Source organism: Apodemus sylvaticus, chromosome 22, assembly GCF_947179515.1.
Source record: "Apodemus sylvaticus chromosome 22, mApoSyl1.1, whole genome shotgun sequence".
Taxonomy (NCBI): domain Eukaryota; kingdom Metazoa; phylum Chordata; class Mammalia; order Rodentia; family Muridae; genus Apodemus; species Apodemus sylvaticus.
In genome coordinates, this window is record NC_067493.1 from 59,188,964 (window position 1) to 59,261,052 (window position 72,089).

The following is a 72,089-nucleotide window of genomic DNA, read 5'->3' on the forward strand; positions in this document are numbered from 1 at the left end:
GCTCCTGACCATTTTGGCTACTGGATCTTTTCATCTATTCTCTTTGAGGCATCTCTTTCCCCTCTCTCTTCCTCTCCCTTCTCCTCACATGGCTCAGGGTCATGTCTACTCTGAACTCTCTCAGATATCCTTGACCCTGGCTATACTCTCCCACATGTCTATAATAAATTTTCTTCTTCACCATACCTAGAAGCAGTTATGACCTTTCTTTTTCTTTCTATTTTTCATATCAGAACATTGTTGCCATGTTTATTAGACATAAATGGACAATTTCCAAGGATGCTATGAGCAAATAATAGTTTTACATTTTGAATATAAGTATTTATTATCATCTTACCAACATACTAGACTTAACATTCACTGACCACATGTGTAAATTCTTTTTTGGGGGGGGGTTGTTTGTTTGTTTGTTTGTTTTGTTTTTTGAGACAGGGTTTCTCTGTGTAGCCTTGGCTTTCCTGGAACTCACTCTGTAGACCAGGCTGGCCTTAGAAATCTGCCTGTCTCTGCTTCCCAAGTGCTGGGATTAAAGGCATGCACCACCACTGCCCAGTATGTGAATTCTTAAGAATAAAGAAAAAATAGAAAAATAAAATAAAGGATTGGAAAATGAAAAGCAAATTTTAAAAGAGAAAGAACTTCATGATGGGTTGGTAAGTATAACTAAATAATACACAAATAAGTAAAAGACAATCTTGCAAAAACAACCACTGAAGATGTATTGAACCCAAATGAATGCCCAGTGAGTTGAATTGTAACTGTAAGTTTTTTGATTATCTAACCCTCATAGTTCCTACTTTGCCTATAGGACCACATACTTTTGAAGAGCTTACCACTTTCTCTATTAGCTATTTCATAGTTGGGATCAAATAACTGGTAAGAAGAAACTTTTGGAATCAAGAATTTATGTTGGCTTAAAGTTTGAGAAGGTACTTCCATCACTGGGGAAGACATGGTAGCATGAGCATGAGGTCATGTTGCATCAACAGGGAAGAAGCAGAGAGCACAGAAGAAGTGGAACCCAGGTTAGAAAACCTCAATGCCTAGTCCAAATGTGCAACATAACCCAAAGAAACACAATCTCCCTAAAATTCCAACAACTTTCTGAACAATGCCACCTATAAGGCCCCAAGCATTCTGACACATGAACCTGTGAGAGATATGTCACATGAAAAACCCATTAATTGTTAAAATGGAGACTTGAAATGAATCACCTATACAATGATTTTAGAAAAGACACGGTGTTTGGAGGAAGCTTAGAGCTCATGTAATGCTAACATAGTTTAATGCTAAGAATTGTTGTAATTGAGAATTCACATATATAAACATCTACTAAATATTTACCTATTTATATGAAGCTTATACAAATGTGCATGAGATTATCAATGACAAATTAAATTGAAATAAAAAATAAAGGGAAAAAGGTTCTTTTCACATATAAATCTATAAACAAACTTTAGAAATCAGATTTAAAAACCTATTTATTTCCCTTACCTGTAGTACTTGGATTATAACATTCAGTTATATCAAGACAATAATTAAATAGTCTCCACTGGGTGAGTCCCTGAGGAAGAATTCCTCAAAATTCCACACTCTGAACTCACAGTGTTTATCTGAGAGCCAGCTTAGAGGAACAGCATGTCCCTTGGTGCCTGGGCAGCTTCAGGTACCATGAACCTAATGAGAGGTTAAAGCATCTTTTGCTTCACATCACTTTTGTGTGAAAGTGCCTTAGTTTTCTCCTTGTAAGAAAATCCCACAGCTTGATTCTTGAACAAAGATGTTCTGTCTCAGGGATTCAATGATATTTGTTCCTACCAACTAAGATCAGCATCGGTGAGTGAAACTTCTTCAAATTCTGTAAGATGCACCTGAGATTTAAGCAGCATGAGCAAGCATCCATGTCAGGTATCAGGGGTATGACTTCTAATAAAACTTACTAAAATCTCCTTCCTCAAAGAATAGTTTGAATAGCCTGGAAAATACATGCAGAAAGTGAATCTATGAAAATCACATGAATTATAGCCACCTCAGTGTGCGTGATCTGGGCTACCTTGAGTAAACACTGCTTGGCCTGCATATTGTGCTCAGAAGAACTTAAAACCAGGGAAATAACATGACTGTCTTAAAATTATCAAATATTTTTTCAGACAAAGTAGATGTGGTCTTAGAGGAAGAATTTCAAATTCCAACCATCAAAATTAATTTTGAAATTGAAATTTCAAGTATCAAAGCATGATCCAGGAAAAACAAAACAGCATAGACTTGCAATATGACTGATTCTTTGTGAATAATCTAAGAAATCATCATTATTAGACACAGGGAAAGGATTTGATAAGTAATAATGAGTAAAGAGAAGGTCAGTCAGAAGACATCTTGGGGAAGATAATGTTTGGCATGCCAAGAATTTTGGGTATCACTTGTAATAATGAAATTGTCAGAAAATAAAGTATGAAATTAAGAAAGTCACGGCGATTTCCTTCACAGCTCTGCCCAGCACAAAATGGAAGCATGATTGGAACTGCATAAAGTTAAAGAATGAAACTGCCAAAGATGAGTCATTTACAACAACATAACAAGAGGTAATAACTAAAGAAACAGTTGCTTGAATGTGAAGATGAAAGAGATGTGACAGACAGAGGTGGAGTTGACCCAGTGGGAGATAGCTAACCATGAATATGAGGATCTGAAACAGGAGCAAAGAAGCAAAAGAAAATAGACTATTAGAGAATGCTGAGAATGGAACATGGGCTTTTGTCTAAAATGGATGAGATGTGATATATATATATATAATACAGAGATGTACAGAGAGAGAGAAAGAGAGAGGGGAGGGAGGAATAGAAAGAGAGAGAGAGAGAGAGAGAGAGAGAGAGAGAGAGAGAGAGAGAGAGAGAGAGAGAGAGGAAATCACACTGTAACAAAGCAGACACTGAGATTGAATACAAATGGCCAAAGAGCACACACAGGCTTGGAAAAGGCAGAAAGAACTTTATTCCTGTGCAGATAGGAAAATGAAGAACTTAGTACAAAGTTGCCTTCATGTTCTCACTGAAGTGACTAATAGGTTTCTTGTCATTGTTGTTCCTAATCATTTATAGAGTGTACCAGTAACTGAATTTTCTATAGTCATCAGAGGAGACTGCAATATATTAGCTTGATGCTGAGGTACCATGTATAAAGGATGATGTTACTATATGACCTCATTCCCACTGGCTTTATTGAAGTAAAGCAATTTTAGTCATTCAGTTATTCTAATAGTGACAAGTCAGGCTCTAGCCCAGAAAATTCTTATGACTTGTTGATTACACTTAAGGTTTCTAGTTCCAGAAAATTGCTAAATATTTGTTAGAACTGAATGTTAACTAATCCCAGGGAAAACAAGTTCTTCTTGCTATCACTAGTTTTCTTTTAGCTTTTCTTAAATAGAATTAAACTTTGAGTCTCAAGAGTGACCATAATGAATGTGAGCTTCAAGGCTGGATTCCTCCTCATGGGGTTCTCTGATGAGCGTAACCTTCAGATTTTACATGCAGTGCTCTTTTTGATCACATACCTGTTGGCCATTATGGGCAATCTCCTCATTATCACCATCATCACCTTGGACCAACGTCTTCATTCTCCCATGTACTACTTCTTGAAGCACCTCTCTCTTTTGGACCTCTGCTTCATCTCTGTTACTGTTCCTCAGTCCATTGCAAACTCACTCATGGACAATGGTTTCATTTCTTTTGGTCAGTGTGTGCTTCAGGTTTTCTTCTTCATAGCTCTGGCTTCATCAGAAGTAGGTATTCTCACGGTGATGTCTTATGACCGGTATGTTGCCATCTGTCAGCCACTGCAGTATGAGACAATTATGGATCCCCATGCTTGCAAGTGTGCAGTGATAGCTGTATGGATGGCTGGAGGAATATCTGGGCTCATACACACAGGTGTTAATTTCTCAATTCCTCTTTGTGGGAAGAGAATTATTCACCAGTTCTTCTGTGACATTCCCCAAATGCTAAAACTAGCCTGTTCTTATGAATTCATTAATGAGATTGCAGTGGCTGCATTTACAACATCCACAGCCTTTGTCTGTTTGATTGTCATAGTATTCTCCTACATTCAAATCTTCTCAACTGTGATGAGAATTCCATCAGCTGATAGTCGGACTAAGGTGTTCTCCACCTGTCTTCCACATTTGTTTGTAGTCATGTTCTTCCTCTCAGCTGCAGGCTTTGAATTTCTAAGACTTCCTTCAGATTCCCTGTCAGCAATGGACCTCATATTCTCCATATTCTACACTGTGATACCTCCAACACTCAATCCACTCATCTACAGCTTGAGAAATGAGTCCATGAAAGCAGCTCTGAAGAAAGTGTTGTCAAGAGAAGAATTTTCTCGGAGAATGGTATATGCAAAAGCTATATTCAATCTCTAAAGAGACAACAAACTAAGAGATACTGCTACTATGTCCTAGATTAGAGGAGTGATGAATTAGATTTCTTCTAAGACTCTGTCTCAGTGTTTCTCTTAGTTATGTCCTTCTCAAGAGAGTTTTCTTTTGGTTTTTCGAGACAGGGTTTCTCTGTGTAGCCCTGGCTGTCCTGGAACTCACTCTGTAGACCAGGCTGGCCTCAAACTCAGAAATCCGCCTGCCTCTGCCTCCCAGAGTGCTGGGATTACAGGCGTGCGCCACCACTGCCCGGCTCTCAAGAGTGTTTTATCAAATGAAAGATAATTGACCAGTAAGGATATGCATGGGCTCCCTTGTTCCTCTAATTCCAATATTATTTCAGATCATTTCTTAAGGATGTACAGGAATTAAGAGTGAAAAAAGAGTTAGTTTTGACAAGACCCAATACCAATTTAAAGTTAATTTTAATAAATACATTTTAAACTGCCATTAGTTAAACTGATTTTGTCTGTGTGATACTAGATCCCTTATTGCTGTACATAATTCCCTCTAGGCTACCAAGTTACCTGTTATTCTTACATAGCTACAAGGTTTTCTTGCTCATAAAAAGTACAGTAACTATGTCCATAACTTATTCAGTCCCTACCAAAATTCACGTTTCCTATATATTCCTTTCCTAATCCAAGTGAACCAATTTATAGTTTTACTATATTTTCCATTTTTACTAATAATGCAACAAGAATATTTTTTCAAATAAAAATAGGTAAAATTATAACTCATGTTAATGTTCTTATAGTGTACATTTATCTATATGTCTCACAACATAAATGCTTTGTTCCCAAGAATAATTTGTATGTGTGCATATGATTATAAAAATAGGGACACGTGATTATACCTCACTAATGAAGTAGATCCCAAGGATCCTCTTTTCCATTACTGAAAATGCTCAAGTTAAATCTTACCCTATCTGATACAAAAAGAGACTCCAGCAAGATCCTTACAGTCAAAAGCACATCTGTGATGAGTCCTGTGTGCTGAGCACAAGTCTGTGAGTGCATTAGCTGAAGTGTTGATAAGCTAATGATGTTGCTCACTTGGGTTAATAACCTGCTTTTTTCCCAAAGACTCATTATTTACAAAGTTAAAATATAAAGGACCCTTTATCTTGAGTGTTCAAAAGAATCAAAGTACACAATTTAATGATACGGGGATTGAGTAGTGGTGGAACAATAGATTTTTAGATTGTTCTATTGACTATATGCAATATTTAGTTTACTTTTTATTTTGAATATTTAACATTATTTTAAACATGATTTAATGATCATCTGGGCCTACAAATGCATTTATCCATGTATGTAAGTAATTCTTTGGCTTTTATGCCTCATCCTCTCTCCTACATGAATTCAATTCTTGGCTGCATCTTCCTGAGTACTGTTTTACCCACTATATTCCTTGAATACAGGATATCATCTATGAAGTATATTACCATTGATAAATTTTAAAAATTTAAGTGTTTTATTTTCTCACAGAAATAATTTTAAAAGTTCCAACAAGAAAGAAAACAATGACACAAAATAAAGATAAATAACATTGTAGGTTTATCTGTGTGTGCCTCTTTGATTCTTGTCATCTTTGCATATCATTAGATTGTACTGTTGTGGAAGGGTAAGCCCACTGAACTCTAATAAGAAACTATTTGTCATTTCATGGAAGGAAAATATGTAATACTAATTGACTGACTAACTTCCAGAGAATCAGCCATAATCGAACATTAATAATTTCCACATTTCAATCTTTTCTCGGTTTTCAACTCACGTTTTTTTTTTGTATCAGTTTTTTTTTCTCACCACAGTTAATGATTCCTCTGGCCACTTAATTGTTTATGTACTTGAATGCTATCTTCTCCCAACCCCCAACCAACCAGTCAGTAATTAGTTCTGATTGTATCTTCACTGGCATTCTGGCACTTTAGATAAACATTTTCTCAGATTGGTGCACTGGATAAACAATCCCTAGCAACTTTCTATTTTGAATGCAGTATAGATTTCTTTAATTTGCATTTTGTCATCTTAATTGTAATGAGATTTGTATACATTAAAAATAAATGGCAAAAAAACAAAAAAATTAAAAAAAATTTAAAAAAATAAATGGCATTCATGTCAAGTGTACACATACTGAGCATTAAAGTCAACCATTTAAATAAGCAGCTTCAATCAAGACACTCACAGAACCAAACTGGTATTCACATGTATCTAGCAATCTTTTCTGTCCCAGCCTTCTAACCCCAGGGACCACCAAACGTCTTTTATCATTACACAGTTGTTTCCCTTTCTGGATTTATACCATTCACTCTTCAGCAGGAAATGTTGCTGAGTGTGCTGTTCTGAGGCTGAACTACATAGTTCACTTCTTTCTATCTGAATTGTGTTCCATTACATAGACATAGGACACTTACTTTGCAGTAGTATGATTTGTTATGTCTTTTACTAGGGGAATATCTTGTTCTTTATGTTGTTGGCTGGTAAACAACTACATTGACTACAATATGGGATCATTCTAAATAAAGTTTTTATGAATGTTAATACAGCATTCTAAGGTCATGTTTTTGGTTTTTTATTGTTTTGATTAAATGTGTACGATGAAATATTTTACATGTATTTGGTGTATTGTTCCCCCCCCCACACATGCTCTCTCATCTGACTCTTACACTTGCTATTCTTCTTTCTCCTCTCTTCTCTACAGATCCCTTTCCTACATTTCCACATAATGTTACTTTTTCCTTTGTAGCTTTCTGGTTTTGACCAGAATGTGTGGCCAGAGATTTGGAACTACCCATAGAATAGTGGTGAGTTCACCATTTGGTTCACAACTGAAGGCAATGGCCATTCATTCCCTAGAATTCATCAGTGTGAAATAGTTGAACAAGGAGGAACAGGGGACCTGTGAGCCTCTACCCAGTACATGAGTGTATGTTGGCAGGCTCAGTTTTATTTAAGCCCAATTCAGTTTTGTATTTGCAGTAGACTGTAAGAGATGTGGAAGCTCATGAATCATTTCTACCTCCATAGTGACTAGCTTAAGCTTATGTAGGTATTGTGGAGTCAATTATGCCCCTTTGAATTTATTAGTACAATGGTTCTGAAGACACTATTTTTCTGGTTCTCCAAGGCTCTTACAGTTTTTCCATACCGTCTTCAGTGATGGTCCCTGAGTCATAGAGTTCAATGAAATAACAACATGGATGGCTCAGTCTTTGTACTTTGACAAGTTGTGAGTTTATATGTTAACTACTATCTACTGCATATAGAAACATCCCACATAAGGCCTGACTTCATAGTTTAATATCTCAACTTGACACATATGATTTCTGTTGTCACTATAAATCCCAGAAACACAAAGCAACCCGGGGAGGAAATGCTTTATTTCATCTTATAGTCCACAATCCATAATTGAGGGAAATTAGTGAAGGAGCTTAAGGCAGGAACCTGGAAGCAGAAACTGAGTCATGAGGAAGCGATGCTTACTGGCTTGCTTTCCAGGAGTTTTTCATCTGTCTGTCTTTCTTTCTGTCTCTCTCTCTCGCTCTCTCTTCCTTTCTTTCATTGAATATCGTCTTAATTTACATTGCCAATGGTAAAATCTTTCCCAATATCCCCCCTCCCCTTTCAGCTTGCTTTCTTATACAACCCAAAAACACTTGTCCAGGAGTGGCTCCACCCACAGAGGACTGTGCAATTCCACATCAATCATTAATCAAGAACATGCATCCACAGATTTGCTTACAGGCCAACAAAAGTGAAGCATTTTCTCAATTGCGTTTTCCTCTTTACAGATGATCATAGCTTGTCTTAAACTGACAAAATTTAACCAGCACAGCACTCAGGAGAAAGAAATATCTATTACCTTTTTTCAGAGTTCATCTACAGTGATGTCTAAAATTATACAATACACCACAAGTGAATGGTAGATTCTTTCCATTATTGTGTTTACAGAGTCCTCTCTGATCATGGAACAACATGGAATGAAAATGAGAATGCTCAGTAGAATCTTGTTTTATTTAACTTTTATAATTATTCTAGAGTCTCAGAAGTTGCAAATTAATACAGATCTGTACCATGCCTCCTTTATCTATCTTACATTACTCCAATGTAATATCAAATCATAGATTTATAGTCTTTTCTTACACGTATGAAGCAATATAGCTGCTACCTCAGTTGAGACGTAACTATTTTATCACCACACGGATTTCTATGGTCTTACCCTTTACATAGTTACATTCACCTTCCTTCCCTACCACATTCCAGTCCTTAACAATCAAAGGTATTTTCCCTATCTTCAAAACATCGTTATTTCAGGAGTTGTACAAAAATACATAGAATCATACATCATGTGAACTTCTGATGTTGACTTTTTGACACTTATCACTGTTCTCATCCATATACATAAACCTTTCCCTTTCTGTTCTTGAGTGGTATGCTATAATACAGATGCACTAAATATACTTAACATTTCACCCATTAAATAATATTTAGATTGTTTCCAGATTGAGGATGTTAAAAACAAGCAGAACTGAATATTTGTGCACTACTGACTTTCATTTTCACGGCCCAAATATATATGGATGCAATCTTTTAATTAAACAACAGTTGCGTGTTTGTGTTTGGTTTTTAAACAAAAATTACATAAGGTCTCTATGAGTCCTGCCTGGAAATAGATGTTTCACGTCTACCTACATTCGACTAGATGTAAATAAGGTGAATGCCCAACCATGTTGAAAGGTGGATTGGGACATGTACTCTGTTAATACAAAGAAGAGAGATAAGGGTTGATGAGTATACAGCAGTATTTGTTTTTATACTGAAAGTCATTTACTCACTTTCATAAAACTTGTTTTTTACTATAATTAACTATTAACAAGTTTATATTGATAGCCTCTGTAGTATGAAATATTTTATGCACCTACCCCTTTAAATGATCCTATGCTTTACAGTGTCAGTTGGCTATTGGACTTCTGGGACGGGAGGATATAAAAAGACAACAGAGACTGTGAGAAAGAGAGAGAGTAGTAGAACTGAGGAGTAAGCAGGAGGATGGTTCAGGAGTCAGAAGAATAGTGTCAGAGAAAACAGTTGATGCAGGAAGAAAGAAGATTGAGTAGGGTAGAGAAGAAAAGTGATTGAGCAGAGTGAAAATAGAAGCAGTTGTACATGAGTTGGGCTAGCAGACTGAGAAGAGAAGACAGATGGTGACAACTGAACCAGGGGAGTCTGAGCTGAGCCAGAGAAAATATTGACAGGAGAAAGATTAAACAAACAAATAAAAAGCAAAGCAAAACAAAACAAAAAGAAACCCACAAAGTAGTCAAAAGAAAGATAAAAGGAACATAAGACTGCATACATAAAGTTACAAGCCTGAATAAAGATTTGGTTGGAAGCAATGGAGAAATTATTTTAAGGTAATGTTTTCTGAACTAATGTTACTTTCTCTTACATGCCTATATTAACTATCCGGCATTGCTCTGCGGTGTATGTGTTGCAGTAGGACACTGCAATGTTGCACACTTTATCTTTTTGGGGTTAAGAGTACAGTCTGGACTGGAAAAAAAAGATTAAATGAAAAAATTTTAAAAATGGAAAAAAAAGGAGTATAGAATTAGTTGTAATATATGGTGGTTTTTGTTTGTTTTTTTTAATTTGCATTTTTTATTTGATATATTTTTTATTTACATTTCAAATGATTTCCCCTTTCCTGTCTCCTCACTCCCCGAAAGTCCCATAAGTCCTCTTCCCTCACCTTGGTCCCCCATCCACCCCTTCCCACTTCCCTGTTCTGGCATTGCCCTATACTGCTACACTGAGTCTTTCCAGAACCAGGGGCTACTCCTCTGTTCTTCTTGGACATCATTTGATATGTGGATTATGACTTGGGTAATCCAAGTTTCTAGGCTAATATCCACTTATCAGTGAGTGCATACCATAATTGATCTTTTGAGACTGGGTTACCTCACTTAGTATGATGTTCTCCAGCTCCATCCATTTGTCTAAGGATTTCATGGTGTGTCTGTTGTTGTTGTTTTGTTTTTTGGATTTGTTTTTTTCGAGACAGAGTTTCTCTGCATAGCCCTGGCTGTCCTGGAACTCATTCTGTAGACCAGGCTGGCCTCGAACTCAGAAATCCTCCTGCCTCTGCCTCCCAGAGTGCTAGGATTACAGGCATGCGCCACCACCACCCAGCTGTAATATTTGTTTAAATTCAAACTCTTTTACACCGAAATATATGAATTTCCATGGTTCATTTATTAGGTAAGAAGCAAATGTTCAAAACCAGTTCCCAGTGCCCGGAAATAAGATGACACTTTAACCAAAAGTGGATTTCTATGTGATGCTCTTACCAGCAGCAACTCTAAGGAGTGTGGTTAAGTATACAGCCTTTTGGGTGTCATGTGACCTTATAAACCAAAATTGCTAAGTGTTGAGGCTCTGCTCTCTAGGTTGAAACTTTCTTCCCAGTAGATTCTCAGATCTGCTACTTTAGGAACCACTGAGCTGGCAATAAAACCCTAGTCTCACCAAATCCCCTGCACCATTTCAATGGATCCAAATGCCAAGTGACAAAGTGGTAGAGAAAATGAGGCACACTGTCATTCAGTTGGTTTTTATGTTAGCTCCACCCCTCAAAGAAAAAACAATAAAAAAACAAACCTGTCTTCAACAGCACATTTTAAAACTCTATGGTTGTAGAAAAGTAATTTAATCACAGGTGGTAATCAGTTTAGATAGATGCCTACACACCAAGAAATCCTAAGGCGAGTTTTCCAATATAAAAGGATGAATGCAGGGAAGTTATTCTATAAATCCTTGCAGTACATTAAACTGCAGAATTTAAATGAAGGTTGAAATAGCAAAGTTATAATTCAATCAAGGAAGAAAGGAAGCTCACCTTACTGAAAATGAGTAAATTAATAAAAACCACATATCTGATCCATGTAAAAGTTTTAAAATATTATGCAAGAGAACCATAAATAAGAAAGGTTGATATGTAATGTGCTCGTATAACTCAGGAATCAGGAAAACTATTTTTAAAATGCTATCTGTGGGAAGCAGTAGAGATAAAGCTTTCAGTGTTACATGTTCTATAAAAACTGTGTTTTCCCCAAAGTCACTCATGACTCTTCTTGATAGTTATATTTTTGGGTGAAAGAAAAATTGATGTCAATCTAAAAGGCCACTGTTTAAATTTTGTATCTCATTACTGTTATAAAAAACATCTGAGATATAAGTTCTTCCTGTAAAGTGGATCTTAAAATATTTAGCTTAACAAAAATGAAACTAAATGTGTAGAGCAAATAAAAATTTTAGTTTTACTGAAAATTACCAGAATTTCTGTCTTATAAAACTCAGTGCTGAATGTAATTAACTGTTTAGATTCTCAGTCTCTTGTCAACTCCTTGTACAGTTTGACAAAATGAAAACAAAAATAATGAACAATACTTCTGTTAATATTTTACCAGTTACAACAGAGCATAAATGAGAAATATAGAAAATGTTTGAGGCAACTTTACAGTGTTTAGTTTTTCTGACTTTATATTGTATCATTTGTGGCTTCGATGAAAACCATTTAATCTGATGGTACCCAAGATAGATTAAAGTTCTGATCCCTTTTTATGGATTAAAGCCAAGAGCTTTTCCAGTGGGGCAGCTAAGTATATTTTAAAACTTTTAATTTACTGATGCTTTATTACAATCTTAAAACAGGCCTCTATCAGGGAAAACTGTAGAAATGGAATACTCAGAGGTTGAGTTTATTCTACAAAAGGAATGTGAGAAAGGCAGCCTGAGTCTGCACTATTTCAGGAAAGGCAGGCACTAGATGGCTATTCCTCTGAGTTTAAAACAAGGAGGAACTGTTTTAATCTCAAGATTCAGAGTTCTCACAAAAACCAGTGTTACAAGATGATTTACTCAGGCACAAGCATGCACATGTACCCCATACACATGCACACATACAATTCAAAAGCAGGGGATTTTTTTTATTGTTTTTTGTTTTTGTTTTGTTTTGTTTTGTTTTTAGATACCAACTATACTCCAGGCCATCAAGTTAGATACCAAATTGGAAAATGACACATATTTTCCTTTGCAAAAGTAAGCTCCATAAAAAGTCCATTTAAAAGTAGAAATAAGGTTAAAGTGCTTGCTGAGAAAGTTCAAGGCTCTGGGCTTGCTACACTTAAAAAACAGAAAAACAGTAGGATGCCTCATTTGATTAGGCTCTTAGTACCACTGCATGTAGTTTCTATGGTAATGAGCACATTGTTTGCTAGGAAGGAAGTGTCTATCACCTGTGCACAGCTAGACCATCTGTTACAATACAGAGGTATACAAAATATAATTCAGAAGTACATAAAATGTAAGTACAGAAAACTTTAACCAGGCAGGGTGGTGGTGGCTCACACCTGTAATCCCAGCACTCTGGGAGGCAGAGGCAGGCGGATTTCTGAGTTCGAGGCTAGCCTGGTCTACAGAGCGAGTTCCAGGACAGCCAGGGTTATACAAAGAAACTCTGTCTCAAAAAACAACAACAACAACAACAAAAAAAAAAAAAACAAAAAAAAAAAACAAAAAAAAAGAAAAAAGAAAAAGAATAGAAAACTTTAACCAATATCTCAAAATGGTATTTCTACTGTGACTTAAAAGTCATAGGTTTCCCTAGTGGAAAATGAAAAGATTTTAGAGAAAGCAAAACAATATGGTGAGTTGTGACACTTTTATTCACCTCTAACTACTGCTTAAGTATCAAAAAGTCTAAACTTCATCACAGAAGAACTGTTTTATCCTGCAGATTCTCACCATTAAAGGAATATTTATCAAGTCTGAAAACTTGATAAACTGCAATTCCTTAAACATTAGCTGGAATAGAGAAAATAGAACATTTATGTATAATTTCTGTTATATATATTTATATGTATATATATTTATTTATATATTAAACACACACACACATATATATTGCATTTCAAAAACATTTTTATTTTCTAGCTGTTACCACAAATTGATTCTCAAAATGGCTACAAGAAACATAACCACAATGAGTGGATTTCTCCTCATGGGGTTCTCTGACAACCATGAGCTGCAGATCTTACAGGCTTTGCTCTTCTTGGTGACATACCTCTTCGGCTCAGCAGGTAACTTCATAATTATCACCATCGCAACACTGGCCCCACAGCTCCAGTCTCCGATGTATTACTTTCTGAAGCACCTTTCCATTCTGGACTTCTCATCCCTTTCTGTCACAGTTCCCCAGTATGTTGAGAGTTCCCTAGCACAAAGTGGCTACATTTCATATGGCCAGTGCATGCTGCAAGTTTTTTTCTTCACAGCTTTGGCCTGGAGTGAGACAGCCATTCTCACAGTGATGTCTTATGACCGCTATGTGGCTATCTGCCTCCCCCTGCACTATGAGGTCATCATGAGTCCCAGAAAGTGCACTTGGGCTGTGGCAGCTGTGTGGCTAAGTGGAGGCATCTCTGGAACTTTATACATAGCAAGTACTCTGTCTATCAGATTCTGTGGTGACAAAATAATTCATCAGTTCTTCTGTGATATCCCCCAGTTGCTCAAGATCTCCTGCTCTAATGATTACTTCAGAGTGCTGGGAGTGTCTACTTTCATTTCTGTAATGGCCTTCGTCTGCTTCATGGGGATTGCTTTCTCCTATGGCCAGATATTCTCCACAGTTCTCAGGATGCCCTCTGCTGAAGGCCGATCTAAGGTCTTCTCCACCTGCCTGCCCCACCTCTTCGTTGTGTCATTTTTTCTCTCAACAGGGACTTGTGCCTATCTAAAGCCAACCCCAGACTCACCAACTGCTTTAGACCTCATGCTCTCTATCTTTTACACAGTACTACCCCCAACCCTCAACCCTGTCATCTATAGTCTGAGAAATGAGTCCTTGAAGGGAGCTATAAAGAAGTTACTGTTAAGCGAAGAATTCATTGGGGAAAATTATTTTTGTTCTGTTGTTAGTGTCTGTTAACACTGAACACAAAGAATGCTTTTATTATAATGAATATGTTACATATGTAATGTTAAAATAATGATATTTTCTAGAAAATATATATTATAAATCTATTGCATAGCAAGTTTTGATGTTATTCTTTGAACCTATTTCATTATACTTATAGATTTTTCAAGTTAGTGAAAAATATATGACTATAATCTAGTAATACAAACCCAATTCTTCCTAACTCTTCTAGTCCATTACCACACTGGTACATATATAAACTTACTAATAATCCTAACATGTTTATGGAAATATCATAATAATAATAAGCACAAAGGATAAATAGGTCCTGGTTACTCAGTTCACCAAATGGATCGTAATTTTAATATTTATCACTTATTTCAAAGATTCATATTACTATCTTTCCATGTACAAATTTTAAGGAATAGGATGAAGTATGCCATTTCTATGCATCTCTATATAAAGTAATTAATATAGTTCTCCTGGGTGCCAAGTGTTTAATGTAATTAATATACAAATAAGCCTCAGTTCTTTAACTTGTATTATTTACTATTAATTTTCATTTACTAGTAACTCATTTTTATAATGTAATCCAAGTAGTCAGGAGGCAGAAGCAGGAAGACCTTTGTGGTGTTTTTAGGCAAGCTTAGTCTGTATAGCAATGATGATAACTGCTAAAAAGTCCTAAAAACTTTCTTGCTCATTCTGAGAGTTAAAAGTCTCTGTCTTAGGCAATTAACACCTTAGCCTAACAGAGAGGGATTGGGTAATGCAGCTTTTGTTCTATCATCTTCACAGAAATGGTTGGGCCCTAACTTTCAGCCTGCGCGTTGATGTCCCGAGGGGGGAAAAAAAACAGACACTTTGAAAAGTGAATTTACCACTTATTTCTAGGTAGTAAAAAAGTTCCCTATGAAAGCTCTCTAAGAGAAAGGGAAAAGCACAATGAATCATGATGATGATGATGATGATGATGATGATGATGATCTCTTATCTTTGTCTTCAACACTTATATATCTTTCAGAATACATGATCGCATGGTAAAAAGTTCATCACAAGTTTACATATAAATTAAAATTATAAATTGAATAAGGAGTTTACAACACAGAATGTTTACATGCATATCCATTAGGAATAAACATTCACCATCAGTCAGAGATCTACAGGTTCATGGAGAGTAAATCCCATAACTAAGTTTTTACTGAAGTTTTGTATAGATAAACCCAGTCAATATTTTATCTTCTGCCCTAGCACCTATAATAAATGACAGTTCCCTTTAATGAATGTGATGGAAATGGCATATGAATCATACACATCCACACATATGTATGTATGTGGATATCTCAGAGACAGAGAGACAGAGAGACAGACAGACAGACAGAGACAGAGTCAAAGACAGAAATAAAGGAAAGTAGGATATCTAATAAATAGAGTTTGAGCCATCCTAAGGTAGTTTAGAGATTTGTAGAAAAGAAATCTCTGTGTAGTTAAAAAAAATGGCCAAAGATACCAGAAGCTGAAGATATAAATGTTTTTTAATCTCAGTAGGAAAGTATCAAAACATCTTGAGATAATATGGTAAAGTTAAGAGAGTTGTGGATGAGATTATAAAATTTATGTGTAATTCAAAATGAATGGCACAGACCATGCAGCAGTGACCATTGTTATGCTCTGGTAGAGCAGAGCAGACCAGACAAAGAAATTGAGTGTAAACACCACATATCTAACTATAGTTTTTTTTTTAACGTAGAAAGATGCAAAATAGATAAGACTTTCCTTAAACCACAAGAATCCTAGCAATTTAAAATAGAAAAATTGTGAAAGTCCTCCCACATTTAATAATTACAAGTAGAGAAATACACTTAAGTAAGCTAATGCTGACTTATCTATCACCTTTTTTCTCAGTTGTCCACCTTGGAGAACTTGTAGCTCTGCTTTTACCCAGTATAAACATTCTTCCTATCTTGTGGAAGGAAGGCTTACTTGACTGGAAATAAAGTTATTGTCTCTGTAACTGAATATGTTAGTTTGGTCTTTTGACATGGAGGGTGAACATACACAAAGAAGTCTATAATTAATATGTTAATGATAAGAAACCAAAAAAATATACAAATGCAATAAAAGTACTTAAAGAAAACTTCAGCAAACACTGTCACTGAAGATAGATATAGATAATTATGAAAAATTTAGAGTATTAAATGTAAATTAGCCATTTAAATATGGCAGGGTGGTTAGAGTAGAAGAATAAAAAAAGGTGATTTTGTAACATTGTTAAATAAACAGACAACTGTCATGTTTTAATTATAAAATTGTATGAACAAAGAGAAACAATTACATGTACTATTGTAGTGTCTAATTCATATCATATTCTCATATCACATATCTCTTTCTCAAAATATCACATTACTCAGGACTGAATGTTGCTGTTTTGTTTGAAAACAATTTACAATTCTGAGTCTCTGCACCTGAATTAGGAAACTGACTTTTATGCTGGAAGTTGTAAAATGACGTCATATGAATAAATGTAACTATACTTATAAATAAGTGGTGTATCTTTTAAAGTGTACAGATGCATTTTTAAGACTGGGTAATATGATACCAGGGGACCACACCCACAAAGTGCCCAGTAGATGTGGGATCAATTCAGCTCTACCATAACCCCATTGTCCCATGGGTCTGCACATCCAACTGTACCCATGGCAGATCAGTGTGCTTAATCCCAGACCCCACAGCCTGCCTGTCTATCAGAAGGTCTGCTCTATCCAGGGACATAGAACCCCATCATCCTCTGGTCTGCACCTTCATCTGCAGCCATGTCTTAGCAGATTTCCTGCTCCCAGACCCCACTCCCTGAATGTTTCCCAGGAGGACTGCTCTAACCAGGGACAAAGGAGGCCTACTCTAGTGAAAACAGCCATCTTACCAAAAGCAATATACAGATTCAATGCAATTTCCATCAAAATTCCAACACAATTCTTTACAGGTCTTGAAAGAACAATTCTCAAGTAATTATGGAAAAAACAAAAACCGAAGATAAGTAAACATAATCCTGAACAATAAAAGAACATCTGGAAGTATCATTATCCCTGATTTCAAGCTGTAGATTAGGGCAATAGTAATGAAAACTGCATGGATTTGGCATAGAAACTAAAAATTGATCAATGGAATTTAATCAAAGATCCAGAAATAAACCTACATATAGAAGTTATGATCTGGTTTGTCTCTCATCCCCAAGCTCCCATAGATAAGATTCAAACTCAAAACATATTTATAAATATCTTAGTCATATAGCTAACCTTTACACTGACTTCAATCATAACTTAAATATCCCATTTATTTTAACCTACATTCTGCCACATGGCAGGTATTCTGTGCCCAGGTACCATATGTCCATCTCCTTACACCTTCCAATCTCTTTGGCTCTCTCTGAGAATTCTTTCTGCCTCCTGGATGTCCCACCTTCCATTTCCTGCCTAAGCCATAGGCAATAGGCTTTTTATTTAAGAGATGGTGCATCCATACAATACACAAGGTATTCTCTTTACACCCACATACCTACTGACACATTATTTTTGAGAAAGAAGACAAAACAATATACTAGAGAAGGAAGACCATCCTCAAAAATTGATGCTGGTCTAACTGGATGTCTGCATGTAGAATGCAAATAAAACCATATTTATCAACCTGCACAAAACTCGAATCTGTTTGGATCAAAGACCTCAAGACAAACTTAGTAGTTTTATTCACTATATCCAGAAGTAGAAAACAAACTAGATGTCTCTCAGCTCAAGGATGGATGTATATACATTGTTCATTTACACAATGGAATACCATTCAATTATTTAAAAAACAAAGGTATCATGAATTTTGCAGGCAAATGAATGGAAGAAGGAAATATAATCCTGAATGAGGTAACTGAGACCCGAAAGAAAGTCATGTATGTTCTGTATTCACTTATACATGGATATTAGTCATAAAACCATTAGTCATAGTCAGGTTAACCACACTATGATCAAAAGACACCCCCCCCAAAAGAACCCAAATAAAAAGGAAGGCCCAAGGGAGCATGGTTGACTTTTTCTCAGAAGGGGAAATAAAATAGATATTGGAGGTGGAGTGGGGGAACTGGGCAGGGAAGCAGGATGGGGTGGGTATCAGATGTAGAGAAAGCAGTGGAGAGAGATGAAAATCAGCAGTGAGTAGGGGCAATCAGGAGGATGTGCCTGACACCTAGAATCAGGGAAGCGCCTGTGAGCCTACTGAGGTAAGTCTAGCTGAGGCTCCTAAAGATGAGAGATATGGATGAGTGGCCAATTCATGTAGACAAGTTGGACTTCCAATAGGGAGATAAGGACTGCAACCCACCCACAGAACCTTTAGCCCAATCCATATAGTACTTTTTATCCAATAAATAAAAGTCTTTCACAGATTAATAACAACACGAATTAAATAAATATAGAAGTAAATAAATGATCATTGGGAACCTGATGCCTGAGTATTAAGATCTTGGTTATGGGGCTAGGTAAGATGCTTCTAAGACCTTCCCCATTCTCTGTTACTAGAGACCCAATATTCCAGGTTGTCCCTAGTGAGCAGCTTCCTCTCCCCCTTCCATGCCTTCTGTAGATACCACACATCATTCCCATCTGCTCCTCTCTTCCAGACTCATCTGTGTCTGAGTCCTCAACTATAGGCATATATTGCCTTTTCAACCAACAGGCCATGCCTGACAGGAGACTAAATAGGCTGTCAAAAGACCTACCACATTATCTGTTATCCCCAACCCAATTCTCAGTTTCTTTTAACACTGGAAAAGAATACAAGAGAAAGGAAGCTTCCTTGGCCCCTTTCCATGCCTATTGTAGATACCACAAAACATCCTCACCTGCTTTTCTCTTCCTTCCTCATCTGTGTCTAAAACAAGTGCTATGGGCAGACATACTTACTAAGCACATGTCCTGACTGCCAGAAGACTACCAAGAAGACCTACCACACTATTTGTTACCCCACACCCAATGTTCATGGATTGTGCTAGCACAGGGCATCAGAAGCAGCTCCACATCTCTACCTATCTATAACTCCTTTTCATTGCTAAAGATGATCTTTTGCTGGACTCCTACACCAGCAAACATTCCTTCTTAAACACAAAAAAGGCAACACTCAGCCAATAAGACTCTGAAAATCCAGAGAGTAAAAAATCCAGAAAGTAAATCTCCATCAAAAAAAGACAATGCCCAGAAATCAGCACCTAGACATATACTCACCTCAAACACAGATGTCTATACACCAGCATAGAAACATAAGAGCCAAGAAAATATGTCACCAACATAGCCAAGCTATCCTACCACAGCAGGACCTGAATATTCCAACACAGATAAAAAAAAAAAGAAAAGGATCTTAAAAACAAATATATAAAGATGCTTCCTAAATAGGAATTGAATAATTCCCTTACAAACAAATGCAGGAAAATGAAATAAAACAATGAGAGAAAAACCAAAGAAAACAAGAAAACCAAAGAAACACATGACATTGTTCAAGGTCTAAAAGTGGAAATAGAAACAATAAAGACAACAGAAACTAACAGAGTCTTAGAAATGAAAATTTTAGGACTGCAACAAAGATCTACAGAAACATGGTTCAACCACGGAATAGAGATGGAAGAATCTCAGTAATTGAGGTCACAATAGAAGAAATAGATACATCAGTCAAAGAAAATGTTAAATCTCAAAAATTCCTGGCACAAAACATCCAGGAACTCTGGGTCAAAAACTATAAATAAGAGGAATAGAGGAAAGAGGAAAATCTCAGGTCAAATATGTAGAAACTCTTTTCAATAAGTTCAAGGGAAAATTTCCTCACCTAAATAAGAAGATCCCTATAAAAATACAAAATACTAGATGGGTTAGTCCAGAAAAGAAAGTCCCATTGCCACATAATAATCAAAATATTAACATTGAGAACTAAGAAAGAATATAAAAAACTGAAATGGGAAAAACAAACAAATAAACAAGCCATGTAACATATAAATGCAGAACTATTAGAATTATACCTGTCTTCTCAATACTCTAAAAGGCAGAAGGGCTTGGACACATGTGCTGCAGACCCTAAGAAACTACAGGTAACAGCTGAGATTATCACACCCAGAAATGTTTCAGTCACCATAAAAGGAGAAAAGAAGATATTCCATGATAAAGTCAGATTTAAACAATATCTGTCTATAAATAGCCCTATACAGAAAGGGCTATATAGTGCTATAAAGAAAAACTCTAACCCAAGCAGGTTAACTACACACATGAAACATAGGAAATAAGTAACCTCACATTATCAGCAAAACCAAAAGAAAGCAAACATACATATGAACCCACCTGTGGATTCTCAAAGAGAGGGTGGAGTGAGGACCTAGGGGCAAAAAGACATGAGAAATGGAGACAATGATCAAGTCAAGGCAAGTATGATACGAGCTTCAAGTCTCTGAAGAAAGAAACTGAAGAAGATATCAGAAGATGGAAATATATTTTATGCTTATCGATTAGTAGGATTAACATAGTAAAATGGCCATCTTACTGTCAGATGTGACATAGGTGCCAATGAGCCTGCATGACAGTTTTGGCTGCAGGATCAAGGTCAACATGATATATACATCTCTGGCTGTCCAGTGTACAGATGATGTTGCTCTTTCATGTATGACTGAAATTTTTATTTTGCCTTTTTATATGTCATATTAGTCTTCAAATATAACTTTGGTAAAAATTTCTGGGAAAGGGGTTGAGGTCATTACTAGAGAAGGAAATGGCTTTGGTGTCTATAAGAACAAACTCCTCTGGCCCTGCTATACAAACAGTCAACCCAGGCATAATGGGGCAAGGGATTCTGGATGTAAAGGATGAATGCCTTAATTGTTCTCTGGGAAATTTTAAGCAACTCATGATGATTAAGTTGTATCAGGAAATATTTGAAGTAGGAAATGTTTTTGAGAAATGTGAAACTTTAGTAGTTAAGAGAATTGACTAAAGGAAAGGTAACACTGGGTCTGGGTCACTAAGGACATGGATATCCACAGAAAATACAAGTGATAAGATGGAGGAAAAAAGAGCTGGGTCTACTGGACTAGTGAGCAGTGGTGAGAGACCACAGGAGGGGAGAGCTCTGTTAATAGACAATTCAGACAAGAAATATTATTGTGGAAAACTGTTGCTGGAATTTACAACCCCAATAATCCCATATAATAAACACACATTCCAGGCTGGAGAGATGGCTCAGTGGTTAAGAGCACTTATTGCTCTTCCAGAGGTCCTAAGCTCAAATCCCAGCAACCAAATGGTGGCTCACAACCATCTATAATGAGATCTGCTGCCTTCTTCTGGGGTGTCTGAAGACAGCTACAGTGTACTTACATATAATAAATAAATAGTTCTTTAAAACACACACACATGGGCTGAAGAGATGGCTCAGTGGTTAAGAGCACCGACTGCTCTTTCAAAGGTCCTGAGTTCAATTCCCAGCAACCACATGGTGGCTAACAACCATCTGTAATGGGATCCTGTGCTCTCTTCTGGTGCAAATAAAAAATTCTTTAAAAAAATAAATAAAACACACACACACATTTCAGTTATTATAATTATAAGCTATAAGCCTGGGTTGGGCAGATAAACAGTACACTAACTTATCTGCCAGCTATAAGATCCTTGCTACTTATGGTTTCCTCTGGCTACATTGTACTGTCCTCTTGTTCCTGCTCCCTCTCTCTCCCATTCCCCTCCCCCCTCTCTATCCACATGTTCATGGCCAGCCATCTCTCTCTCTTTCTCTCTCTCTCTCTCCTCTCTCCCTCCCTTTCTCTGTTTCTGTTTCTGTCTCTATTACCCTCTCAACTCCCCTCCCCATGTCTGGAATAAATTCTATTCTATACTATACTGTCATGTGGCTGGTCTCAGGGGGAAGGGTTGCCTCAGCACGGGACTGCAGAGGCACCCCATTCCCCCACACCTCACTGCAAATTCAACAAACATATTCCTTCTCCTCTTTATTTTTACAAAACACAACACTAAGCACTAGTAAGTCCTTTACATCTTCAATTCTACTCTTTAACACGAGAGTTTAATATTGGATTGCTACCTAACACATGAGATGCAACTTCCACAAAATTAACTCCAACTGTACCTCACACCTTAGAAACTAGGATTCTCCAAGTTTAGCATCCTGCCAACGATATTTAGACACACACACACACACACACACACACACACACACACACACACACACACACACATACACGACTCTGGGCAGATGCAGGTCTCACAGTGAAGTTATTCAAAGGCTGTCTCTGGGTTCAGGAGTGGTAACATCACAAGGGACTCTAGAGATGGCAGCAGGTTCCCACCTACGGGGGGGGGGAGGGGGGAGGCGGGGGTGGGGGGAGAAGACTCACCAAACCAGCTCTCGCAGTTCAACCCCCTGCTTCTCCACACTGTTAGCAATAACCTGTGCTCACCGTGTTGAAACTTTGGAGCTTGCCTGATTGCAACTCATAGCACTTAGTAGCAGAGATCAGGGCATAGCCCACCAAACCACTCAAGCAGGCACACAGAAGAACCTGCCTCCTCTTTGACTGGCAGGTCCGTTTGAAGTGTCTGATTGGCCAGTGTGCTTTGAGTGACATGAGCGCCTGCCCTAGGCTTCAAGCTTGCTGGAAGTACACAACTGAGTGCTTCCTATCCAAGACTTCCAAATCTAGAGGCAGACCGCTTTGAATCTTCAGGGATTTGCACTTCAGTAGTATTTTTGTCTGTCCTCCAATAGCTTACTAATCTGTCTTTCAACCCGGGTCCAGAGAGGACCCATCACTCCTGTTTATACTGCCAAGCGGCCAGCTTCAGGCCTTTCTGGGCATTGAGCTTGTGCTAACCAGGACTTCAAAGATTGCTTGAGCTCCCCTCACAGGACTCAGTAGGCACTTCCCATTCTTCCTCCTGGAAACTAGGTAGAAAGTATGCATAGCCTATTACTCAACTTGCAGTGGTGTTATTAATCTGTCCTTTAAATGGAAGTGTGCTCAGAATATTAACAATTGAAGAGAGATTTTTAGGAAACAAGAGTTGTTTTGCTTGTGGCTTCATGCTGGGTTCAGAGTAACTGCAGCTACTTCTCACCTGGTGGGTATGAGACAAGCCTGATTTGTATGGAGTGTGAAACATGCACAGATCTGTTAAGGACATTTCACTGCTTTTTGTTTGAGTAGGTAAAAGGCAACTGTCTTTCTTCAGGAATTACTTTGATTATATCAGATTGGAAAAATCAATTTTTATCTATACCATTTAAAACAATGGTGTGAAGTGTTGAGGATTTTGTGGTCAACAAGATCTATTGGCTATGTAAAGACATATTTTTTTTATGTCTCAGGCTGTCTCAGAGCTGATCTCAAGTAACAGGATCAGTGCATACATAACCAGCCTGTTCATAGACAAAAGAAGCATTAATGTGAGGTTAGAATAGCTCAGCAAAGCTGTTACTCTGAAAACAGTGTCCACAGTACTAATAGGAGACTTCTCCTTGATGTTTTCTGAATCTGTGTTCTCTGTCCTTTGTATATGTGTGATTTGTGGCATTGATACATCTAACTGTTAGATCCTACATCATGATTAGCAGGGAAGATTGGATCCTGAGAAATCTATCTTCACAGTGTCATTTACTTGATTATCAGCTAAGACCTTGTGGTAGAAGAAGAACATTCTGGAGGCATTTCTATCAATCATTTTTATAATTTACATTTTTATAGTTTCTGCTGACTTTGAGTAAAAATGTCTCTTAATACCTCTGCTTGTACATTGTGACCACTTCAGAAGTGGATATAACTTAGTGTGCTTAACAGTAAGCAAACCATCTTTGTGAATGTGTCCATACTTTCTCAGAAAAATCCCAATGATTTCTTTCTTGAAGGAAATCGGTTCTTTGGAAATAACTCCTCACTTTCCTGCCTGCCATAGGGTGGGAGAGGGAGGGTGGCAGGAGGAAGAGGAATCTTTCTCGGCTCTTCTGTCTTGACTGTTCTGAAGGCTATTTTTGGTTGTCTTGTTTCCTCAGATATCTCTTTAATTGTTCATAATCTGGGGACTCTTTCATTTGTGGAATTAATAACTCTACTGCAAGTTGAATAATGGCCTATGCAAGTTATCCATCTTGATGCCAGAAGGAAGGGAAGGTGCTTATTGAGTGCTGTGATGGGAGCTCAGGTAAGCTCTGTTGTCTGGACTTGATGACTGCAAAGTCTCTACTGACAAGCATTAGGAGCAGGCAGCTGAGCAACAGGAGCTAGAGTGGTGGGTTCTCTTCAGGAGCTGATGGAAAGACAGATTGATAGGCTATTAGAGGACTGCTATAGGTGTTGAAGTCTATTTATCTAAACTTGTTCCTTGGCATCACTTCTTAGAAATAGCTACAGCCATTTTGCTTCAATTCTGCCAGCCATACTATATTGCTGATTCAAAAATCAAAATAAAGAATATAGCTTGATTGTATGACACAGAAAAATAGTTTGGCTCAGAGCAAGGTCAAATTGACCATATATCCAGCCATGCCCAGAGGTTTGTTATCATATTTTGAGAACTGCTCTCCTTGGAAAATTCCCCAGTTGCAGCCTTCACTCAGGGCTCAGAAAGGGATGAGCTTGAACTATTATATCTCAATTACTAAGGAAATATAGAAAAAAGACAGAAGACCCCACAGCCTCACCAGGATCTGCTTATGAGTTCATTATGGTTTTTTGTTTGTTTGTTTGTTTGCTTTTCCTATATATGTTGGGGATTGGTTCTTATTCTCTGAATTGATTTGGTTCCCAAAATCAGGAATCAACCTATCCAAACACTGAAGGTCTTTGTCTCCAATTGATTCCCAATAGATATTGGCCAATACCTGAGCAGAGAGGGAGAGAGAGAGAGAGAGAGAGAGAGAGAGAGAGAGAGAGAGAGAGAGAGAGAGAGAAAGAGGCAGAGAGGCAGAGAGGCAGAGAGGCAGAGAGACAGGACTTCTAGGAAGAGAAGGAGAAACACCATGATGTGGTAGGAGCCAGATCAGATTTAGAGCTGCAGGAGACAGCCAACAAGCCATGTAAGAATTCAAGTCAGTGGCCACTGGCCACTTCCATGTTCAACCTGGCATAGCAAGTGGAGGCTGAAACTGTTCAGCCTTTGAGCTAGTCACGACATTTAAAAAGTAAGCTAATAGATGTGTGTCTTTCATTCACAGATCCAGAGGGCTCTGCTGAGTGTATGGAAGCTCATGGCCCATTGGGATCCAAAGCAGAGTAGCAAAACTCCAGAAAATATATATAGCTGACCCTAAATAATATATAGATGCACAGCTTTCAGATGCCAAGTCTGATATGTTTGCTGTTCTAATTGGTCAGTCCTTAGGTGTGTATTTAATACAACATCCCTGTCTGACAGACATCATTGTTTATGTGGTTTGTGGGGTGACTCCTGAACCCCAACTCAAGTGTTACTGAAATGACAATATCTGCAGATCTGAAAAAGGTCAGCCCCTCTACCCCCGCCCCTTCAGATGCTGTGTCCCTTTAGAACCCTAACTCTGTGGGAGTTGCTCTTGTTACTCAATACTCACTGCCCAATGAGGGCCTCAAGTCACACCTGCCAGTCAGAGGAAGAGGAGGTTCTTCCAGATGCCATGCTGCAGTTTCTTTTCTGTAGCTATGGAGGTTGTAAAAGGTATCTCATGTGTTGGGTCGCAATCCAATATTAAGCTACAAGGAAACCAGTATAATTGATAAGGTAAAGGATTTATCAATGCTTAAGGAATAGTTAAGTGACACCATGTAGAATGTAGCTATGGGAAGCCTGCCTCTGAATTACCCCACAGATAAGTAGTATGCTAACCAACCTGTTAGAGATTAGGATACTAGCAGTGATACACATTTCATTACCAAGATTGACCAGAAATTTGTCTCTAAGCCATAACAAAGTAGTAACTCTGAGTTACAAACAGCCACCAGCCTCATATCAAAGAACAGGCCACTAACAACATGCTCAAGGGGGTTTTATTAGGGCCTGGTGTGCCATAAAGGTCCAGTTTTCTTCTTGAGAAAAAGCATAGTTCTGCCACATGGACAAGACTACATCAGATGACAACCATTTGAAAAGGAAAAAAACAATGCTGTGTTGAGGGCTGGCCTAATTAAGTAAGTCTTTCTACATGGCTCTCATGTATGAAAAAGGAGCATAGCTCCTTCTCAAACCCAAAAAATTGCTTGCCAGAGCCAGTAACAGCCTGAAGCCTAGGTCTTGGGATCTTTCCCTAAGGCCATGATGTTTTGAGAATAAAACAGAGCTCTTTCTCTGAAGCCAGGAATATGCTTGGAGTTGGAAATGGTTTGGAGGTCCCTGCCTTTCTGGAGGATTGCTTCAGATCCTCAGAACCCAGCTTTTCCCACTACATGCAACTGTAGTTATCAGTCCCAAGCCTACTGTAGGCTTGGTTGGTAGTGTTTTTGAGATACCCGGTGTTCCCCTTGTGCCACATTGTTTTATTAGATTCCTCATGATTTTGTCCCAGTGCATGATCATTTCTGCTAACTTCATAGAAGGGCCCTATTTCCTACCATTTCCCCCCTGTAAATAGTATACAAAATGGTACTCTTCTTATGATAATAATTTTTATTAATTTATTTATTTTAAATCCTGACCACAACTTCTAATCCCTTCCTCTTATGTCATCTGGAAGTCATCCTCCCGTTCTCCCTTTCTCTTCAGAATAGGCTCAGAAGAAGGGAGGCCTTCCATGGATAACAGCCCATCTTAGCATATGAAGTTGTAGTCAGACTAAGCACATCTATTATGCCTAGGCAAGGCAGCCCAGTTAAAGGAAAGGGATCCAAATGCAGGCAATATAGTTCCTGCTCTTAGGAGTTCCACCTGAAGACCAAGCTACGTCACTGTTATATATGTGCCTAGGGCCTATGTCTGTCCCATGTATGCTCTCTGGCCCCTTCAGTCTTGCTAGGCCCCTATATGCCCAGAGAAGTTGGTTCTGTATGTGTTCTTGTGTCCTTGAACTCTCTGGGTTCTTCATTCCTTCATTCCCCCTCTTCCATATAATTCTCCACGCTCTGCCTAATATTTGGTTATTGGTCTCTGCAAGTGTTTGCATCAGTTGCTGAGTAAAGCCTCACAGATTACAGTTATGCTAAGCACCTGTCTGGAAGAATAGCAGAATATCACTAATAGTATAAAGGGTAGGCTCTCTCTCATGGCATGGGTTTCAAGCTGGGCCAGTCTTTTGGTTGGGCATTCTATCAATTTCTGTTCCAACTTTTCCCATGCATATCTTGTTGGCAGGAGAAATTGTTGGTCTATGGCTTTGTGGCTGGACTGGTGCCACAGTCCTTTGATTGCAAGTCTTAAGTGCAGGGCAATACATTTCAGGATCTATTCTCCATTGTTAGGAGTTTTAACTAGAGTCACCCTCATATGTTTCTGAAAAATTTACATTTTTCTAGGTTTCTAACTTGCTCTAGAGATCCTTCCCCTATTTCAGTTCTCTCTCCCCCTACACAAGATGCATTTCTTAAGAAGTTTACTTGGCATAAGACATACCTTGTGCAAGACCTCCCAATTACAGCTTTCATACTTTCTACCTCCTATTTTTCCTATCTTTCTCATTTTCTGGCACCTCCACCTCCGGATTCTGTCACTAAAGGACGACCCGCTCATCTCTGGGTCCTGCAAGAGGCAAGAGGGGCTTCCGGGTGGCCAGCAGGGAGAAGTCGGTGTGCTCCGGTGAATCCAGCAGGCCCCAGCAGGAGCCTTCAGGTGCCTGCTTTGGGATCTGAACAGCCTGGGCCACAGCACTCGGTCTCCAGGAAGTGCGGGAGACCAGGTGTGCACCAAGAGGCAGTCTGGGAGCTCACAGCACAGCTTGCTCCTGTGGCATGGTGCTTAGGGTCCAGTCCTGAGGCCTCTGGCTGGAGCCCTCAGATCTCTCCGCTTCCAGATCCAGATCAGCCTGGGTGGCAACACCACATATCCAGGTCTTGCAAGAGGCAAGAGGGGCTTCGGGCAGCCAGCGGGGAGAAGTCTGTGTGCTCCGGTGAATCCAGCAGGCCACAGCAGGAGCCTTCAGGTGTCTGCTTCGGGATCTGAACAACCTGGGCAACAGCACCCTGTCTCCAGGCAGTGCAGGAGGTAAGCTGTGCTCCAGAGGCCACCTGGAAGGGGCAGCTTGCACTGGTGAGTCCAGCATTGACAAGACCAACTAACACCAGTGAGAACTAGATGGCAAAAGGCAAACGAAGGAACGTCACTAACAGAAATCAAGGCAATATGGCAACATCTGAACCCAATTCTCCTTTACCAGCATGTCCTGGATACCCCATCACACCAGTAAAACAAGATTTGCATTTAAAATCACTGATCATGATGCTGGTACAGGAACACATGAAGGACATACTTAAAGAAATTCAGGAGAAAATGGATCAAAAGTTAGAAGCCCTTGCAAGGGAAACAAAAAAACCATTGAAAGAAATCCAGGAGAATGCAAAAGCCAATAATGAGGAAACGCAAAAAACACTTAAAGAAATACAGGAGAACTTTGGTCAACAGGCTGAGGTCATGAAAGAGGAAACACAAAAATCTCTTAAAGAATTACAGGAAAGCACAAACAAGCAAGTGAAGGAGCTAAGCAAAACCATCCAGGATCTAAAATCAGAAGTAGAAACAACTAAGAAAACTCAAAGGGAGACAAGTTTGGAGATAGAAAGCCTTGGGAAGAATTCAGGGGACAGAGATGCAAATATCAACAACAGAATACAAGAGATCGAAGAAAGAATCTCAGATGCTAAAGATACCATAGAAACCATGGACTCAACAGTTAAAGAAAATGCAAAATGCAAAAAGCTTGTAACCCAAAATATCCAGGAAATCCAGGACACAATGAGAAGACCAAACCTAAGGATTATAGGCATAGATGAGAGTGAACATTTATTACTTAAAGGGCCAGCAAATATCTTCAATAAAATTATGGAAGAAAACTTCCCTAACCTAAGGAGAGAGATGCCCATGAATATACAAGAAACCTACAGAACTCCAAACAGACTGCACCAGAACAGAAATACTTCCCGTCACATAATAATCAAAACACCAAATGTACTAAACAAAGAAAGAATATTAAAGGCAGTAAGAGAAAAAGGCCAAGTAACATATAAAGGAAGACCTATCAGAATCACAGCAGACTTTTCACCTGAGACTATGAAGGCTAGAAGATCCTGGGCAGATCTCATGCAGACTCTAAGAGAACACAAATGCCAGCCAAAACTACTATATACAGCAAAACTATCAATCACCGTAGATGGAGAAACTAAGATATTCCATGACAAAACCAAGTTTACCCAATATCTATCCACAAACCCAGCCCTACAAAGGATAATAGGAGGAAAACACAAATACAAGGAGGGAAACTTCACCCTGGAAAAAGCAAGATAGTAACCTTTCATCAAACCCAAAAGAAGTTAACCAATCAAATTTAAAAAATAACGTCAAAAATGACAGGAAGTAACAATCACTATTACTTAATATCTCTTAACATCAATGGACTCAATGCCCCAATAAAAAGACATAGACTAACTGACTGGATATGTAAACAGGTCCCTACATTTTGCTGTTTACAGGAAACACACCTCAGGGTCAAAGACAAACACTACCTTAGAGGAAAAGGCTGGAAGACAATTTTACAAGCAAATGGTCTCAGGAAACAAGCTGGAGTAGCCATTTTAATATCAGATAAAATTGACATTCAACCCAAAATCATCAAAAGAGACTCTGAGGGACACTTCTTGCTGGTCAAAGGAAAAATACAACAAGAAGAACTCTCAATCTTGAACATCTATGCTCCAAATGCAAGGGCACCCTCTTTCGTAAAAGAAACTTTATTAAAGTTCAAAGCACACATTGCACCTAACACAATAATTGTGGGTGACTTCAACACTGCACTTTCCTCAATGGACCGATCAGAAAAACAGAAACTAAACAGCGACACAATGAAACTAATTGAAGCTTTGGACCAATTAGATTTAACATATATATAGAACATTCTATCCTAAAGCAAAAGAATATACCTTTTTCTCAGCACCTCATGGTACCTTCTCCAAAATCGACCATATAATTGGTCACAAGACAGACCTCAACAAATATAAGAAGATTGAACTCATCCCATGCCTCCTATCAGATCACTATGGAGTAAAAGTGGTCTTCAATAGCAACAAAAACAACAGAAAATCCACATACACGTGGAAACTGAACAATATTCTACTCAATGATACCTTGGTCAAGGAAGAAATAAAGAAAGAAATTAAAGACTTTTTAGAACACAATGAAAATGAAGACACAACATACCCAAATCTATGGGACACAATGAAAGCAGTGCTAAGAGGAAAACTCATAGCCCTGAGTGCCTCCAAAAAGAAAATGGAGAGAGCATACATTACCAGCTTAATGACACACCTGAAAGCCCTGGAACAAAAAGAAGCTATCTCACCCAGGAGGAGTAGAAGGCAGGAAATCATCAAACTCAGGGCCGAAATCAATCAAGTAGAAACAAAAAGAACCATACAAAGAATCAACAAAACCAGGAGCTACTTCTTTGAGAAAATCAACAAGATAGATAAACCCTTAGACAGACTGACCAAAGGGCACAGAGGAAGTATCCAAATTAACAAACTTAGAAATGAAAAGGGAGATATAACAACGGAAACTGAGGAAATCCAAAAAATCATCAGATCCTACTACAAGAGCCTGTACTCAACACAACTGGAGAATCTGGAGGAAATGGACAATTTCCTTGACAGATACCAAATACCAAAATTAAATCAGGACCAAATAGATCATCTATCTAAACAGTCCCATAATGCCTAAAGTAATAGAAGGAGTCACAGAAAGTCTTCCAACCAAAAAAAGCACAGGACCAGATGGTTTCAGTGCAGAATTCTATCAGACCTTCAAAGAAGAGTTAACACCAATACTCTTCAAACTATTCCACAAAATAGAAACAGAAGGAACACTACCCAATTCCTTCTACAAAGCCACAATTACATTGATACCAAAACCACACAAAGATCCAACAAAGAAAGAGAACTTCCGACCAATTTCCCTTATGAAGATCGATGCAAAAATACTCAATAAAATTCTTGCCAACCGAATCCAAGAACACATCAAAACGATCATCCACCTTGATCAAGTAGGCTTTATCCCGGGAATGCAGGGTTGGTTCAATATACGGAAATCCATCAATGCAATCCACTACATAAACAAACTCAAAGAAAAAAACCACATGGTCATTTCATTGGATGCTGAAAAAGCATTTGACAAAATTCAGCATCCTTTCATGCTTAAAGTCTTGGAAAGAACAGGAATTCAAGGCCCATACCTAAACATAGTAAAAGCAATATACAGCAAACCGGTAGCAAGCATCTAACTAAATGGAGAGAAACTTGAAGCAATCCCACTAAAATCAGGGACTAGACAAGGCTGCCCCCTTTCTCCTTATCTTTTCAATATTGTACTTGAGGTACCAGCTCAGGCAATTAGACAACATAAGGAGGTCAAAGGGATACAAATTGGAAAGGAAGAAGTCAAACTATCATTATTTGCAGACGACATGTTAGTCTACCTAAGTGACCCAAAAAACTCCACTAGAGAACTCCTACAGCTGATAAACAACTTCAGCAAAGTGGCAGGTTATAAAATCAACTCAATCAAATCAGTGGCCTTCCTATACTCAACGGATAAGCTGGCTGAGAAAGAAATTAGGGAAATGACCCCCTTCACAATAGCCACAAACAGTATAAAGTATCTTGGGGTGACTCTTACCAAGCATGTGAAAGATCTGTATGACAAGAACTTCAAGACTCTGAAGAAGGAAATGGAAGAAGACCTCAAAAAATGGGAAAACCTCCCATGCTCATGGATCAGTAGAATCAATATAGTTAAAATGGCCATTTTGCCAAAAGCAATATACAGATTCAATGCAATACCCATCAAAATCCCAACTCAATTCTTCACAGAGTTAGAAAGAGCAATTATCAAATTCATCTGGAATAACAAAAAACCCAGGATAGCTAAAACTATTCTCAGCAACAAAAGAAATTCTGGGGGAATCAGTATCCCTGACCTCAAGCAATACTACAGAGCAATAGTGTTAAAAACTGCATGGTATTGGTACAGTGACAGGCAGGAGGATCAATGGAACAGGATTGAAGATCCAGAAATGAACCCACACACCTATGTCCACTTGATCCTCGACAAAGAGGCTGAAAACATCCAATGGAAAAAAGATAGCCTTTTCAACAAATGGTGCTGGTTCATCTGGAGGTCAGCATGCAGAAGAATGCGAATTGATCCATCCTTGTCTCCTTGTACTAAGCTCAAATCCAAATGGATCAAGGACCTCCACATAAAGTCAGACACTCTGAAGCTAATAGAAAACAAACTGAGGAAGACCCTTGAGGACATCAGTACAGGGAGAAAGTTTCTGAACAGAACACCAATAGCGTATGCTCTAAGATCAAGAATTGACAAATGGGACCTCATAAAATTACAAAGTTTCTGTAAGGCAAAGGACACCATCAAGAGGACAAATCGGCAACCAACAAATTGGGAAAAGATCTTCACCAATCCTATATCCGATAGAGTGCTAATATCCAATATATATAAAGAACTCAAGAAGTTAGACTCCAGAAAACCATACAACCCTATTAAAAAATGGGGTACAGAGTTAAACAAAGAATTCTCACCTGAAGAACTTTGGATGGCGGAGAAGCATCTTAAAAAATGCTCAACTTCATTAGTCATTAGGGAAATGCAAATCAAAACAACCCTGAGATTTCACCTTACACCAGTCAGAATGGCTAAGATTAAAAATTCAGGAGACAGCAGGTGTTGGAGAGGGTGTGGAGAAAGAGAAACACTCCTCCACTGCTGGTGGGGTTGCAAATTGGTACAACCACTCTGGAAATCAGTCTGGCAGTTCCTCCGAAAACTGGGCACCTCACTTCCAGAAGATCCTGCTATACCACTCCTGGGCATATACCCAGAGGATTCCCCACCTTTTAATAAGGATACATGCTCTACTATGTTCATAGCAGCCCTATTTATAATTGCCAGATGCTGGAAAGAACCCAGGTATCCCTCAACAGAAGAGTGGATGCAAAAAAATGCGGTATATCTACACAATGGAGTACTATTCAGCCATTAGAAACAATGAATTCATGAAATTCTTAGGCAAATGGATGGAGCTAGAGAATATCATACTAAGTGAGGTAACCGAAACTCAAAAGGTCAATCATGGTATGCACTCATTAATAAGTGGATATTAACCTAGAAAACTGGAATACCCAAAACATAATCCACACATCAAATGAGGTACAAGAAGAAAGGAGGAGTGGCCCCTTGTTCTGGAAAGACTCAGTGAAGCAGTATTCGGCAAAACCAGAACGTGGAAGTGGTAAGGGGTGGGTGGGAGGACAGGGGAAGAGAAGGGGGCTTACGGGACTTTCGGGAAGTGGGGGACTAGAAAAGGGGAAATCATTTGAAATGTAAATAAAATATATATCGAATAAAAAAAAGTACCAATGCAAAAAAAAAGTTTAGATTATATATTATATGCTCTCAATTACTTTCTGTATTTACTCAGCTTAATGCTTATAGAAGAAAATGGACGTTATGAATTATAAAAAGCAAAGTAAATTGTTAAGAGTAAAAGATACTTTAGTCTTATAAATAATTTTGATAGTTTAAGAGTTTAGACTGTCCTGTATTCTAACTATTTAGAAAAAAAAATACAATCCCATTTAGAGATGTTGGTATTCATGCCTGCAATTTCGTTTAACTTCTTAAAATAGGCATAACCTCCAGCAGAAGTGCATATGCATGTGTATTTGTAAGTTCCCACTGCTGCTATTTACAACATCCAAGTGGGCAACCAGTCTTTATTTAGAGATTTGTATCATCAGTTTCTCTCACTTTTTCTCCTTTCTTCTCTATTTTGTGGAGATTTGGGCTATAAAACGACTTTAACCACCAAATTAAAGTTACTTTTTTGAGGCTATAACTTCTATTTCTTCTGAGTTATCAGGGCTGAGGTAATGATGAACATTGGAGCAACTATTAGTGCTATTAGTGACAGTGCTCATGGTAATGAATAGAGGGTTCAGTCCAGAAGAGCATTGGCTCCTGATCCACAGGGCTTATCTTTGATTTCCAGCACCTAAAAAAGTTCAAAGCTGTCTATAAGTCCAATCATGGGGGATCAGACACTCTTCTGGCTTATTCTGATACCAGGAATGCACTTGGTATACACAGTGTACAACTTTATCTGCCTAAGTTAAATGGATTTCAATTTTTTTTTTTTTACATGACATACACAAAGAAAACCCTTTTTACAATAGGGAATCAAAATGCATGTGCCTTTTCACCATTTGCATAACTGGTGCTCTGAGCGGTCAGAAAAATGCATGAGTTGTCCTAGAATTGAGAATACGGGCAAACCTGCATCATCTGATGTGGGTTCTAGGAACCAAACTTGGGTATGCAATGTGAGCATTACAACTAAACCTGCAGCTCTCATACATCTGCTTATAATGCAAAGGATGAAGATGTTCCATTACTATTCTGTCTCCTATCACTTGAAGATGATGTAGGCCCTGCTAGACATTTGTCTAAGGATTCAATAGTTTTATGCGCCTCTGTAAATGGTCTCTACACATTGCTTATTTTTATTATTAATACAGTTTTCTTTTTTTCTTTTTGGCTTTGGTTTTGTCGAGACAGGGTTTCTCTGTATAGCCCTGGCTGTCCTGGAACTCACTCTGTAGACCAGGCTGGCCTCGAACTCAGAAATCTGCCTGCCTCTGCCTCTCAGAGTGCTGGGATCACAGACGTGTGCCACCACTGCCCGGCATTAATGCAGTTTTCTAACGTGACAAAAGATAACAAAATGTTACCTTTGAGTCAGTCAGAGTCCAGTCAGATTATATTAGAAATTTTTTCATAATTTAAGATATACTCTTCATTTTTAGAATACTTTTGAGACAGGATATCTTCACATAGTCAAGTCTGTCTTTCAGGTGTTAGGACTACAGAAACATACCTTTAAGGCTAGCTTAGATGTATTTTTAAAATAACCTATCTTTTGAATTGGAGAATGAAAAGATATATTCACAAAGGAACCTTCATTGTTTTGAAGAATAGCAGTACATCTTGAAATTCTACAATAATTTAATCTGGCAAATCAATTTATGTATTCTCAATAATTGGGTTATTACTTTGTTAATATTATACAATTAAAATATTTGAGCTGTGTTTGTGTATATACACCTGTGCCATGGTGTATATGTGACAGGTAGAGGACAACTTATTGGTGTCTAGTATCTATTTTGCCTTTGTGAGTTCTACAAATGAATCCCAGAAAGTGATTTGGTTCAAGTGATCTCACTGGCCCTTTTTTGGGTTTAAAAGTTACTTTTTGGATGTGGTGGTGTGTGAGTGTGCATATGGTACAGGCCAAGTGTTATAAACTGAAAAGAAGAGAAACATCTGTAGGAGTAATATGGTTCTCCCAGACATTAAACTCAGGTTATCAGGCTTAGAAACAACCAACTTTACCCTTTACTGAGACAATTCTCTGGCATTCATTTCTGGTTCTGAGCAATTGTTATGAACAGTTGTTTACTCTTAACAATAAGCAAACACATTCCCTCCAAAAGATAGCAACATACCATTTTCATTTACAAATAGGATTTATTATTTCAATTATCTTGTTTTCTCCATTCTTAGATGACAATGTTTACATTCTGAGAAGAACACAATGTTTTACTGATATTGTAATGTTTCAACTAATCTTATTCTAGTATCATGAGAGAGATAGCTCACTGGGAACTATCTGTGGTGTGCAAAGCTGGCAACCTAATATTGATCATCATATAAAGATGTCCAAATAGACCCCACAAACCTCTCTTCCTGCAGATATGTGTCATGGCACTAAAAACTCATAACATTACACACACACACACACACACACACATTTATTTTTCTTTAAATGAACCCCATTGCTACTATATTATCTAGCATTTCTAAATAATTCCCTTAGGAGACAGGGCTTCAAATTGAAAGTCAATCATGGGTAGAAGCTATAGTGTTATGTAGATTATAACACTTGGTCTATACCACATGCACACTCATACACCACCACATCCAAAAAGTGTTCTGCTTGAGAGAGCTTTGTGAAAATCACCAGACAACTCAGTTTTTGCAAACCAAATTAGTCTTTTATTTTCATATAAACTCCATAGTCCACCCGAGATTCCCTTTTGATTATCCAACAAATCACTGCCTTATGATCTTATCCCCTTGATTCTTAGAAATGACATCAAGTACATTTTTTAACATAGCAACTGAATTCAAAGATTTGCCTAACTTTGTAAGCAGAGACAATTAACTACCTGTGAGGGATCCCATCCTGAAATTACCATTCTCACCGAATCTGTGCCAAACCTCTCTCTGTTCCAGGCTGCCCTTAAACTCAGGAACTACCCTACTTTTATATCTCTCTGAGAAGCTCATTATTATTGTAGTTGTCTTTGTTATTTTAGCTCTATGAAGCCCCTCATACAATTACACTGAATTTTTATATTTTCCATAGTTATGAAATTATATATTTTGGAGAACATCATACTAAGTGAGGTAACACAGTCTCAAAAGATCAATCATGGTATGCACTCACTGATAAGTGGATATTAGCTTAGAAACTTTGAATACCCAAGACATAATCCACATATTAAATGATGTCCAAAAAGAATGGAAGAGTGGCCCCTGGTTCTGAAAAGACTCAATGCAACAGTATAAGGGAATACCAGAACAGGAAAGTGGGAAGGGGTAGATGGAGGAACAGGGGGAGGGAAGAGGGCTTATAGGTCTTGCAGGGAGTGGGGACTCAGAAAAGGGGAAATCATTTGAAATGTAAATAAAAATATATATCAATAAAGGAAAAATAATTAAAAAAAAGAAATTATATATTTTTGAGTTTGCATTTGCAAATTTCTTTCCCACATCCTTAACAGCTGTCTTGAAGGTCACAGCATTTAGCATTTTGCTGAGGAACATATACACACCCTTGTTCCCTGGACTCATGCTGTTTCTAATTATCATGTAGTCAATATCCTTGGCAGGAAGAACATTACCCAATAACCTTGGGAGGGAAAATATTTCCAAAAGGAGAAACATGAAGTAAATTATGTACATCATTATACAAATAAGCCCTAGGTCCACAGCAACTGTCAACACTTGTGGAGGCCAACACCCTGCTAGCCCTGCTCCATGGGTGGGAACCATGTTAAGCTGTCCCTTTCATGGCCATACAGAATAGCACAAGAATCTGAGATCTCTTCCATTACACTTGAATGAATATGGTAAATTATTTACTTCCTTCAAAACTACTATGAAAAGTTTTAAAACACGTTTGATTTTTTTTTCTTGAAATTGAATACAACTATGAGATCTAAAGCCTGTATCAAATTGTTTACAAGAATAGGGTTTTTCTCTTGTATGAGTTCTTTCCTGAATGTCCTGACATCATGAAGACATATAAAGTCTTTAAAATATTTACAAGACTAGAGACCTGGCTGAGCAGTTAAGATAATTTCATACCCAGGACCAAGTCAGGCTTTTAACAACTTCCTTGAATTCCTCCTACAAGAATACCAGTGTTCAACATTCATGGAAACCAGCATTAATGTACACATACATACACACACAGAGACACAATGACATCCCATGATGTTTTTCTTCTGTAAGGATTCATTCCAGTAACTCAGGTGTTAAGGCACCTGAAAGCTTACCTACTGAGTTTTTCTTCATCATGTATTGGTTCATGTAAGATAAGAGACAGGAAGCATGTAGGCTTCAAGTCAGAAAAATCAGTCCTCTTCAGTTGGTGGTTTCCATTGGAGAGATTTAAGAAATATTGCCCTGCTGAAGTAAATATGTCACTGGGAATGGGCTTGAGAGTTTTACATCAACACACAATTTCTAGTTTCCACTCTCTGCTTCATGCTTCAGCTTGCTGATATGAGCTCAGAACTTCCTGTTTTAGCTGACATGTGACATTTTTTACATTGCCATTGTCACCCTGATCCCATATCCCTCTGGAAACATACATCAAATTAAACTGCTTTATAAGTTGCTTTTGATATTCTATTTTACAGCAAAAGATAAGGCACTGATACACATCCATAAAGCTTTACACCTAGATGATGTTTTTCATGTAATTGAAGAGAATTGTGAAATATAAAAGGTATATAAAAATATACCTTATTCATTAAATTTACAGGGCTTTTGTCTATATGAGCTTGCAAGTAGAAACAAAATAAGGAGGAACATCATCATGGTTGAATAGATTATAGACACTTGTCACATGCTTATCCCAGCATAATCTTGTATAAGTGAAAATCAGTATGTTGGCTAATGATCTTACCAAAGCCTTTATATTTATAGATTCCATTTAGTTCTCTCAGATCTTCAAAGGCTATTGTGATATACACTGTCTTTAACAGACTAATTACATGCTAAAGGTTTTACTCTTGTATAAAGTTACCATGAAGTGCAAACCTTTACCACACTGACTACATTCATGGTGTTTCCCTGGAGTATGGCTTTTTTGTCATAATTTTAATGACTACCAGTACATACAAAGGCTTTCCCACATTGCTGGTCTGTAGGCACACATCTTCAGTATGTGTTCTTTTATGAATTCATAGATATGTGCGTTGTGTTTTAAAAGGCTTTATCACATTGACTACATTTGTAGAGTTTCTAAATAGTATGTGTTCTTTTAAGTATTTGTAGACCACTAAGAAATGCTAAGTCTTTAACACACTGGTTACATTCTTAGAATTTCTCTCCAGTGTGCATTTTTGGGAGAAGGTGAGGTAATGTACTTTTTTCACAGGCTGTCACACACAGTGTGACTGTCTTCAGAAGCAGGCATGGGAAACCGGACAATCAGTTACAGAAGGAGGCTAGGTCTTTGCCTGATACTTTTTCACATCTTTAAATTTGGCATGCATTCAAGTGACTTTTCCAGAATAGGCCAATGAAGACAAGTCCAATTTGGTGCTTAATGCTTCAGTCAGCAACCTGGCCAGCAGCTCATGCAGACACACTGCTATGGGACTACACCCAATTTTTCCCAGTCTAGTTATAGTGTTTGGGGCTACTGGAGGGAGAAGATAGCTGGATTTGCTTCTTTGGGTCCTGCTTGTTGATTATGTAGTTTCCTAGGTCCCCGCTCAGCTTAATGGTGAGCATGCCACCTTCAAGGAGACATCATAGTCCTCCAGGGGATAGGGTTTGTTTGCAAGGGCTTCAAAGAACTGCCAGGGCATTCAGCATATCTTCTATGAGTCTTTGATGAGCTATCTCTTTTAGAGTGCTTCTGTTGTCCAACATCTTGAGTTCCTCAAATGCACCATGCAGACTGTCTGCTTTTTGTTGTTCAGAGTCTGACTCAGGTAGTGGAGGTTCAAATGGACTTTGTGGATAGGGGCAGGCTGCGTTGGCCGTGACCACAGCCTCAATCAGCTCCCTCCTGCTTGAGCCAGGTGGATCCACTACACAAACATGGCAAAAAGCCTGCAGCACACACATGCTGCTCCTGTTAGGTGGCAGCTCTGTGTGTATTCTTTTATAGATTAGGAGATGACTATGTTGTGGAAAGACTTTACCACATTGGTTACATTCATACTGTTTCTCACAAGTGTGTGTTCTTTTATGTATTTGTAGGTAACTATAGTGAAGGAGGATTATGATATTGATTACATTTATAGGGTTCTTCTCTAATATGTATCCTTTTATGTTATTGAAGATGACTATAATATACAAACATTAGGAAGAAGCAAAAGAAACCTGTCTTAGGTATTGCCTCTTTTTTATCAGTCTCCATGCCATCATAGGGTAAGGCTAAGTTTATCTCTCCAGGGTCTAGAGGAGATGGAGACTTCCAAATACCAGACCAGCTCCTATTTTTTATCTTTTGTTCCCCTAAACATGACTCTTCCTAATCACAGCTTATGCTATTTGTCTTTTGTTCTTCAAAATATAATGACTGTTCCTAAATACAAAAGAACAAATAGATATTATTGGTTAGGCTGCAAAACCTATATTCTGCATCAGTGGACATAGATTAGCTACATAAGGACATCCCTTATTCCTAAATCCTGAGAGATGAAAAAATATATACATAATAGTGCAGATGTTTTTTGATTTTCAGGCTAAAAAGTTGTTTTGTTTTTTTGTTTTTTTTTTTTTTTAAATATTCTGGTTCAGCGACAGGAGTGTTTGTGGCACAGTTCAGCTGCTGAGTTTGATCATGTGCCCTGATTAGTCAGTAGTAGCTTGACTGAAATAAGTTCTTGACATTTATATTGACCTGGTCATTGAATAGTGTTGAATCTCAGTGGCCCATAACACAAAGGCCTTAGCACATTGCTCATATTCATAGAATTTCTCTCCAGTTTGAATTCTTTCATGATGACAAGTATGTAATTGTACAAAAGTTCACCATATCAAATACATTCATACAGCTTCTTGTAGTATGAATTCATTCATGTTTCCAAAGATGATAATGACATGCAAAGATTTTACCATATTCGTTACACTCATAGGGTTTCTCTCTGGTATGTATGTATTGTTTTACATTCTAGCTGTCTCAGTCTTAGAAAAGCTTTATCACATTGATAACATTCATAGGGTTTCTCTCCAGTATGTGTTCTTTTATATAGAGAAGGTAATTCTGATGTACAAAGACTTTATTGCACTGATTACATTCATATAGTTTGTCTCCTGTTTGTGTGTTCTTTTATGTATTTGGAGACCACTGAAATATAGAAATGCTTTACCACATTGGTTGTATTCACAGGGTTTCTTTCCACTATGTGTTCTTTTATATATTTGGAGACGATTATGATGTGCAAAGGCTTTACTACATTAATCACATTCAGAGGGACTCCTTCCAGTGTGTGTTCTTTTATGTACTTGGAGACCACTGTAATATGGAAAGGCTTTACCACATTGGGTACATTCATAGGGTTTCTTTCCAGTATGTCTTCTTTCATGTTCTAAGAGATGACTCTGACTTACAAAGTCTTTTCAGCATTGATTATATCCATGGGGTTTCTCTCTAGTGTGTGTTCTTTTATGAATTTGGAGATTACTTTTACTTGCAAAGGCTTTACCACACTGGTTACAATTATAGGTTTTCTCTCCAGTATGAATTCTTTTATGCCTTTGAAAATGACTGCTACATGCAAAGGCTTTACCGCATTGCTTACATTCATAGGGCTTCTCTCCAGTGTGTGTTCTTTTATGTATTTGGAGACCACTGTAATATGTAAAAGCTTTATCACATTGGTTACATTCATAGGGTTTCTCTCCAGTGTGTGTTCTTTTATGAGTTCGGAGAACACTGTGATATGCAAAGGCTTTACCACATTGGTTACATTCATAGGGTTTCTCTCCAGTGTGTGCTCTTTGATGTATTTGGAGACTCTTGGAACATGCAAAGGCTTTGCCACATTGGTTACATTCACAGGGTTTCTCTCCAGTATGTGTTCTTTTATGTTCTAGGAGACAACTCTGACTTACAAAGTCTTTACCACATTGATTACACCCATATGGTTTTTCTCCACTGTGAGTTCTTTTATGTATTTGGAGACTATCATAATGTGTAAAGGTTTTACCACACTGGCTACATTCATAAGGTTTCTCACCAGTATGTATTCTTTCATGCCTTTGAAGAGAACTATGACATGCAAAGGCTTTACCACACTGTTTACATTCATAGGGTTTCTCTCCACTGTGTATCCTTTTATGAATTCGGAGAGCACTGGGATATGGAAAGCCTTTATTACAATGATTACATTCATAGAGTTTCTCTCCAGTATGGCTTCTTTTATGTATTTGGAGACTATGATGACATGAAAAGGCTTTACCACATTGGTTACATGCATAGGGTTTCTCTCCACTATGACTTCTTTCATGCCTGCAAAGACAATTGGCACATGAAAACGGTTTACCACATTAATTACACTAATGGGTCTTTCAATCTATACAAATTAATTTTACAATTTAGTCTAATGGTAAGGAGGAATCACTTTGTTTACATTCATGGCATTCCCCTATGTTATGGGTTGTTTTGAATTTATTATATTGCTCACATTTATAGCATCCTTTATCTAGATGAAATTTTTCACCTATTGAAGAAAATTACAAAAGCTCAGAACTTTACCACAGTGAGAACATTTATAAATTTCCCTTTAGTGTAGAATACAATATATTTGTATACTACATTTACAATGTGAACCAGGACAAATAGAAGAATTTCCACATTCCTGGTACTGTAGGGATTTTCTGCAGTGTGAGTTTGTAGACGAACCCTATGAAATTGGAAAACCAAATAAGTGTAACTAGCATCACATTAAAAAACTCTACTCAATGTGGAGACTACTACATATCCTCTAATTGTACTAAGAGAGAGAGGAGTACATTGCTTCTTTCAATATCCCTATGCTCACAACGTTTATACTAATTGTTACTTAGAATATACCTATTCTATTAAAAGAAGAAAGAGAAAGGGTTCCACATTGCATTTTACAAAGGCTGACACTGTCTTCATCATAGACCTGAGGCAAGGGATTGAGATTTCTCCAAAACAACATTCTTGTTTTTCATAAACTATCCCCTTCTCACTTAAAGTTAGCAATGTCACTGCAAGTATATAAGTAGCACCAGCTTTACTACGGGCTATTTACCTATTAGAAGGCTTTCCACATATACTTATCACCTATTCATTGCATATACATTTTGCAATATCAAACTGGTATGGGATTAAACTGATAACCATTTCTATAGCATAATCGAATGGGGCTATGACACAAATGCTAGTATTGATTAAGGCATTGATTATATCCTCCTTACAACAATGCATTGGAAATACAAATCAGATACCTCAAATTGAGGTACATGGTTTTGTGAGAATTTAATAATCATTGATATACTTAAAGCTGTGCTTTTTTATATTGTTGCTGTTCTTTAAAATTTCAAAGGAACATTAAAATTGCTTCAGAGGCATATTCAAACCAACTTGCACATAAAGATTACCTTCCATGTCTTCTAGAACTTTGAAAATAGTCTTTGATATTGTCATCTTCCCAACTGTAGCCTAAAATATAGTAACAGAAAATTTATAACAGATTATTGGAAATTGGGGAAAATTTAAGTTAGTTTCTCCAGTGAACCTTAGACCCATACCTGATTAATTTACCTCATTATTCGCCATTCTCAATTGAAATCACAGAACAGCAATGATACCAAAGAAACAATTGTCCTTTTATTTTAAAAGGTGAAAGGAAATTCACTGTCTTACCTATAGCAGTGAGATTCCTGTAGGTCTCCAGCATTACATCTCTGTAGAGACTCTTCTGTGAAGGATCCAGTAAAGTCCACTCTTCCGGAGTGAAGTTTACACACACATCATCATAGGTCACTGCATTCTAAAATATCCCATACAGGTGTATAATACAAATCATGATGCCAATATCACTTTAAATGTATGCCTCACTGTCAATATATTTATATAATTCTGGTCCTGCCCCACTGATTTTTGACACAGCAGTATTAATTAATTGCAAAAATTATTTCAGAAGGAAACTGAATAATAATGTTCACCCGTCATTTCTGTGTCATTGGAATAGTATATAGGCTTGCAAGAGAAATGCCAACTAACAGAGAGACAAAGAGAGACAGACAAATACACACACACGCACACACACACACACACACACAGAAAGACAGAGGAGAGAGAGAGAGAGAGAGAGAGAGAGAGAGAGACAAAGAGAGACAGACAAATACACACACACACACACACACACAGAGAAAGACAGAGGGGAGAGGGTATATTAGCTCATGCTTTTGATCTCAGAATTCTGGAGGCAGATGTAGGAGTTATCTCATTGAGTTGGATATCATCCTGACTGATGCAATGAGTTTCAGGACAGCCAGAGGAATATAATAAGACCCTAATTTCCCTGCCAAAATCAGTCAAATGAATTAAAAAGATAGAAAAAGTCATTGAAACTTCAACTTCAGAAATAACAAAACCAAAAAATGTAAAAACATCAGGATAACAAAATAGCTTAGCACTGAATAGCAACTGCTTCTACTGTTTCTTATGTGATTTAGGGATAGAGTCTATCATGTCATGAAGAGATGACAGCATGAGAAAAAAGCTGACTAGTCAGTTTCAATCAGAACACAGTAGACACACACACACACACACACACAACCAGAAAATGGGTTGAGTCTACAGATACCCAAATCCCATTCCCAATAAGAAATGTAAAAAGGCTCCTAGAAAAGTTTCTGTGAGGTCCTTAAAGAAAGACACAAAAGTTCAAAGACATCATCTATGCAGAAGCTTCTTCATTCAAACAACTACATTTTGCCTCTGGCTACTATAGGCTCATGGTCATCGCAGATGAAAATTCATTTAGTTTAACTTCAATGATCCTAATAGTCTGCAACAGTTTGTACATGGTCCAATTGTCCAAAGTCTCTTCTGACACTCACAGTAATCTCTCCACTGCCATAACTTGTAAAATCTGAAAAGAAGTGATATCTTCCCAGCATACAATTGCACAGAATACCCTTTCCAATTTCAATAGAGAGGAATATGTACACAGTGAGAGAAGACTGGACCAAGGAGCCCAAACACCAAATCCTGTGGCTCTGTCTCAGTCAATGGGGCTTCAGTTTCAAAGGGTTTAGATGGTCCTATGCCTGCAACCTCACATACTTCTATTAGTTTAGGTAAATCCATTTCCTATATCCATCTCTCCATGGCAGATCTCTCATAGCTTAGTATTTCAACATATTGTGTTCTCAAAATGCAACTCAGGCTTCATACTCAAACCTTCATGCAAGGAACTCACAGTTTTTTGTTTGTTTTTGTTTTTTTCTTAAACTGGGGTTCTGACTCTGCCAAACATAGATAGCTAGAACAATGCTGAACAAAAACCATAGAGGAAAAAAAATATATGACTCTGAATTTTGCATCTTTCTTGTTTCCAGAACCAGTACAACATGGATGACCTTGCAAAGTTCAGCTTCCAAATTGGGTTGGAATACAGCACACACTAGGACCACAGTTGCAATACATTTTATATGAAGTTTCTATCTGGGACTCGAATTCCCTTTGCTTACTCATTCTACTAATTTAAAGGTTAGCAGGAGGGAGTGCTACTCTTAGGACACGTTTTAGGCCATTTCCAAGTGTCATCTGAAACTACCTGGTGCTGTTTATCTGAAAAATCAGAGTTTGTATTTGATTCTGCTCTTGTTGCTTCTTTTCACTGTAATCCTGAATAAGTCACTAATAATAACAATTAAACAGATTTATTATTGCATCTAAGAAATTAGTCCACTATTTCTTAATTCTGTCTTACTCAATTTCTCAGGATATGGGCATAATAAGAAACATTTTGTCACAAAATATCTAGAAATTTTTTATGAAGTCTATTTTCACTGACATCCTACAACCTCAGCTTCCGATGTCTGCATCACTTTCAAGTTACAGGTCCTAAAAGAACAGCTCAAGTCGGGCGGTGGTGGCGCAGGCCTGTAATCCCAGCACTCTGGGAGGCAATGGCCCACGGATTTTTGTGTTCCAGGCCAGCCTGGTCTACAGAGTGAGTTCCAGGACAGCCAGGGCTATACAGAGAAACCCTGTCTCGAAAAAAACAACAAAAACAAAAACAAAAAAACCCAAAACAAAACAAAACAAAAAACCAAAAAAAAAAAAAAAAAAAAAAAGAACAGCTCAGTGTTCTCTATGCTCTTTGCCATCTCAATTCTTGATATTTTTGACATTCTTCCAAAAGAGAAAGAATACTTCCAGGTTCTGTCTGGCAGCAAAAATCCCTGTTTTAGTGCCTTTTTTTGTTCTAACTTACTTCTCTCCTGTTGTGATTAAATCTTCTAAACAAAAGCATCTCAGGTCTTGAAGGGGCTTTTAAAAAGGAACACATGACATGATATAGTAAATTTTCAGAAGATGAAATTAGGTAGAGGTCTATCATTTTTCATAGGAACAGCAATATAATATAATTAATAAAATCACACAACATACATGGTGTCACTGTTTATAAAAGATACAAAGACAGACTTATAAATATTACACAGTTGCTAAAACAAGAATTATAGGATTGGTATTGGGTATGGAACTAGGTAGGATGCTTCCAGACCTTCCCCATTCTGTTACTTGAGACCCAATACTTGAGGTTTACTTTAATGAGAAGCTTCCTCTCCCCATGTCCGTAACTTCTGTCCATTTCCATCTGCATTTCTCTTCCAGATTTATCTGTAACTGAGTCCTCAACAAAAGGCAGAGAACCCCTTCTCAACCAACAGGCCATGCCTGCCAGGAGACTGAGTAGACTGTCAAAAGACCTACTACACTATCTGATATCCTAGACCCTACTCTCACAGTTGCTCTTAACCCTAGAATAGAATACTGGAGGAAGGTTCCTCTTCCTTTCCATGCCTCTTACAGATACCACAAATGATCTCCATCTGCCCTTCTTTTACTTCCTCATCTCTGTCTAAGCCAAGTGCTATGGGCAGATACGCCTGCTATGTACGTGTCCCACTTACCAGAAAACTAAGGTGTCTGTTCAAAGACCTACCCCACTATCTGTTACCCCAGATGCAATTTTAACAGTAGATCCTAGCACTGGACTAGAACACCAGAGGCAGCCTCAAGTCTCCCTTGTCTATATCTTTTTTTTTTGCACTGCTATGATCATATTTTCATGGTCTCCCCTTACTCCAGGTTACAACAGCACAAACATTCTTCCTTGAACACACCTGGAAAGCAGATGGGTATAAAAGGCAACACTAGCCAACAGACACTCTGAAAATCCAGAGACTAAAAACAAACCCAGGAAGAAAACTCCCAGGAATACAAGACAATCCTCAGAAATTAGCACCTAGACCTTTATACTCACCTCAAATGCAAATGCCTACACACGAGCATAGGGACATAATCAATAACGGCCAGGGAAATATGTCATCAACTGAGCCAAGCTATTCTATGACAGCAGGCCCCGAATACTCTAACATGGCTGAAAACAAAGAAAAAGACCTTAAAACTAACTATTTAAAGATGATGGAGGTCCCTAAAGAGGAAATGCTAAGCCCTGTAATGATATCAAGGAAATGAAATCAAACAATGAAGAGAAAAACCAAACACATGAAATTGTTCAAGGTCTAAAAGCAGAAATAGAAGCAATAAAGAAAGCAGAAACTAACAGAATCCTGTAAATGAAAATTTTTGAATTGCAACAAAGAACTACAGAAACATGGTTCAACCACAAAATAGAAAAGGAAGAATCGAAAACACAATAGAAATGGATACATCAGGCAACAAAAATGTTAATTCTCAAAACTTACTGGCACAAAATATTCACGAACTCTGGGGAAAAAACTCAAATAACAGGAATAGAGGAAGAAGAAGTGTATCAGCACAAAGGTCTGGAAAATATTTTCAATAAGTTCATAAAGGAAAATTTTCCTCACCTAAAGAATATGATGTCTATGAGGGTACAAGAAGCATACAAAATACTAAATGGATTGTTCCAGAAAAGAAAGTCCCATTACCACATAATAATCAAAATACTAAACATTCAGAACAAAGAAAGAATATGAAAAACTGAAATGGGAAGCCAAAACAAGCAAACAAAACAAAACAAAAAACATATTTGCAAACCTATTTGAATTATACATGTCTTCTCAACACTCTGAAAGCCAAGACCTGGAGTGTACATATGGTGTACACTCTAAAAAACTACAGATGCTAGATGAGATTAGTACAGGCAAAATTTTTCAATCACCATAAATGGAAAAAATAATATATTCCCTGATAAAGTCAGATTTAAATACTATCTGTTTAAACAGCCCTACACAAGGTGCTAGAAGGAAAAATTCTAATCCAAGGTGGTTAACTACAAAAATGAACCAAAGGAAATAAATAATTTCACATTATCAGCAAAACCAAAAGAAAGCACACAAACACACCATACTCACATACATACTACCACCACAACTACTACAACCATCACAACCAACAGCAACAAAATATGAAAAATTAAAAATCAGAGCCTGGCAGTGGTGGCACACACCTTTAATCCCACTACTTGGGAGGCAGAGGCAAGTGGATTTCTGAGTTCAAGGCCAGCCTGGTCTACAGAATGAGTGCCAGGACAGTCAAGGCTACACAGAGAAACTCTGTCTCCAAATAAATAAATTTAAAATCACTGTTTATTGATATCTCTCAATATCAATGACTCAATTCTCCAATAAATAGACACAGGTAAACAGAATGGATGCTAAATCAGAATCAGCCTTCATTGCATACAAGAAATACAGTCCAAAATCAAGGATACACATTACCTCACTGTACAGGGTTGGAAAGTTATTCCAAGCAAATGTACCTAAGAATTAAGCTATTTTAGTATCTAATAAAATAGACAAATAAAAATTAATCAAAAGAGATAGGGAAGGATTCTATATATTCAAAATAAAGTGTACTAAGACAATATTTCAATTATTAACATCTATGACCTATATATAAGAGCTCCTATGCTTGTAAAAGAAACATTTCTGCCATACATTGATCCTTACACTGATTGTCACAGACTTCAATCACTCTCACCAATGAACAGGTCCTCCAGATAAAAACTAAACAGAGAAAATTTCCAGCGAATAAACCTTAAAATGGAAATGAGCCCAACTGATATTTCCAGAACAATCATCCCCAAAACGAAAGAATATACCCTACTCACAGCAACATTTGGAACTTCCTCCAAAATGAATGTCATATGTGAACACAATGCAAATTTTATCAGATACAAGAATACTGAAATAACCCCCTGTGTCCTATCAGACCACCATGGATGAAACCTAGAAAGCATGAAAAACAGAAACATAAGAAAGCTGAAAAACAAGCCGGGTGGTGGTAGCGCACGCCTGTAATCCCAGCACTTGGGAGGCAGAGGCAGGTGGATTTCTGAGTTCGAGGCCAGCCTGGTCTACAGAGTGAGTTTCAGGACAGCCAGGGCTACACAGAGAAACCCTGTCTCGAAAACAACAACAACAACAAAACAAAACAAAAAAAAAGAAAGCTGAAAAACTCATGGAAACGATATAACTCTCTACAGAATAAAGAATGGGTGAAGATAGAAATTAAAAAGAAAGAATTTTAAAGATGAAGACAAAAATAAAAAAAAGAATTTTAAAGATGAATATAAAAATAAAAAAACAAAATAAAAGATTTTCTAGAATTCCATGAAAATGAATATACATTTTCAAACTTATGGGATACCAGGAAAGTAGTGATGACCAAACACTTGGTAGCACTAAGTGCATACATAAAAAATAACTAGAGAGATCTCTTACTAGCAACTTAATAGCACAACTGACAGCCCTCAAGCTGAGGATTTGTCAACTTCAAGTCCCAGCTATATTACTCTTGAGCATATACCCAAAATACATTCCATCCTGTCACAAGAACACTAGCTCAACTATGTACATAGGGGCTTTAATAATACTAAGTAGAAACTGAAAACAAGCTAGATTTCTCTCAACTTAATAATGGACAAAGAAATGTGGTACATTCATATTATGGCATATTTCTCAGCTGTTAAAAAAAAGTACTTTGATTCTGGGATCTGCAAACTCTGGGCAACAGTTCAGCCTTTCTCTCTGGAGGCCTGCTGCCACCCAGGACAACCAGAGGCCTGCTATCATTAGGGACTACTAGCTCTACCTGCAGTCTCAAGAGGCTCACTACCACCAGGGCCTATCAGGATATGTAACAACAGAGACAACCAGATAGCTAAAGGCCAGCACAGGAACACAATCCATAAAAACCAGGGCACTAAAGCATCATCAAAATCCAGCTGCCCTTCTATAGCAGCCCTGCATATCCTGACACACCAGCAGAGAAAGAAAATGACCTTAGATCTCATTGTATAAAGATGATAGAGGCTTTAAAGAGGAAATAAATAAATTCCTTAAAGAAATACAGAAAAAATACAATTAACTTGTAGAAGCCTTTAAAAATGAAATGAATATCTTTTCATTTAGTTTGATAATGGCTGTTGATTTGCTGTATATTGCTTTTATTATGCTAAAGTATGGACCTTGGATTCCTGATCTCTCAATATGAATGGGTTTGTATTCTGTTAAATGCTTTTTCAACATCTAATAAGATGAGCATGTGATTTTTGCTGGGGGGATTGCAAACTCATATAACCACTCTGGAAGTCAATCTGGACGTTCCTCTGAAAATTGAAAAGAAATTGAAGACCAAGCTAAACTATTTTGGGGCATATACCGAAAAGATGCCCCACCATATCACAGGGGCATGTGTTCCACTATGTTCATAGCGGCCTTATCTGTGATAGTCAAAATCTACAAACAGCCCAGATGTCCCACAGAGGAAGAATGAATAAAGAAAATGTAGTTGATTTACACAATTGAATATTATTCAGCTATCAAGAATGGGGACATCATGAGCATTGCAGGCAAATGGATGGAACTAGAAAATATCATTCTCAGTGAGGAGACAGAGAAGAAAATACCCAGATATATGGCCCCAGAAAATATCTTCAACAAAATCATAGCAGAAAATTTCTTTAACCTAAACAAAGAAATGGCTATACATGATGTTTACAGAACACCAAAGAGACTGGACCAGAAAAGAACATCCTCCTACCAAATAATAATCAAAACACTAAATGTATGGAACAAAGAAAGAATATTAAACACTGCAAAGGAAAAAGGAAAAAGGACAAGAAATATATAAAGGTGTACCTATCAGAATTGCACCTGAGACTTCTCAACAGAGATGGTAAAAACCAGAAGGTCCCAGACAGATGTCTTGCAGACACTCAGAGACCACAGATGTCAGCACAAACTACTGTATCCAGCAAAACATTCTTTTTATTTATTTACTTATTTATTCATTTCTATCCCAATATAAGCACCACTCTCTTCCCAGTACCCCTCACACAGATCATACCCCCACTCTGCCTCCATTCTTCCAGAATAGACCAGCTTTGACAATCAGGAGAGACTAAATCAATGTAAGCAACAAATGGTGGTCAGTACTAAGAAGGACACCAACATATTCACATACAAACTTTATATATATACATATGTAGTTTTGAAATATGAAACAAGGTTACAAAAGGTAATTGTTTTTCCCATAGTTTATATATCCCAGTAAAATCTTTCAAGGAGTGTAAAATTACAATGTGATTATGTTCTAGTTTTCTTCTACTGCATGACAGTGAAAAAAGAGTATGTTCCCCAATAAGTTATGAGAAAAAACATAAGGGAAGTACAAGTACTCCCAAGAACCCACATGCCTTCATAATCAAGCAGCTTGTTACAGATAGATTAACAAAGTATGAGTAAACAAAGTAAAGAATTCTTGGCCAATTTCTGTGGGAAGCCGTCCTGAGCTATTCAGATTTAACGCTTACTCATGGCCCTAAGGTGGTGGCTGCTAAAATATGAGAACAGTTAACTAGAGTCTTCCCCATGAGCTGTCGGTGCGAGAAGAGTGTGAGTTCCTGCCTGCATTAACATGCCCGAGTTAACTCCGGGTGTCCCCACTGGACGACCTCCTCGCTTCCTGCTTCGATCACTAGGGGTGTCGCCACCCTTCCCTCCTTTGTTCTTGTGTGAAGGTCAATTCCTTCTCTGTAAGCCTTAAAACTCGTTTACCTCCCCGACATTAAATGAGGCTTTGACACAACCCAGACTGACTGACTTTGTTAGTGTGCTTGGCCTCCCTTCTCTCTTCCCCCCATTTTTGACCCTCAGGTAGTGCCTCTTTGGGACCCAGGAATAACTGGACCTGCTGGATGGGTCAAATTTCCCTTAATGGCAGGTAGCACTCTGCATTTACAAAAAAAGATTAATTATTGTATTATTTATCTTTAAAAGCAATTTAATGATAATATTTTTAAATTATACAAATCTAAACTTACATATAAAACTTGTATCTATTTCAAATCATCAGAATACACATCTCTAATCAGCAATGCTTACTAAATCATATTAGGAAGCTGAGGGCAAAACTGGGTATAAGAAATCAATCATCTGCCAGGCAGTGGTGGTGCACGCCTTTAATCCCAGCACTTAGGAGGCAGAGGCAGGCGAATTCCTAAGTTCAAGGCAAGCCTAGGCTACAGAATAAGTTCCAGGACAGACAGGGCTACACAGAAAAACCCTGTCTCAGAAAAAAAGAAAGAAATCAATCATCAACAGCCTAGCCTAAGTGACAGTCACATCATCAGCCAGTGCTGCCATTGTTCTTGATCCTACAACTTAAAAAGTCTCTGCCTTTCTAAACTTTCAAATTGTTCCCTAAGATTTTTTTTCAGATCAGAGCAAGTAGTAAAAACATCTTAACCTAGCTTAACTAACAATTTTATTTTTGCCAAATGCTTTCTAAGGGTGGTGGTCATTGCTGACAATTCTACATCTCTAAGTTCCTTCCTAGAGTGAAGATTGAATCATTAATCTGCTCCAGCAGCAATGTCTAAAAGAGATCAACCATTACTACTACAAGGGCCAAAGATGCTGCACAGTGAGGGGTGAATTCTTCTATGAAATTTTCATACATTTCTTAGATTAAGAAAGATAGGAGAGCAACAAGCAGAGCAAAACTCTACCAAGGTACAAGCATCATGGCTGTGCTAAAACGTATGCTACATTCCAGGAATTCCAAAGCAGTTTGTCATTCATCCTTCATGTACCTTAGAAATATTCCATGATAAAACCAAATTTAAACAATATCACCATCTTGGATAGAACTTTAAATACCATACTTTTTTTTGTTTTGTTTTGTTTTTTCAAGACAGGGTGTTTCTGTGTAATACTGGCTATCCTGGAACTCACTCTGTAGACCAGGCTGGCCTCGAATTTGGAAATTTGCCTCCCTCTGCCTCCCAAGTACTCGGATTCCAGGAGTGTGCCACCACCGCTGTGAATTTGTTTTAAGATTCTCTCTGTTTCGCTTGATACTGGCTACAGGCTTGCTGGATATTGTGTTGATTATGTTTATGTATGTGATCTCTTTCACACTTTTAACATGGAGGGGTGTTGAGTTTTATGGAAGGCTTTTTCAGCATCTAATGAGATAATCATGAGATTTTTTTCTTTTAGTCTTGTTATATAATAGATTATATTGATGGATTTTTTTCAGATATTAGACCATCCCTGCATCCCACAAGAAATTAAGAATTACACAGCAAATCCAAAAGGAGAGGTCTCACACATACACATAGTCAAAATAAAGAAACAAAAAACAAACAAAAAACCAACCACCAACATTAAAAAAATTAACTAAGATCATTGTTTATTAATATCTTTAAACATCAATGGACTCTATTCAACAGTAAAAAGATACAGGCTAACAGAATGGATGTGAAAACAGGATCCATCATTCTGCTTCATGCAAGAAACACATCCCAGCAACAAAGATAGTTATTACCTGAAAGTAATAGGTTGGAAAAAGTTTTTCTAAACAAAGAGACCAAAAAAACCCCCGAAGCTTGAGTAGCCATTCTAATTACTAATTAAATAGATTTTCAACCTAAAGTAATCAAAAGAGATGGAAAAGTGTACTTCATATGCACCATAGGAAAAAATCCTCCAAAATGACATCTCAATTTTGAAAATCTATGCTACAAAGATAAAGACAGTGACATTCATACAAGAAATATGGCTAAAGTTTAAATATCGCATAGAATCCTACACATTAATAGTGGGAAACATCAACACCCCAATCTCATCAATGGACAGGTCCTTAAAACAGAAACAAACAAAAAATGATGTAACTAACAGAGGTTTTGAATCAAATGGAACTAACAGATACCTGCAGAATATTTTACTCAAATACATGACAATATATTTTCTTCTCAGCACATCAGGGCTTCTCCTCCTAAACTAACCATCTACTCAGTAACAAAACAAGCCTCAAGTAATCCATGGATCTTATCAGATCACCATGGATTAAAACTGGACTTCAACAACAACAAAACAACAGAATGTTTACAAACTCATGGAACTTCAACAGCTTTCTACTCAATGACCACGATGTTAAAAAAGAGATAAATAAAGAAATTAAAGAATTTCTAGGATTCAATGAAGATGAAGAATTACCCAGCATACCCAACCTTATGGGACACAAGGAAAGTACTGCTAAGAGGAAAGTTCACAGCACTAAGTGTCTTCATAAAGAAACTGGAGGGATCCCATACTAGGAACTTAATAGCATATCTGAAAGCTCTAGATGAAATAAGAAGCAAACCTACACAAGAGAAATAGACAGCAGGAAACCAAGGGCTGAAATTATTTAATCAGAAACAAAGAAAACAAAACAAAGATCAATAAAACCAAAATATGGTTCGTTGAGAAAATCTAGAAGACAGTAAGATAGAAAACTAACAACAAGATAGAAAAGATAAGCTGGGTGGTGGTGGCACATGCCTATAATCCCAGCACTCTGGGAGGCAGAGGCAGGCGGATTTCTGAGTCTGAGGCCAGCCTGGTCTACAGAGTGAGTTCCAGGACAGCCAGGGCTACACAGAGAAACCCTGTCTTGAAAAAAACCAAAAAAAGAACCAAAAAAAAAAGAAAGAAAGAAAAAGAAAAAGAAAAAGAAAAGATAAAACAAGATAGAAAAACTAACTAAAAGGCATAAAGATAGTACTCAAATGAAAATAATCAGAAATGAAAAGGGAAAGAAAATAACAGAAATTAAGAAAATTCAAAGAATCATTAGATCCTACTTCAAAAACCTATACTCTACAAAATTAGAAGCTCCAAACAAAATGGATAATTTTGTAGACAAATAACACCTACCACTGTTAAATTAAGATAAGATAAATTATATAAATACTGCTATAACCCCTAAAGAAATACAAGCAGTCATTAAAAGTTTCCCAACCAAAAACAGGCCAAGGCCAGAAGGTTTTAGCACACAATTCTTCCAGAAATAGAGAAGAGTTAATAGCAATACTCCTCAAACTATTCCACAAATAGAAACAGAAGGAACTTTGCCAACCTCAATTTGTAAGGACACAGATACCTTGATACCTAAACTACACAAAGACTCAACAGAGAAAGAATTTCAGACCAATTCCCTTATGAACATGCATAGAAAAAATAATAAAATACTAGCAACACATTATCATCTCATTAGATACTAATAAAGATATGACAATATCCAACAGTCCTTCAAGTTATAAGTCTTAGAGAGCAGGGATGCAAGGCACATACCTAAACACAATAAAAGCAATATACAGAAAGCCAACAGTCAACATCAAATTAAAGGGGAGAAACTTAAAGCAAACACAAAAATGGAAGACAAGATAAGGAAGTCCACTCTCCCTGTACCTTTCCAATATAGTACTTAAAGTTCTAGCTAGAGCAATCAGACAACCAAAGGAGATCAAGAGGATACATATTTGAAAAAAGTCAATGTATTGCTATTCACAGATGATACGATAGTATATATAATTCAACCAGCTAAAAAACACCTACAACTAAGAATATGGATATAAAACTAACTCAAAATAATCAGTAACCCTCCTTTATTCAAATGACAATTGGACTCTGAAAGACATCAGGGAAACAACACCTTTCACAATAGCCCCAAATAATACAAAAGACTTTGGTGTAACTCTAACCAACAGTGAAAGACATGTATGATAAGAACTTTTAGTCTCTAAAGAAATAAATTGAGGAAGATATCAGAAGATGGAAAGATCTTCCATGATCATGGATTGGTAGGATTAACATGATGTGTTTGGCCTCAGAAGCAAGGTCAACCTGAAATATGTGTATAGATGGTGTTGCTCTTTCTTGCATTCTTGACTGTTTTGCTTTTTTTTTTTTTTTGGTTTTTCAAGAGAAAGGTTTCTCTGTGTAGCCCTGGCTGTCCAGGAACTCATTCTGTAGACCAGGCTGGCCTCAAACTCAGAAATCCGCCTGCCTTCACCTCCCAAGTGCTGAGATTAAAGGTGCGTGCCACTGCTACCCAGCTTGTTTTGCCTTTTTAAATAGCACGGTAGTCCTCAAATATAACTTTGGTAAAAAAATTTTGGGTAAGGGATTGAGGCCATTACTAGAGAAGGAAATGGCTTTGATGTCTATAAGAACAAAGTGCTTCATCCCTGGCCAAAGAGTCAACCAGGCATAACGGAAAAAGGTTTCTAGATGTGGAGTCTGAATGCCTTAATTGTTCTCTGGGAAAGTTTAGCCAACTCATGATGATTATGTTGTATCAGGAAATATTTGAAGTAGGAAATGATTTTGAGAAATGTGAAATTTTAGTAGTTAAGAGCATTGAATACATCAAGGAAAACAACACTGGGCCTGGGTCACTAAGGACATGGATGTTCATAGAAAATATAAGTCATAAGAAAGAGGAAGAAAGAGCTGGGTCTACTGGACTAGTGAGCAATGGTGAGAGCCCCCAGGAGTGAAGATCTCTATTAATAAAAAATTAATTTATTTAATAAAAAATTTAATCCAGAAATATTATTGGGGAAAACTGTTGCTGGAATTTACAACCCTAATAAGCCCATATAATAAACACACAATCCAGTTATTATAATTATAAGCTATAAGCCTAGACTGGGTAGACATAACACTATTATTAACTTATGCTCCAGCTGTAAGACACCTTACAGCTTGTGGTTTCATCTGGCCTCATGGTTCTGATCCAGCATGGCTTCCTACTACTCCTCTTCTTCAGTCCTCTTTCCTTCCCCTTTATCCTCTTCTGCTTCTCTACCTGCCCCCACTCTCAAACCTCCAGTCCCAGCTTTCCTCTCCACTGCCCAATCACAGGCTCTAGCTTTTATTGACCAGTTAAAATGGAGAGAAGGCTCATATGAGATCACCTGAGTACAGGATGGCGTGCATGTCAGAGGCAACCTCTTTTGAGGAAGCAGAATTAACATCAGAACACAAATAGCATCAGGACAACCCCCAACTGAAAACTGCAAGATATAAATATAATAAAAAAGATAAAAGTATGGATAGAAGAAATGGACCCTGTGAGGGCGTCCTTGGATTAGTGAATTGCCTTCCTGGAAAGAATGATACATATTGATTTGACTCCATGGCATTGTTTGCCTAAGGAATTTAGGTTACAAGTTCTAGGAGATAAAATTCAGGCTTGTGCAGGAGTCCTGGGGGAAGCTGTAAGAGAAATTAATACATCATTTCGAAAAGAGTTTGAAAAGCATGGTAGAAACGGATACTTTGATGAGCTTAATACAGAGGTTTTGCAAATTTTGACAAGTTAAAAATATTAACATTACCTTGACCCGTTTAGCTCCTTTATATTCTCATAATGCTGTAACCACAAGTTTATGCCCAGATGGCCTGTGATTTGGAGCTTTTTCTGACAGACAAAAGTTAATGTATAACTTTTTTGTGTGTTTTGTTTTTGTTTTGTCTTTTTGAGACAGGGTTGCCCTGGCTGTTCTGGAACTCACTCTGTAGACCACTCTATAGACCTCGAACTCAGAAATCTACCTGCCTCTGCCTCCCAAGTGCTGGGATTAAAGGCGTGCATCACCACTGCTCGGCAATGTATAACTTACTTTAGAAGAGACACTTAACTGTGACTTTGTGTGTGCATTATGTTTTCCAGTGACATAGTTACATATACTTTTTCAGAAAGAATAATGAAGGAAAATTATAAAAAGGCTTTTGTTTATGTATTATTGTATAACAAAAAGTTTTGTAACTAATACAAGACTGAGGTGAACTCAGAGAGAAGAAAAACCTGAAAGCGATAGAGATAGAGATGGGGGGCAGGGGAAGAGACTGAAAGCTGTCTCCAAGAACAGTTTCAGAACAGCAATAAGTCAATCACCTGTCAGCTAACTTGGAACTGCATCATTGCCTGAGACTCTGAGTTTGCACCTATACAATCCTCCCATTCTCTAGAACCCCAAAACGAGTGAGGCTAGTTGTTAGCATCTTACCAAAGCAATCTACAGATTCAATGCAATTCCCACTAGAATTCCAACACAATTCACAGACCTTGAAAGAACAATTCTCAACTCATATGGAAAAACAACAGCAAAAACAAACAAACAAACAAACAAAAAACAAAAAAAACAGGATACCTAAAACAATACTGTATAATAAAAGAACTTCTGTAGGTATCATCATCCCTGATTTCAATCTGTACTACAGAACAGTAGTAATAAAAACTACATGATATTAGAATAGAAACACAGGTTGATCAATGGAATCGAATCAAAAACCCTAAAATAAATCCACACAACTATGGACACTTGATTTTTCACAAAGAAGGCAAAATCATACAATGGAAAAAAAAGAAATCATCTTCAACAATTGTTTCTGGTCTAACAGTACATCTGCATGTAGAAGAATGCATATAGATCCATATTTATCACTGTGTACAAAACACACTTCCAAGTGGATCAAAGACCTCAAGATGAATCCAGATACACTAAATATAATAAAAGAGAAGTTGGGAAATAGCTTACAATATTTTGGTGTTTCATTTCAGACCCTGGGACAAGGGAGTAAGGTGTATATTTTCCATAACAAAGGCAGACCTAGCCTCCAGGTTCTTCCAGGATCCCTCAGTCCCTACGTGACATAGCCTGTCCCTATCCTGAACATTCAAGCCATCCCAAGGGCTGGGCTCCGCTTCCTCCCAGAGGTTCTTCCCTTTCTAGACATTTTGGTCTCCCCACTCTCTTTTATTTTTCTCTTTAAGACCCACCTATACACCTCTTAGCCATATACCTAAAAGATGCTCCACAAGGGCATCTGTGCCACTATGTTCATAGCAGCTTTCTTTACAATAGGCAAAAACTGGAAACGACCCAAATGCTAGTCAACCAAAGAATGTATACGGAATTAAGACCCAAAAGAACATGCACAGTATGTACTCACTTAAAAGTGGATATTATCCATAAAGTACAGGATTTACAAACTATACTCCATAGACCCAAAGAAGCTAACTAAGAAGAAAAGCCTAAGAAAAGAACCTGGGTACAGGGAGTAGTTAGGACCACAGGGGGCCTTACAGGTGGCAGTATATGGCTGCTGGTTCCCATATGCACCCAAGAAAGATCCAACACTTAATGCTGAAAAATGAGCTCCCGATGCTAATCTCCCAGTACTTGGCAGTGACCCTGTACTCACCATATTGCCACTTCAGCGCTTTCCTGATTGCCCCTCACAGCACCCATCAGGTATCAGAGGATAGCACTGCCAACCACTCAAGCAGGCTCAGCAACTAAATGGAACAAACCTCTTCGCACCCGGAAAAACCGTCCTCCTCTGTGACTGGCAGGTCTGTCTGAAGTGTCTGATTGGCCAGTGTGTCTTGAGTGACATGAGCATCTCCCATTGAGTTTAAGCTTGCTGAAGGTAAACAGTTGCGTGGTTCCGGGCCCAGATTGCAGGTCTACAGCTAGACCATTTCCGAATCCTCAGGGATTTGCATTTCGGTGGCGTTTTGCCTGTTCCAGTACCTTACAAATCTGTCTTCCCGCCCAGGCCCAGAAAGGACCCACCATTACAGTTTGCATTGCTCAGCTGCCAGGTCCTCCTTTTTCTGGGGCACTCAGTAGGCACTTCTTCCTCCTGGAATTAAGGTAGGTAGCATACACAGGCCATTACTTAACTTGCAGTGGAGTTATTAATCTGCCCTACAAGTGGAAGGGTGCTCAGAATATTAACAGTTGAAGAGATTTTAGGAAACAAGAAGTTTTTGGGTGCCCTACCCCGCCCCCGTGGCTTAATGCTGAGTTCAGGAAAACTGCTGGTACTTCACACCTAGTAAGTATGAGAAAAGCCTAGGAGAGAAGCAGGGACCAGATAGTAGAGCACTAATGTTAAGTAGCATAACTTCCACAGTGGTAAGGTGAAAAAACAACAGTAGTTTTAGTGAAGGTTCTCCAGATGAACAAAACTGATAAAATGAATCTCTGTATATGTCGAAAGTGGAATTATTAGAATGGCTTGCAGGTTGTGGTCCAACTAGTCTTAACACTGGCTTATTAATTTTACCAAGGGAAAATTGAAGAATCCAGTAGTGGTTCAGTCTGTAGCTGGATTCTCAGTTCATCTTCAGAATATACCAGAATTCCAATGAAGTAAGCTCTATTGCCATTAAAAAAGAACTTGCTACTCAGAGGTAGAACAAGATACCATCTTCAATGCCCTTTATATAATCTAGGTGACCACAAGAAACTGTGGTCTAGATTAAATGTGGGTCTCATAACCTAAAAATATCCAGATTAATCAAGGGTTTTCCCACTTCAAAGGTTGTAATTAAGAATAATTCCCCACAGTACCCAAACTCTTGGTTTTAGTTAATAACACATGTAGTCAGTTTCATTACCAAGAATATCTATCACATCAGCCAAGACAGAATAACTAAGGAAGAATCTCCTCCACCCCCACCCCCCAATGGCAGGCAAGGAGAGCATTGGAATCATTTCCAAAGCAATGATTTCCTTCAAGGAAAGAAGCACTGAAATTTTACTGAGGTAGTCTGGATACATTTACATATAGGTTTGCCTACCCCTATAAACGCTGAGTCAAATCCTCTGCTGAATGTGGTTGCAGTGTCACAGCAGAAATGTTTAGGGGCATTCTTAGATCAAAGTCAGCAAAAACATATGTAAATTCTAAAACTGATGGATAGATATGCCTCTGGAATGGTCACTTTTAACTAAAAGGTCTTAGCTGAGAATCCAGTAAATAACACAGTGAAAGACTGCTCAGGAGCTATTGCTCCCTGTTAATTATGATGAATGATCTAACAAATTGGTCAATGCCACAATTTTCACATTTACAAAGGAAAGAGAACACAAATTCAGAAAATATCAAAGAAAAGTCGCCTGTAGGAACCTTGTACATTTTTCTTAGAGGAACAGCTTTGCTGAATTATTCTAAGCTCACAGTAAGGCTACTTTAGCCTTTAATCTGACTGACTCAGAGGAAGACCACAGCTGCTTCCATGAAGGACATGAAAGACATCATTTTAACTAGCTCTGACTGCTGTCTCAGGGCTGTGACATCACTCTATAGAATTCTATATTTTAAGCTATATTTTTATTTTTAAGTATATATGGGTGTTTGCCTGTATGTGTCTGCGTACAGTAACAACAGAGGCCAAACAAAGGGAGGAGATGCCAGAGACTGGAGTCCCAGCAAATTGTTAGCTACAATGTTTTTTCTGGGGATGGAAACTGAGTCCTCAATAACAGGACCCGATTGCTCTTAAATGCTGAGCTAGCACTCTAGCCACTTTGTAAATTGTTTTTATACATTTTAATTAAAATGTATACATCACTTTCACCTTTTCAGTCCTCTCTCAACCTTTCCACAGATTCCTCCCAGACAATTTTTCCTTGTCAAGTATGTGTGAATAAGTATGCTCAAAAATATGAATAAAACTTGCTGAACGCATTTGTTAGTTGTGTGTATATGGTTTCAGGACTGACAAAGATGCATTGGATAGCCAAAAACAGAGCTCATCTTTGCCTGAGAATAATGCTCCCACAAGCAGGAGATATCCACTCTTTAATGAACAACAGGTTGTTGAGGGCACAAAAGTTCTTATATCTACAGATCACTAGGGAAACCAGGAATGTCAAATACACAGGGTCCTATTCTCAGTGAAAGAGAAGAAATACCTGCATCCTTAGGTAAGATCTCACATGTACTTTATGGCCTGCTGACCTCTATGCTAAATTCTAGGGCTTTTAGCTATAGAACCCACCCTCGTTGTCACATGTGCTTGGAAAAGCAGTTTCTATGTAGTCACATCTTAAGCATTATTATACACTTGGAACTGGACTGACTGGACTTATTGTTGCCTGGAAATTATTCCCCAGTTGTACAGTGTTTTAAATATGCTGGTAATGGACTGCGTAATATTAGACTCCCCGAAGTCTGATCCAGATTGATAGTCAATCTGCACTGGGTTATCACTCTCATCTCTTAGCATACTTCAAATCTCCTTCTGACACCTGCAGGGATGCCCTCAACAGAAGTCAGAACCACAAATGACTTAGAATTCTGTGGACAGGAAACACTATCAGGAATAGAAAACCTGTGGTAGAAAATATCTTAGACCATATAATCAGTCACAAAGCAAGCCTCAACAGATACAAAAAGTTTGAAGGAATCCCTTGCATTTAATGACATCACCATGGATGAGAGCTGGACTTTAGCAGTAACAGAAACAATAAAAATCCTACCAACTCATGTAAACTGAAGAACTCTCTACTCAATGACCACTGGGTGAAAGAAGAGATAAATATAGAAATTAAATGTAGTATAACCAATTTAAGCTTATCCCTGACTAGCTTACAAAAAAAATGAGATGAAAACTGTGGTCATTTTATTCTGCTTTGACAATTACTGGGTGGTGACACCTAGTCTAATCTACTAAATGCTAGCCTAGCTACCTGCCAAGTGGTGAATGAATGTATTCGAAGAACCAGCCTCGATATGGAGAGGGGTTTGGATAGAAGAAGGTTTGAGAGAAGTGAAAACAAATTGTGGGTCCAAGGTGGAGGACTTGCTATGCTGGAGACAGCTTTCCAGCCTGCTTTCTCTCTGTTTTGCATTCTTTCTGTCTGATACTCTTTCTCTGCAGATCTCCAGGCAGCTTTCCGCTTCTGCTCCTGCCAGTTCTCCAAGAGGTCTCTCTTGCTATTCTAAACAATTCTCTGGATAGCTCAACTTCTGCAGACCATAAGCCCTTCCCTATATTTTACATATCAATCCGTCTATTTACCCCAGGTTTCCTTTTGATTATCCAAGAATAGGCATCTGGTGATCCCAACCCCTTTATTCTTTGGAGACAGCAGGCACACGCTTTCTTTTAACACCCCAAAAGAATCTCTGAGAACTACTTGCTACAGTTAGGCACAGACGATAAACTAACTGGGTGGAACCCTGCCTTGAAATTACCATTTCTACTACACCTGGCCCTGGACTCAATGTGTCCAAGGCTGATCTGAACTAAGGAATCTGCTTGCCTTTGTATCTTTCTGACTAGATTGCTCATAGTGTAGCTAGTTACCTTTGTGGAGGTTTTTTTTTTTTGTTGTTGTTTTTGTTGTTTTGGTCTGGTGTGTGTGTATGTGTGTGTGTGTGTGTGTGTGTGTGTGTGTGTGTGTGTGTGTAAAAAGGATGAGTAGAAGAACTGGACCCAGCAAGGGGTCCTTGGATTAGTGAATTGCCCTTCTGAAAAGATTGGAACACACTGATTTGACGCTCTGGCTTTGCCTGTCTAAGGAATTTTTTTTTTTTTTGTTTTTTGTTTTTTAAGGTAGAAGTTCTTAGAGATAGAATTTGGGCTGTGAAGGAGCCCTGAGGGAAGCTGCAAAAAGAATTAAGATAGCATTTGAAAAAAGAGTTTGCAAAGCATTGTAGAAATGGATGTTTGGATGAACATAATACAGAGATTTTGTAAACTAAGACAAATTAAACGTATTAACATTACCCCAACCTGTTTAGCACTTTTGTGTTCTTATGATAATGCTGTAACTGCAAGTTTGTGCCCAGATAACTAGTGATTTGGAGCTTTTTCTGATAGTTAAAATTTAATGTATAACTTGCTTTAGCAGACACTGAACTGTGACTTTGTGTATGCATTATATTATCTAGTGACATAGTCATAAAGAGTTTTTAGGAAAAGGAATGGGCTTAAGGAAATTACAAAAAGGCTTTTGTATGTATATTATTGTATAACAAAAAATGTGAAACCAATAAAAGACTGGGGTGAATTCAGAGAGAAGAAAAACCTATATGTGTGTGTGTGTGAGAGAGAGAGATTATAAGTTGTTTCTGAAAGCAGTTTCAGAACAGCAATGAGTTGCCTGTCAGTTTGCGTATGCATCATTGCCTGAGACTGATTTTGAACCTATCTAATCTTCCCGTTCTCAAGAATCCCAAAATGACTGAGGCTGGTCCTTGGCATCTTAACAACCACCACCACCACCACAACAACAACAACAAAAGTCCCCCTACATATTCACTGCAATTTCCATCAGAATTCCAACACAATTGGATACCTTAAAAAAAAATTCTCATCCTCTATGGACAGAAAAAAAACAAAACAGAATACCTAAAACAATCCTGTATAATAGAATTTCTAGATTTCTGGAGGTATCGCCATCCCTGATTGCAAGTTGTACTACAGAACAATAGTAATAAAAGCTGTATGGTAATAGTATAGAAACAGACAGGTTGATCAATGGAATCAAATGAAAGATCTTGAAATAAACCCACACAACCACAGACACTTGATTTTTCACAAAGAGAGCAAATCATACAATGGAAAAAAGAAAGCATCTTCAACATATATTTCTGGTCTTACTGGAGGTCTGCATGTAGAAGAATGCAAATAGATCCACATTAATCACTGTGTACAAAACAATTCCAAGGAGATCAAAGACCTCAACATAAATACAGATACACTAAATCTAATAGAAAAAGTCGGAAATAGCCTTCAATGCTTTGGTGTTTGGTTTCAGACTCTGGGCCAAGGTAGTAAGGTACATTTTGCACACCAAACCTGACCTGGCCTTCAGGTTCTCCCAGCATCCCTCAGTCCCTACCTGGCATAGCAGATCCTCTATCCTTACCTCCACCCCAAGCAATGGGCTGCATTTCTCCCCAGAGATTCTTCCCTATATAATCTAGACATTATTTTCTCTCCATGCTTTCTTCTCTTCTTTCTCTTCTTTCTCTCTTCACATGTGCTTTCTCTTCCCCCTTTCTTTTCTCTCTATTCCCATGTTGTTCCCATGGTAACTTTCCTGGCCTTGGTCCTGGGAACCAGTGAATTTACCCGTGAGCAGCTTCCCAATAAATCTTCCTTTAATATAATCTAATAGTATAAATTGAATCATTTTACCAGTGAAGATATAACTTATCAATTGTTATAGGACACAACATCCTGAAGAGAAGATTACAGAATTTGTTGAATCCTCTGACATTACTTCCTTTTATATGAAAATATTTCTAATTTACAGTAATCCAAATTTTTCTGTGCTATGCATCAATTTACATGAAAAAATGATGTCTAACTATGAAAGCATAGGTGACAAAAAATGTACCATTTAACAATATGAATAAATAAGCAATAGAACAATTGCAGTGTTTGACAACATAGCATTAAAAAAGATTGATTTATGTCCATATTATGGACTTACTAAAACACATTCAGTTAAATTGACAGTTATATGCACATAACTCTCATTAGACTTTTTCTTTTTGCTATTACTAACTTGGCTCACTCTACAGCACTGAGCCTGTTCAAATGAACATTGTTCATATCTGTGCTCTTTTCTGTAAACGCTTATGACTTCATCCACGTTGGGGTTGCTGAAATGAACGTCTTTGGTATCATTGCTCTTTCCTTTTTTTAAATTTTTATTTATTTACTCTTTTAATCTTTTTTTTTAATCCAGACCTTATCCTATGAGAAGCCATTAGAGACCCTCGCTTCGGCTGACAGGGCAAAGGTCCTGAGTAAAACAAAGGAGAGCCTCTCCAGTAATTGCTGTGGAAGGAAGTCCTGAGATAACTGCGGCTGGCTCCAGCCTGTGCAAACACCTGTTGTCTCCACCGGAGGACCCTTATCTCTTCCTGCTGAAACTGCTAAGATTGCCCTTCCTTCCTTTGTCCTTGTCTTGAGGCACGTCCCTCCTGAAAGCCTTAAAACCTGTGTACCCCCGAACATTAAACGAGACCTCGACAATTGAACCCCCTCTGCCTGGTCTCTGTTCTTTTCTCCCCCCCCCCCCCCTTTGGACCCGCAGGTAGTACCCCTTCGGAACCCTGGAATAACTGACCCGCCGGACGGGTTACATTATCCCTCTCCCAGTCCACCCTCCTACTGTTCCACATCTTACATCTCCTCCTCCCTCCCACCCCCACCCCCACCCCACTAGACCTCCTCACTCCCTGGAGCCCCAAGTCTCTCAAGGTTTGGGTGCATCTTCTCTGCCTAAGTCCAGACCTGGCATTCTTTTGCTGTATATGTGTTGGGAGCCTCATATCAGCTGGTGTATGCTGCCTATTTGGTAGTTCATTGTCTGTGAGATTCCTGGGATCAGTCATCCTGAGTGAGGTAACTCAGACCCAAAAGGATGCATAGTATGTACTTACCAATAAGTGAATATTAGCCAAAAAAGTACAGAATTCTCAGGATCCACAGAACTCAAGAAAGCTAACAAGCTGAAGGGCCCAAGTGTGGATACTTCAGTCCCACTTGGGAGGGAGAAGAAAGCAATCATGGGGGGTTGGGGTGAGGGGTAGGAGTGGGGAGGAGGAATCTGGGTGGGAAAGGCAATAGGAAGGGGAAGAGGGGAACATGATTAGGTATTGGAGGGGGGGGGGTGAAATGAGAATAAGACTGAAGCCCTGAGGGCCAGCAGAAAGAATGGAAACAGGCAACCTCAGAAGGTAGGAGGTGGGGGCACCCTCTAGATTGTACCAGAGACCTGGGAAGTGAGAGACTCTCAGGACTCAAAGAGAGGGTACCTTAGATGAAATGCCCTACATTGAGGAGAGGGAACTTGTAGACTCCTGTGGGAAGCCATCCTGAGCTATTCGGACTTATGCTTACTCATGGCCCTAAGGTGGTGGCTACTAAAATATAAGAACAATTAACTAGAGACTTCCCCATGAACTGTTGATGCGAGAAGATTCCCGAGAATACCACAAGATGTTCCTGCCCTAACCGCGGAATGTACCTGCTGGCGTTAACTCCGGGTGTCCCCTCCAGGTGACCAGATGACCACCTCGCTTCCTGCTTCCATCGCTAGGGGTGTCTCTGCCCTTCCCTCCTTTGTCTGGTGTGAAGGTTATTTCCTTCTCTGTAAGCCTTAAAACCCACTTACCTCCCCGACATTAAATGAAGCCTTGACACAACCCAGACTGACTCTGATTTTGTTAGCGTGCTTGACTTCCCTTTTCTCTCCTCCCCCATTTTTGACCCTCAGGTAGTGCCCCTTCGGGACCCGGGAATAACTGGACCTGCTGGACGGGTCAGAGTCCACCTCTCGTAGAAAGAAGGGTCAAAAAGTGAAGGGATGGGAATGCCATCCCATAGTCAAAAACTCTGACCCAGAATTGTTTCTGTCTGTAAGCACTGCAAGAACAAAAATGGAGAGGAGCCTAAGGAAAAGGGAGGTCAACAGGCCCAAATCAGGAACCAGCTCACGGGGTGGCCCCAAGGCCTGACATTATTACTGATGATGCTATGGTGTGCATGCAAGCAGGGGCCTAGCATGACTGCCCAATAAGTAGCTGAAAGAGTCAGGTACAGATATTTGCACCCAACCAATGGAGAGAAGCTATAGTTGAATTAAGGAAAAACTGGAAGAAGCTGAGGAGGAGGGTGATCCTATAGGAAGACCAGCAGGCTCATCTATTTTCTGTCTAAGCATCTTGAAACCACTAAGTGCTGCCAGCCTGAAAACAGATTGTTATGCTTGCATGCTTGCTTAAGCTAAATTGATTTTTAGAATTTTAGGAAAAACGGTATGGAATGATGATAATAAAATCGTTTTACCTGTTCTTAACCTGTCACCCTGAGTATACTAGACTATGTCTGGGACAAAATTATATGACCTAAATCTATGAAATCATGACTAGTTCTCAATCTGTATAAATAAAGTAATTTTATGATTGCTAATGAGTCTGATTTGGAAAGCATCTTGATTTGTGATCCATCCTTCCACCTACCCAATCCTTACATCCTCTCTGGAACCCATTCATTGCTAGGACTGGGCCCTGGAAGCAGTGGTATATAAAGAAAATGATATTTGAAATGTAACCTTAACAATTGACTTTTAAAAAGATTAATATGATTGAAAAGATGTATATCTATAGTGACCATGAAAAAGAACAGGCCCTTCCTTGGTAAAATGAATATCATTAACAAGATATTGTTTGAGATTGGCTCAATGTGTTATGTTAGCTGCTGAGATCTGGAACCTGACACACACGGGTATAGCCAATAGCCTGTGTCTCAAATTTCTAAGCTGACTTAACTATGTCAATGAAGATAGTACTCAGCTTTGTAGGACCATAGGACAGTACCTTAATGAAAAATACAATATTTACTGGTTTAAGCTAACCTTCAAAAATTTTATACCCATTGATCTGGTCTGTTTTCATTCACATACATAAATTAATACATGCTGGGACATTACAATGTCGTGCCTCCCGCCTGAATCAGGTTCTTCTTCAAAATGGTGAACTCTATAGCTGACTCTCTTAAACTTTAGTCTGTGATCTAGCTGTTGCCTAACGCCCTTTCTCTCTGGAGTATACACAGTAAACTCTTCCTCCTGTTCTGGTCTGGTCTGCCATGTTCGACATGCAACTCCTTTAGCTGTTACTACGATTGGCAGTTCCCTATAAGACCCAAGTGGGTAATTTTAAAACTCCATTTTGGTATAGAATTTTAACTAAAGAATTCAGGAAATTTAATCAAGAGGAAAGCAACATCAGTTCCATGGAGAGCAGCAGACTGGGAACAAGGTAATGTGAGTCAATAAGTTATATCTTAGAAATAATTTTTCTAAGTGGTTGAAGATACAGCTTTCCTAAATTAATGTCTTCCCAGGGAAAAATCACAACTAACAGATTAACTAAGAGAAATCTCTATAATGGCGGCATGTTTTTGGCTCCAGCTAATGCTCAAAGAGAGGCCAGCCAAGAACAGATTTTGCATTCCACATATGCTGACACCCTTAAGTCTCTTTTAGGTTCAGGCTCAGGCTATGTTTTGATCAATTTAAATATGGACAGGGAACTGCATGTCTAGCCACTTAGACAGATGGGAGATTTATATAGCAAAGATATTCCCAGAATTATTTCTTAAGTACACCATTTCCATGAAATAGCGGGTCTTTCTTTAGTGACAGAATCCGGAGGTGGAGGTGCCAGAAGATGAGAAAGATAGGAAAAATAGGAGGTAGAAAGTATGAAAGCTGTAATTGGGAGGTCTCGCACAAGGTATGTCTTATGCCAAGTAAACTTCTTAAGAAAAGCATCTTGTGTAGGGGGAGAGAGAACTGAAATAGGGGAAGGATCTCTGGAGCAAGTTAGAAACCTAGAAAAATGTAAATTTCCAGAAACATATGAGGGTGACTCTAGTTAAAACTCCTAACAATGGAGAATATAGATCCTGAAATGTATTGCCCTGCACTTAAGACTTGCAATCAAAGGACTGTGGCACCAGTCCAGCCACAAAGCCATAGACCAACAATTTCTCCTGCCAACAAGATATGCATGGGAAAAGTTGGAACAGAAATTGATAGAATGCCCAACCAAAAGACTGGCCCAGCTTGAAACCCATGCCATGAGAGAGAGCTTACCCTTTATACTATTAGTGATATTCTGCTATTCTTCCAGACAGGTGCTTAGCATAACTGTCATCTGTGAGGCTTTACTCAGCAACTGATGGAAACGCTTGCAGAGACCAATAACCAAATATTAGGCAGAGCGTGGAGAATTATATGGAAGAGGGGGAATGAAAAAATGAAAAACCCAGAGAGTTCAAGGACACAAGAACACATACAGAACCAATTTCTCTGGGCATATAGGGGCCTAGCAAGACTGAACCACCAGAGAGCATACATGGGACAGACATAGGCCCTAGGCACATATATAACAGTGATGCAGCTTGGTCTTCAGGTGGAACTCCTAAGAGCAGGAACTATATTGCCTGCATTTGGATCCCTTCCCTTTAACTGGGCTGCCTTGCCTAGGCATAATAGATGTGCTTAGTCTGACTACAACTTCATATGCTAAGATGGGCTGTTATCCATGGAAGGCCTCCCTTCTTCTGAGCCTATTCTGAAGAGAAAGGGAGAACAGGAAGATGACTTCCAGATGACATAAGAGGAAGGGATTAGAAGTTGTGGTCAGGATTTAAAATAAATAAATTAATAAAAATTATTATCATAAGAAGAGTACCATTTTGTATACTATTTACAGGAGGGAAATGGTAGGAAATAGGGCCCTTCTATGAAGTTAGCAGAAATGATCATGCACTGGGACAAAATCATGAGGAATCTAATAAAACAATGTGGCGCAAGGGGAACACAGGGTATCTCAAAAACATTACCAACCAAGCCTACAGTAGGCTTGGGACTGATAACTACAGTTCCATGTAGTGGGAAAAGCTGGGTTCTGAGGATCTGAAGCAATCCTCCAGAAAGGCAGGGACCCCCAAACCATTTCCAACTCCAAGCATATTCCTGGCTTCAGAGAAAGAGCTCTGTTTTATTCTCAAAAATCATGGCCTTAGGGAAAGATCCGAAGACCTAGGCTTCAGGCTGTTACTGACTCTGGCAAGCAATTTTTTGGGTTTCAGAAGGAGCTATGCTCCTTTTTCATACATGAGAGCCATGTAGAAAGACTTACTTAATTAGGCCAGCCCTCAACACAGCATTGTTTTTTTCCTTTTCAAATGGTTGCCATCTGATGTAGTCTTGTCCATGTGACAGAACTATGCTTTTTCTCAAGAAGAAAACTGGACCTTTATGGCACACCAGGCCCTAATAAAGCCCCCTTGAGCATGTTGTTAGTGGCCTGTTCTTTGATATGAGGCTGGTGGCTGTTTGTAACTCAGAGTTACTACTTTGTTATGGCTTAGAGACAAATTTCTGGTCAATCTTGGTAATGAAATGTGTATCACTGCTAGTATCCTAATCTCTAACAGGTTGGTTAGCATACTACTTATCTACGGGGTAATTCAGAGGCAGGCTTCCCATAGCTACATTCTACATGGTGTCACTTAACTATTTCTTAAGCATTGATAAATCCTTTACCTTATCAATTATACTGGTTTCCTTGTAGCTTAATATTGGATTGCGACCCAACACATGAGATACCTTTTACAACCTCCATAGCTACAGAAAAGAAACTGTAGCATGACATCTGGAAGAACCTCCTCTTCCTCTGACTGGCAGGTCTGACTTGAGGCCCTCATTGGGCAGTGAGTATTGAGTAACAATAGCAACTCCCACAGAGTTAGGGTACTAAAGGGACACAGCATCTGAAGGGGTGGGGGTAGAGGGGCTGACCTTTTTCAGATCTGCAGATATTGTCATTTCAGTAACACTTGAGTTGGGGTTCAGGAGTCACCCCACAAACCACATAAACAATGATGTCTGTCAGAGAGGGATGCTGTATTAAATACACACCTAAGGACTGACCAATTAGAACAGCAAACATATCAGACTTGGCATCTGAAAGCTGTGCATCTATATATTATTTAGGGTCAGCTATATATATTTTCTGGAGTTTTGCTACTCTGCTTTGGATCCCAATGGGCCATGAGCTTCCAAACACTCAGCAGAGCCCTCTGGATCTGTGAATGAAAGACACACATCTATTAGCTTACTTTTTAAATGTCATGGCTAGCTCAAAGCCTGAACAGTTTC

General features: G+C 38.3%; 3 protein-coding genes and 2 pseudogenes across 3 annotated transcripts; 2 read left to right on the top strand and 3 right to left on the bottom strand.

Moving 5' to 3' along the window:
- Window positions 1–3,457: 3,457 nt before the first annotated feature.
- Window positions 3,458–4,420, top strand: LOC127672370 (olfactory receptor 14J1-like). The gene has a single exon (XM_052167468.1). The coding sequence runs from the start codon at window positions 3,458–3,460 to the stop codon at window positions 4,418–4,420; it is 963 nt and encodes a 320-aa protein (XP_052023428.1).
- Window positions 4,421–13,456: 9,036 nt separating this feature from the next.
- LOC127673087 (olfactory receptor 14J1-like) lies at window positions 13,457–14,428 on the top strand. Its single transcript, XM_052168643.1, has one exon. It carries the CDS (start codon window positions 13,457–13,459, stop codon window positions 14,426–14,428), a length of 972 nt encoding a protein of 323 aa, XP_052024603.1.
- Window positions 14,429–39,536: 25,108 nt separating this feature from the next.
- LOC127672519 (frataxin, mitochondrial-like) lies at window positions 39,537–41,115 on the bottom strand (annotated as a pseudogene).
- A 126-nt stretch (window positions 41,116–41,241) lies between these two features.
- LOC127672520 (zinc finger protein 431-like) lies at window positions 41,242–42,243 on the bottom strand (annotated as a pseudogene).
- Window positions 42,244–42,303: 60 nt separating this feature from the next.
- LOC127672521 (zinc finger protein 431-like) lies at window positions 42,304–60,007 on the bottom strand (the record flags this gene model as incomplete). The annotated part of the gene is made up of 4 exons (XM_052167650.1): window positions 59,909–60,007; window positions 43,892–44,018; window positions 43,627–43,687; window positions 42,304–42,508 (listed from the first exon to the last, which is right to left on the bottom strand). Coding segments are annotated over exons 1-4 (492 nt in total), but the record flags the coding sequence as incomplete, so codon positions are not given.
- Between the last annotated feature and the right edge of the window lie 12,082 nt (window positions 60,008–72,089).

What these genes read in the sequence shown, in the direction of transcription:
- LOC127672370 (XM_052167468.1), top strand. Translation starts at nt 3,458, where the DNA reads ATGAATGTGAGCTTCAAGGCTGGATTCCTCCTCATGGGGTTCTCTGAT.
- LOC127673087 (XM_052168643.1), top strand. Translation starts at nt 13,457, where the DNA reads ATGGCTACAAGAAACATAACCACAATGAGTGGATTTCTCCTCATGGGG.